This window comes from Apium graveolens, chromosome 4, assembly GCF_009905375.1.
Source record: "Apium graveolens cultivar Ventura chromosome 4, ASM990537v1, whole genome shotgun sequence".
In the NCBI taxonomy this organism is placed as follows: Eukaryota; Viridiplantae; Streptophyta; class Magnoliopsida; order Apiales; family Apiaceae; genus Apium; species Apium graveolens.
Genome location: NC_133650.1, coordinates 133,710,452 through 133,782,540, shown reverse-complemented (window position 1 = coordinate 133,782,540; position 72,089 = coordinate 133,710,452). Strand labels below are relative to the sequence as shown.

Here is a 72,089-nt window from a genome sequence, read left to right as displayed (position 1 = left end):
TCCTGATTCTGATTTGTTCCTATAGTATATACATATATGTATGTGCTTGTGTGTGTGCGTATGAATTGTGTGTGGGTGTGTGTTGGCTGCAGTTGTGCCGCCTTGGTTATGTGTTTCCGGCCATTTTCTGTTCTTTTTTCGATCTGTGCGTGTGGCGCGTGGCTGTTGGATTATTTTAATATTATTTTTGGTTAATTTCTGTAGGAATTAGTTATGAATAAATATTGGTGATATCATAATTCGTGCGGGGAAAATTATTTTGTAATCGGTGAAATTTTCGCGTTGGAATTCGAGTAATCGAGTGCCCCGAAAAATTTTGTCGCCGTACCGCGATGACTCGTTACGAGCGGACGGTGGACGGTGATGACGTTGTTCTGAGTCCTAAATTTTATAAATAAATAAAATATTTTTTGAAAGTAAATTGTATTTTTGGGAATCATACGAGAATAATTATGAGACTGTGAAATTGTCATTGTGATGAGATTGTGACTTGTTGTGATTGTTGACGTCGATTGAAATCGACGGGTAGGCTTATAAACAAAGTAGTTGCTGCCAAAATTTTCTAAAAATTTATTCTTAAAACATATTGTTAGTCCCTAACAATGCAACAAGAATTACAGAAGGGGGGTTGAATGGAATTCTTGAAACTTTTTCTTGGTTTAAAAAATGTTCTAACTTAAAATATATATATATATGTGTGAATTGATTTGCAAAGTGCAGAATAATAACTTGGAATGAATCAAAACACAAGTAATTAAAAACACAAGTCTTTAAAAAACTTTCTGGTGGATTTGAATGTATCCACCAGAGATATATATATATATTATATCAAGAGAACTCTGTGTAGCAAGATTAGCTCACGGCTGCTTACAAATATGAACAATTAAGTTTTACAGAGAAATGCTAAGAATACAGCTTACAAATGTTTCTCTGAGAATTTTCTTTCTTGGTGTTCTTATTGTTCTATTTGCTACTTCTTGGTTTATATATCACCAAGATTACAAAATAATAAGATAAGATAATAAAACAAAACCTATCAAGTTTAATACTATGCTGCTTCATTACTCTATTCCAGCATTTTTAAATATCTTCATAATAGCATGGAAATGGCAATGCTTCTTTGTTTTCTAAAACCCAGTTGAATAGGCTTCAACATTCCTTTTGCATACACTCGATTCATGTGACTGTGTTGTCACTGTCAAAAGATGTTTGAATTGATTATCCATCGGGTACATGATCATCCGTCGGTTGCCTTGTTGATCATCCGTCGAGTGGCATTGTTGTTTATCCGTCGGGTAGCTATCTGGCACTTGACTTCATTTCATTTATGCAGAATTACAAGACATCATCTATGTACAATTAATCAACCTATTCTGTATATTTGATTAAAGTCAACATGACTTGAGTGCTACTACAGAATCTAAACAAGATGTATGCAGAAATGTGCTACAGACTTATTATTACACAAGCTACTCACTCGATAGATAATTAATCATCATCCGTCGGGACTATATTGAGTCATCTGTCGGGACTATATTCCTTATCCGTCGAGTGCTACATTTTTCACTAAGTAAAATCTACTAAGGTGTTTTGTTAATGAAATCATCAAGTTCAAAACATATTCACAACAATGTCCCCAATTTATGTCTACTGGAATTGTAGCCATAAATTAAGAGAAACTTGATGATAACAAAACACCCTAAAAATACAACTTTAAAAGTATGTAGATGAAGCTGTAAGTGCTTCAAATAACAAAATGCACAAAGATTAGCTCATAGTCATTTTCAAGGTGCTCCTCTAGCCTGAGTAGATTAATCTAATTCATTGAAGGTCTGGATCTCTTTCCAAGCTTTCTGTTGTTTTCTTCTATCTGATTTTGGAGCTGTCTGTGGATTTCCAGTTCATCAGATTCTGAGAGATTTAGCTTTTCTTGCATTTCCAAATGAGTCTCATTGCTAGAGATGCTCAATTGGTCTTCTAATCTAAAAAATCTTCTAACTCATTTGTCATCTATGAACTCCATCAGCTAGTAGGGCCTTAGATGCACTCTTCTTCCTGTGTAAGGAATAGTTAGAGTCTTTGGGAGTGCATTTTTTGCGCTAATACGCCTCAATTCTTCAATCTTCTTTAGAACAAGTCTTCTTGCAGTTACATTGAATCCAAAGTTCTTCTTGAATGATGAATAAACCTTTATCAGCACAGATTGGCTTTCTTAAAGGATCCTGTGAAGTGTCCATTGAATCTCTTTTCCTCCCTTGTACTTGAAAACTAACCTTTCAGGTAGATTCCTGTAGGCATCAATCCCTCTATCTTCTTCCAGTTCATTTAGATAGAGGTTTAGATCAGAGAATTCCTTGATGTCACATAAGTACATGTAATCTCCCTTGTTGACTTTGGATTGAGCTTTGATTAGAGATTTGGATTTGAGAGGTGACAACTTCACTTTCTTGACTGCTCTTGACTTTGTTCTCTTTGGCTTGTTAAGGATTGGTAAATTAAAGTCAGGAATTGGTAGATTTTCCCAGTCTATTGGTTCATCCTTAGGCATAATAGGTTCACCATGAATGTTCCTGTAAGGATCCACCACCTTAATGTCTTTAGATACCACTGAGGGTTTTGATGCTTGAGTTATAGTTGGAGTGGATTCCTTGGGAAACTGATCCTCCAATTCCTTACCAACAAAGTTCAATTTCCTTTTGGTTCTTTTAGCCAATTCCTTGTATCTGTGAGATTTCTTCTGTTGTGGTTCAACTTGCTTCTTTGGATCTTGAGATTCAGTTATTTCAGATGGCTGAGCAGGAATTTTTTGTGTTGGTTTCACAGCTTGTAGCTTGGCCAAGATAGCAGCTTGAACTTTCTTTTGTTTAGACTTTTTAGCATCTAGAGCAGCTTGCTTCTTTTCTTGCTTCAATCTTGCCTTTTCTTCTCTCTTTTCTTCAGCAAATTGAGGATGTCCACCCACCACACAAATTTCTTTACCATTCCTGAAAACTTTAATAATTCTCCTTTTCAAAGCTGAATCAGCTGGATCCTTGTAGAAGGCAATGGATCTTGACAACAGTTTGTTCTCATCAGGATTTGGTATCTCATACACTGTATCCAAAGGGTTCTTTAGTGATGATTTTGGATAGTTCACCCTTGGATTCAAAAGTACTTCAGCCTTTGGAGATTTGATGCAGGATGGCTGTCCTCTTTCCAGATAGTTCATGCTCATTTCATTCACAGAGATTTTCCTGACTTGAGAGTGATGAATGGCTGACTTTTCTGGCTTCTTTGCTAGCCCAAACTTCTTTAGAATATCCTCATCAATTTTATCCCAGTTGATTGGATTCAACTGTTCCCTTTCAGCTGCTCTTAAATTGGCTGCTGCTTCATTTATCAAATCAATGCTATCTTTAGCTGGTGGCTTGGTGAAAATAATTGAAGGCACAATTACTTTGCTAACTTCAATGTTGAGCACTTTATTCTCCCCCTCACTCCTAGAATTCTCTTTCTCCCCCTTTTTGTTATCAGCAAGTTGAGTAGAGGAGGTCTGTGCAGCCACCAGTTTCTGAAGCAAGTCTGTTTGTTGAGCTTGGTGTAGATAAATTGTTGTAAGAGATGTTTCCATTGCTGTCATTCTTGTATCCAAGACATCTACCTTTGTGGAAAGATCAGAATTTTTCCTGAGTTGTCTCTTGATGTCAAGCATTGTAGCTTCTAGAAGTTTAGAGTCCATCTTGTCAGAAATGGCCTTTTTCATCTCATCAATATCGCCTTTAATAGTGTTGATATCTCGAGCATGTTGAAAACCTTGAATTTGGCAATTGTGGTGGTTTGAAGAGCAAAATTTGTCTGATTTATGAGTTGAATCAGGGTTGTCTTGAAGTAGTGTTCATCACAGTGCTTTGAAAATGCCTAAGATGGCATGCCTGATCTTGAACTAGAGCCTACTTCCCCCCCCCCCATGTCCAATGACTCTTCTTCACTATCTCCACCTTCACCTCCAAAGAATTCTTCTGAACCACCAGTCTCATAATCAACATCACCAGCTATGGAGGGCAAAGCTGTTATGGAATCCTTAGCTCTTAGCATTGATTGTGTGGCTTGCACCAAGTTGAGCATCCTTTCTGCATCGTCATTGCCCTGTTCAGCTAGAAGTTGATATGCTGGAACAGGGTGAGTAAATATCCTAGCATCAAGGGAGGTAGAATCTATAACAGCTTGAGGTTGCTGAGATAGTCCTTCCCTGTCTGCATGCTGGACATTCATTAACTCACTTGCAATGACATCTGTTAGGTCACACATACTGTAGAAGGGGGTTGAATACAGTGTTTACTACAATCAAATCGAATTTAAGAACTCAAGTAACAGAAAACAAATTTTATTCAACACAATAAACTCTGTTACAATATGGAACTATCCTCTCTCAATGATGAACAAATTATCAAGAGAGCTGCTAGGGTTATAAAGAATAATAACTTCGATAATGATAACACTTATAGTGTAAACCCTATGCCTGTGTTTATATACTACACAGTTACAAGATAATGTTCTAATTGATATGGAATATAATTCTGCTTCCTAAAATATATCAACTAGTTATATTTTCTTCCAAGTATTCTATTCTTCATAGAATTCCTTCTTCATGCATATTTCTTTCTATCTTAGTCTCGATCTTCTTTCCTTTCAATCAGCCGCCTGCCTTATCTGAAAGTCATCTTAAGTCCTGATATTATCTCTTGATAAATAACTTCTGATAACTTAAGTTCTGATATCTTAAGTTCTGTCTTCAGTATAAGTGATGATTTCCAGTTAAGTACTGATTTGTCCTGTTAGGTAAGATCTGAAAACTAAATACAAATCATATTACATATGACATTATCAAATATATCTAACAATGTCCCCCAACTTGTAAATTAGCATAATATACAAGTTCAACATATATTTGATGATGTCAAAAACATTAAGTACAAATGCATGAGAACTTGACTAGATAACTACAACTTACAGTCCTTTTAGCTTTACCATCTTAAGGTCTGATAACAGCTTCAGTCTGTATACACTTCAGAATTTAAGCAGTTGTAGATCTTTAACTTGGCTTCAATTTCTGATCTCTTTGATATCAGGAGTTGTTCTGAGATAGTTCTTCAACAAACATCTTTCAGCATATTCAAGCTCATTGACCATCCTCCTTTTAGCATTTATCAATTCAGCTGTATCTTCACCAGTTTGAAAAATAGCTGCTCTGAGATCATTTATCTTAGCTTTTCTTATCTCTTGATCTAGTCTGATCAGATATGCCTTGTCAGACTCTAGATTGAATTACATAGCCTTATAACCCATAAAAGTAGTTATAATCTTAGCAGAGTTAGGCTTCCTTTCGACAATATCACCTTTGTGATCTCTGTACTTGGGACAGTATGGGCCGTTAGACTTTACAGAATAAAGCTTCTTATGTCTTTGAATTTGAGACTTTAAATAACCTGCAGCACTATCTGTTAATCTGTCTTTCACTTGAAGTAGAAATAGAACATGTTCCAGTTCCTCAAAATACTTCAGTGGTATAGCATTCTGCCTAATCTGGAATACCCTTCCATCTGTCATAAAATATAACAAGATATGTTCTTTCAAAAAGGTATGGTAAACCATTTGTACAGATTCAAGTCGATTCAATCTTTCAGGAGTTGCTCCAACACCTGGTTCACTTAAGGAAGTTGGATCATTGGTAGTGTTATGTACTCTTCTTTCATCAGAACTACCCAATCCAGATTTATCTCTTGCTTCCTTTCATGTAACAACTCTTGCTTCAAAACCACTTGTTGCAGTCTTCAAAGGTTGAGCCTGTTTAGCTTTGGTGAATCTTGGTAGGAGTATCTTTGAAGGTTTAGCATGAGGAATGTCAGAGGTTTCCTTTTCCTTATCTTCTGATATCAAGCCAACTTGAGCTATATCAGAGGTTACTTGCTTCACTGTCATATCATAACTTACTACATCTTGACTCTGAACAATATGAGCCATGTCAGAGGTTGTCTGAAAAATCTTCTTTTGCATCAGAGTAAGATTAGCATCTTCTTCATCAACAATTATTTCTTCATCCATGACTGGCATATAAACCTTTACAGGTTCATCAACTTTTTCTTTGCCCTTAGACCTTGGATCAATTTTCACTTATGATTTGACTTTGGTTGCCTCAGAATTTGTTCTTTCCTTTATCGCAATACCCTTAGGCTTTGGAAATTTCTTTTCAACAACAGAAGCTTTAGATTTTGTCTTGACACCTTCTGCTTTGAGTCTATCTTCTTCTTCCTTTAGACTCTCAAAGTCCATTCCTGGATTTTCTTTAAGAAATAACTGCTTTGAAATTTCTTCATCAAGTTCCAGATGTTCACCAGAACTTATCCTTTTACCAGTATCAGAACTTATTCTTCTCCCAGTATCAGAACTTGTTCCTTGGCTTGTAATTCTAGCTTTACTTGATGAAAATCCTTTGCCTTGACCTTGACCTCTACCCTTGTTAGAGTTTCCTTGGTCATCACTTCCATCATCATTTCCCTTCAGTGTCTGAATAGATTTGCATTTGGACGTAATCACTTTCTCCCCCTTTTTGGCATCAGCAAGTAAAAGAAGAGAGACAAGCAATTCCACTGAGGATTGGATCTCATTGAGTTGATTTTGATGAGAAGCTTGATTCTTTAAAATTTTATCAATCTGAGTTTGTTGCTTCTCCTGAGTTTTCTCAATGTAGGCAATTCTATAAAAGGCTGGCTTGAAACATCTGTTCTTTTCAAGTTTCACATTCATATTTTGCTGGATCAAGGTTTCTTGAATTTTGTTCACCTTGTCATGAGTTGTTAAGTGTTGACCCTGAAGGTGCCTAGTACTCAATGTAGCAACTCTCAGCTGTGCCTTGAAATTATCATTTAACAACATTTCATCAGCTTTTTCCAGATGCTCAGCAAGAATCTTTTCAGAAGGAACAAAACTTACTATGTTCCATTCCTTAGTCCACTCCTTTCCTCTACGAGTTTCACTCCAAGGTACTGGTGCTTCCCCTGTAACAAACTTCTTGACTAAATCAGCTTTATTAACTGTTTGTTGAGGTGCATGTCCTGATGGACCAGCTGCATCAGCATCAACATCTAAATTAGCAGCAGCTTCACTAGTAGTTTCTTCATTGGCAGCATCAGAACTTGTAGATCCTGCAGTATCAGCATCCTCTAACAAAATAGTAGTATGTGAGGCTATAGAGGCTTTAACATCATCCTCTAAATTCTGATCTGCAGCCAGGTTCTGATCAACATCCAAAATTGATGTTGTTGATGTAGTGAGTTGAATTGGTGGAGCTTCCAAGTACAAAACCTCAGGCACAATCAAGTTATGAATATCAATTTCAGCACTTGTACCTGGTTCTTCAGTATGTACTGGATCAACTATAGGTGACATAGGAGGTATAGGTATTCTGTCTTAAGCAGTTTCTGGGTTTGCAGAAGGAAGTGATTCAATAATAATTTGTTCTGTTGAGATCAGAGATTCCAGATCCCCTTCCTTAGTTGCTTCCACTACATCCTCTGAATCTGACTCAACTATGTCCCTGTGAGCTCTCTGTTTCTTTAATTTCTTCAACGGTGGAGACACTGTAGGAGCTTTATCATTAAAATTTAACTTTCTAAGCCTTTTGAGGGGCCTAGAACTCCCAGTTACAGTACCTTTCTGAGAAGAAACCTTCTCAGCTTCTACAACAACAGGTTCTGATATGGGAACCTGTTCCTCAGTTATTTCCTCAAATCAACATAATTTAATCAAAACATTCATCACAAAATAAAATTAAAAATCGATGAAGTAAAGATTAATAAATTGCAATTAAACATGCACAGTCACATAATTTGAGAAATAAAGAACAAATCTTGCAATTAAATAAAATTTCATTGATATAACAGATGATTACATTTCATGAAATTTATCAATTACATGCAAAAATTACAAGATAGTCCTATTCTTAGAATCCTAACATCAACAGCCTTAGTCCTAAGCTAAGAAGCATGGCAAAGCTGACGGTGAAGAGAAACGGATAGATGACAATTAATTCTTCTTCCTACTTTCAACAAAGAGAACAGCAAGACGAATGATTTGCTCCTGTTATTTAAGAATACAAAGATGAGCTTCTCTTTGGAAAGACAACAGATCATTTTTAATGTTCTCTGGAAGTTGAATCCAGATTACAAATGGAATGTTGTTGATAGGATATGAAGTCGGAATTCCATTTCAAAAGATAGTCACAGTTTCTGTGCCATAAGAGTAATACCAACTAAAATGTTCCATTGTTTGAGAGAAATGAACATATGTGGTTTTACTGATGAATGATCAGTCATTTAAATAGGCAATGGGATACTAAGGGACGTGAGGACTGGTTAAAAATTACAAGTAAAAATAATGACCCCTCGACTCCCTAGACTGATGTGTAATAATAACAGTCAGTAAAAGATCTAAAGCCAGAGTTAATGTGAACGGGATATAATAACAATTTTTGTGAGCATGCAGTTTTTCAAGACATACACGCTAACCATTAATCCATAATGATTATGACTATTTTATCTCACATAAACCAATATTCTGTAAAAATATTATCGTTGAAGTAATGACCAAAAATAAACCAAGTAAATAAATACTGCCACGTCAGTATCAGAACTTGATTATTATCAGGATTTAAAAGTCATCATAATATGGCTCCTTAACTCGAAAAGTGAATGTGTATTCCTGTAATTCTTCACACAAATACTGATATGGTATCATCAGAACTTAATCATCAGAACTTCCATCAGAACTTGTCCTCAGAATTTATGCAATCTGACACATAAATTGTTCATCTAAAATAACATTTATCACCACAGTAATTTTCATCATTCATATGGAGTGTAAGTGTGTGCATTAAGCTAAATATCAGACAAAGAGTAAAGTCTGGTTCACTTCAGTACACCTTAGAAATAAGGCATAACTAAGAACTTTGCTCAAAATCTGTCATTATTCTGAAGTCTACTTAAGAATGAGTTCATGCATGAGTCCACCTCAAATGTTTTGTGCTCATTTTATGCATCTTTTGAAATTCCATTTTACAGTGGCGTCTCAGTGTAAGTGAGTAACGACTGCTTATCAGAATTTATGCTGTTATTAGAGTATTTCTCCAGTAATCATAGAGTGTGAAAAGTCACCAAGAAAATTTTATTTTGTTTTTCTAATGCATATTACTTAATACCAGCAATGCACTTGGGTCTTCCCTTCCACATTTTTACTCTAGATCTCAAAGGAGTACCTGATATTTATTTCTTTTCTTTTCTTTTTCTTTTGATAAGTGAGGCTTATCAGCACTTAGTACATCCACCAGATTTACTAACATCAGAACTTAACAGATAAGAAGCATTATTCTAGTTTTTGACTTAGTAATAAGATAGACAAAGTAAACTTAAGTAAGATCAATATCAGAATTTTCTTGTGTTAAAATATTTCCACATAAACAATTACTTCAAACATGAGATCTTTAGTATATTAAAGACTACTAGGTCAGCATCTAGTACATTTATCCTCATTGGATTAAACAGTCACAGAAATATTCATATCACTATCAGAGTTTAGAAATTCACATCAGACAACAATCAACACTTAAGCAAATTTCAATTTAAGCACAGAATACACAAAGATAGTAATATCTGTAAATACTGATCATAAAGTCTGATGTATCAGAACATAAACTAGGCAGATTTAGAGAAAGAACCTGAAACCATTCCAAGTTCGTTTACCAATCTTGTAAAAGTAGCTTCACACAGTGGTTTTGTGAAGATATCTGCTAGTTGTTGATCTGTTGGAACAAAATGCAATTCCACTGTACCTTCATCCACATGTTCTCTTATGAAGTGGTACCTAATGCTGATGTGCTTTGTCATTGAGTGTTGAACTGGATTACCTGTCATAGCAATAACACTTTGATTATCACAGTAAATAGGAATTTTAGAAAATTCTAACCCATAATCCAGTAACTGATTCTTCATCCAAAGAATATGTTCACAACAGCTTCCTGCAGCAATGTATTCTGCTTCTGCATTTGATGTGGAAATTGACTTCTATTTCTTGATAAACCAAGAAACCAATCTGCCTCCAAGAAATTAACAGCTTCCACTTATACTTTTCCTGTCAATTTTGCATCCTGCAAAATCTGAATCTGAGTAACCTATTAGCTTAAAGTCTGATTCTCTAGGATACCACAATCCCAGATCAGCTGTACCTTTAAGGTACTTGAAAATTCTTTTCACAGCTGTTAAGTGAGGTTCTCTTGGATCTGCTTGAAATCTTGCACAAAGACAGGTAGCATACATGATATCAGGTCTACTTGTAGTTAGATAGAGTAGAGAGCCAATCATACCTCTGTAATCAGTAATATCTACTGATTTACCAGTATCCTTATCCAACTTAGTTGCAGTGGCCAAAGGAGTGGATGCACTTGAACAAACTTGCATTCTAAACTTTTTCAACAAATTTCTGGTGTACTTAGATTGACAAATAAAAGTTCCTTCTTCATTCTGCTTGACTTGAAGGCCTAGAAAATAGTTAAGTTCTCCCATCATACTCATTTGATATCTTGACTGCATCAGTTTGGCAAACTTCTTACAAAGTCTGTCATTTGCAGAACCAAAAATGATATCATCAACATATATTTGCACCAAAAGTAAGTCCTTTCCATAGTTGAGGTTGAACAGTGTTTTGTCAATAGTCCCTCTGTTCAATCCACTTTCCAGAAAAAACTGAGCTAAAGTCTCATACTATGCTCTTGGAGCTTACTTAAGGCCAAAAAGTGCTTTATCAAGCCTGTAGACATGATTGGGAAATTTGGGATCTATAAATCCTGGAGGTTGTTCAACATATACCTCTTCTTCCAATTCTCCATTGAGAAAAGTACTTTTCACATCCATTTGAAAGACTTTAAACTTCTTGTGAGCAGCATAGCCAAAAATATCCTAATGGCTTTCAATCTAGAAACTGGTGCAAATGTTTCATCATAATCAATTCCCTCATGTTGAGAGTATCCTTTTGCAACCAGCCTTGCTTTGTTCCTTGTAATTATGCCATCACTGTCATTTTTTTTTCTGAATACCCACTTTGTACCAACAACAGACCTGTTCTTTGGTCTTGGCACTAGGGTTCGGACTTTATTTCTTTTAAATTCATTTAACTCTTCCTGCATTGCTTGTACCCAATCAACATCTTGAAGAGCTTCTTCCACTTTCTTTGGTTCAGTCTGAGATAGAAAAGAATGATAGAGACATTCATTTGATGTAGCTGTTCTAGTTCTAACACCTGCATCAGGATTTCTAATAATTAAGTCAGGTGTATGTGCTTTAGTCCACTTCCTTGCAGATGGAAGGTTCTCTCTAGAACTGGATGCTCCCCTATGATCCATGCTGTCTCCATCAACATTTTCTGATGCTCCCCCTGAAATTATGCTCTCCAAGTTTGATCCTTCAGAATTTGAGTTTCCAGAAATATCAGAACATGAGTTTCCAAAATTATCAGAACTTGGCCCATCAGAACTTGAAGAGCCTGTTGTATGTTCTGATGCTTCTTGAGATGTGGTTGGATCTTCAGTATGCTCCCCCTGCACAGGTGCATTTTCCTTTGCCGTAGTCACCACAGTTTCAATAACATCAGAGTTTAATCCATCATAGTTTGCAGTATTAGGATTTAGACTGTCAGGATTTATAGAATCAGAATTTAAAACTTCATTTTCGAATCTCAGCTGATCATGATCATTGAAATCTTCAAGTCAAGAAATCTTCTTATCATCAAAAGAGACATTGATCGATTTCATGACAACCCTTGTTCTTAAATTATAGACTCTGAAGGCTTTTGTGGAAAGTGGATATCCAACAAAAATTCCTTCATCAGCTTTTAGATCAAATTTTGATAGATGTTCGGGATGAGTCTTAAGAACAAAACACTTACATCCAAATACATGAAAATACTTCAGATTTGGCTTCTTTTTCTTCACCATCTCATATGGTGTTTTTCCATGCTTGTTGATAAGTGTTACATTCTGAGTAAAACAAGCAGTCTACACAGCTTCAGCCTAAAAGTAGGTTGGCAACTTTGTTTCATCAAGCATAGTTCGTGCAGCTTCAATAAGAGTTCTGTTCTTTCTTTCAACAACTCCATTTTGCTGTGGAGTTCCAGGAGCTGAAAATTCCTGCCTTATTTCATGGTTTTTGCAGAACTCTTCCATAATCAAATTCTTGAACTCAGTGCCATTATCACTCCTTATGATCTTCACAGAATCTTTGACCAATTTATCCAGTTGCTTGACATGATCAATCAAGATAGATGCAGTTTCACTTTTTGTGTGCAAAAAATACACCCATGTGTATCTGGTGAACTCATCCACTATGACCATAACATATTTCTTCTCTGCAATAGACATGACATTCACTGGACCAAATAGATCAACATGTAGTAGGTGATAAGGCTCAATATTTGATGATTCAGTCTTGCTCTTGAATGAAGATTTTCTTTGTTTTGCCTTCTGACATGAATCACAAAGGCCATCAGGAGCAAAAACTGATTTTGGCAGTCCTCTCACAAGATCTTTCTTGACTAGTTCATTTATATTGTTAAAATTTAAATGAGAAAGTTTCTTGTGCCAATCCCAGCTTTCTTCAATTGATGCTCTACTCAACAGACAGATTGCAGAACCATCAGTACTTGTTGAAAGCTTGGCTTCATAAATGTTATAATGCCTGTACCCTTTCAGAACAACTTTGCCTATAGATTTGCTTACAACTTCACAGTGTTCTTCAAAGAAATCCACATGATAACCTCTGTCACAGATTTGACTAACACTCAGTAGATTGTGTTTAAGTCCTGAGACCAGAGCTAATTTTTCAATGATGACATTTCCAAGATTGATATTGCCATATCCCAGAGTTTTTCCTATATTGCCATCTCTATAAGAAACACATGGGCCAGCTTTCTCCACAAAGTCTGATAGCAGGGCTTTATTTCCAGTCATATGTCCTGAACATCCACTATCTAGAACTAGGATGTTTTTCCTGTTGCCCTGCAATCACAAAGACCACTAATGATTAGTTTTAATGACCCAGACTTGCTTGGATCCTTTGGCCTTTTTAAGTTTGTTAACATTTGCAGCGGATTTAGCATCAGAGTTTATGTTAACAGTTTTCTTATCAGAATTTGCAATATCAGACTTTGCATCAGAACTTACACTAGAAGGAATAATGTTAACTTTCTTTACAGAAGGTTTTATTTAATAATAATCATAGTACAAACTATGATATTCCTTACAAGTATAAATGGAATGCCATAAACTACCACAATGAAAAAAAGGATTTTATGGCTTATATCTAACAGACTGACTCTTAACTCCTGACTTTGAAGGTAAAGAGTTTATGCTCTTATTCTTCCTGCAAAAAGAAGCCAGATGGTTAGAGTTTCCACAGTTTGACATGTTTTTCTAGGAGCATTAGGAACAGGCTTATAATTGTTACTTTTGTTCACACCTTCCTTTCCATTCCTATTTTTCCTAGGTGGCTTTACCTTGTTTACATTCTTAACATCTTTCAGCTTATGTTTAAGCTGTTTCTTTGTCATTAAGCCTATGTTAACTTCAGTTGGCTTATCCTGTTTAGGTTTGTCAGAAGTTACTTTCTCCTTAACTTCTGATTTCTCAATATCAGACTTTGCAGTTACAAACTTAACATGATTTGCCTTTGGTTTTTGTTTAACAACTATAGGCTCAGTTTCTACAGTTCTCTTACTGTTCTTATCATCTCCATAACCTAAGCCCTCTTTCCAGTTTCCATTACTAAGAATATCCTGAGTTGCTTTACCAGAGTTAGTCCAAGTCCTGATAATCTCTCTTTCCTTTTCTAACTCAATTTTTAGAGATTCATTCATTTTTAGCACTTCATCCCTAACATAAAAGGTATCATCTCTATCTTTCTGAGTTTGATGGAACGTGACTAACTCTTTTTCTAAATAATCATTCCTCTTTTTATAAGCAAGATTTTCAGAAGTTAATCTTTCACATGTTAAAGTTTGATCTTTATAACTAATGAACATGGTTTTAAGATATCTTCTCAACTCAGTAATATCATCAGTATGAAAGGCATAAGTAGTTTGAGGTACCTTTAAGTCAGCAATATCAGAACTGCTATCAGCATTTGCCATCAAGGCATAGTTTTCCTCATCCTCAGAATCTGAAGCATCTGACCAGTTTTTCTTCTTTGTGACAAGAATCTTGCCTTTGTCACTCTTCCCTTTTCTGCAATCAGGAGATATGTGGCCTTTCTCACCATAGTTATAGCATTTAACATTTGAGTAATCTCCTCTGTCAGACTTTCCTCCTTTGCCTTCAGATTTTCCGAAACATTTCTTATCAAAACTTGCACCTTTCTTGGAAAACTTCTTTCCTCTCCTGAATTTCCTGTATGCAATCTTTGTGATTCCTTTCACCATAAGAGCACACAACTTCATCATCTCTTCATCAGGGTCTATCTCAGGTATACTTTCAGTTTCTGAGTCATCATCACTATCAGAACTTGATGACTCAGTATCAGACTTTATGATGAGAGATTTTCCCTTGCCTTTCTTTGAGGCAGCAACTTTGGGACTTTCCTCCTCAGCCACAAAAGCAACTATCCTTGACTTTCTTCCATTCATCTTACTTTTTTGTTCCATCTCAAGTTCATGAGTCCTGAGCATCCCATAAATTTCATCAAGAGTTATTTCATCAAGATTATAGTTGTCTCTTATTATTGTGGCCTTCAAATCCTATCTTTCAGGAAGAGCTAACAGGAATTTAAGATTTGAATCTTCAATATCATACTCTTTGTCAACTAGTGATAAATCATTCAAGAGTTTGACAAATCTGTCATATAAATCAGTTAATGACTCATCAGGCTTTGAGTCAAAGTGCTCATACTCTTGAGTGAGTATAGTCTTCCTGTTCTTCTTGATTGAATCAGTTCCCTGACACCTTATTTTCAAAGCATCCCATATCTCTTTTGCAGTCTTGCATTGAATTACCCTGTTTGACATGACATTATCAATGGCACTATGCAGCAAGTGTCTTACCTTTGCATCCTTTGCAATCGATGAGATATCTTCAGCAGTGTAATCACTTTTCTCCTTTGGTACAGATTTTGTTGGCTGACCTGCAACTTCCACAAAGAGTTTGGTTGGCATATGTGGTCCTTCATTAATCATGTCGAGATATTCTGGATATGTAGCTTCCAGAAACATAGCCATCTTCACTTTCTATATGGAATACTCAGAAGGTTTCAACATGGGAACTCTTATAGTCTCATATCGACTATGGGTTATGGTTTTTGGAGGTTCTTCAGTTTTGGTGGGCTTGGTTGGAGTTTCTTCTTCAGACATGATTGTTTATGGATCTTAAACTGTATGTGTGTTAACAGATTTGCTCTGATACCACTTGTTAGGTCACACACACTATAGAAGGGGGTTGAATACAGTGTTTATTACAATCAAATCGAATATAAGAACTCAAGTAACAGAAAACAAATTTTATTCAACATAATAAACTCTGTTACAATATAGAACTGTCCTCTCTCAGTGATAAACAAATTATCACGAGAGCTGCTAGGGTTACAAAGAATAATAACTTCGATGATGATATCACTTATAGTGTAAACCCTATGCATGTGTTTATATACTACACAGTTACAAGATAATGTTCTAATTGATATGGAATATAATTCTACTTCCTAAAATATATCAACTAGTTATCTTTTCTTCCAAGTATTCTATTCTTCATAGAATTTCTTCTTCATGCATATTTCTTTCTGTCTTAGTCTCGATCTTCTTTCCTTTCAATCAGCCACCTGCCTTATCTGAAAGTCATCTTAAGTCCTGATATTATCTCCTGATAAATATCTTCTGATAACTTAAGTTCTGATAACTTAAGTTCTGATATATTAAGTTCTGTTTTCAGTATAAGTGTTGATTTCCAGTTAAGTACTGATTTGTCCTGTTAGGTAAGATCTGAAAACTAAAAACAAATCATATTACACATGAAATTATCAAATATATCTAACAACATCCACCCTTATATCTCATGTATTTGCATTTCTCTCATTATCTCTCTTTTGTTGCATCAAGGTCTCACCTTGGCTCCCCACCCTCAACCCTCACCTTCACCATCTAAGGTGGGACTCCTCACACTCTCTTTTGCCAATCCTGAAGAACTGGATTGCATATTATCACTCTTTTCCTCTCCTTTTTCCTGGGAGCAACCCAGACTCTCACTCATAACACTCTCTTCCCTCAATCCTAGGAGCGATTGTACTACCACTAATTCTTCTGCACTTGAGATAATTGATGAAATTTGAAGCTGTGCTGAGACACTCGATAGATAAGGGATATCCGTCGGGTTAGCAGTTTGACTATCCGACGAATAACTGCTGTTAAGCTTATCCGTCGGGATACAATCACTACTCGACGAATGAACAATATTAATCGAGAGAGTAGGAATAAATGAGTTTGGAGTGGAAACTATTGTGGACTCTATGCAGATTGATGAGAATTTTGGCACAGATGTCTCAACAGTTCCTGAAAAAATTGGCAAGTGAGCCAACAAATCATCCAAAAGATGATGCTCACTTGCACTAGATTTTGACTTCCCCAACAGAGTTAAAGAAGGGGAATCAGGAATTGATGTGTTGATCATATCCACATCAAGAGAGTTTGTGGGAGAATTTGGTGTCTGAGGTGCTTCTATAACTAAAGATTTTGGTTGTGACTCCACATTTATTGGAGCCACATCAACATGACTTTGAAAAGGTGCAGTGACTGTGTCTTTAGCACCAGTTTGCACAGTGTGTGAACCCTGTGCATCCCCAAAGGTTTTTGGTTTCTTCTTTTGAGTATAGGTTTGGGGTGAGTTTATGTCCCTTACCCTTTTGGCATGTGCTCTTGGCTGAGAGCTTTGTTCAATATTCACATCTTTTTGGGAGGATGCAACTAGCAATGAGCTTATGTCCTTATTAAGCACTGCAGTTTGTTGGGAAACTGTATTGTGGCTAGGCTGGGAAACACTCACCTCTCCAACCTTATCCTTAGGATTTCTTTGATGTTCACCCCGTCCCTCACCTACCTTACCCACCTTCACACTCCCCTCTTTAGATTTGGTGGATTTTGCAACTGGCATCTTTTGAGAGATACCAGAGGGGCTTTCTTTGACTTGGATATAGAAATTTTTGATGGTTTGGTAGCTTGGGTAGGCAGCTGTTGGGTCATTGACACGGTTGCCATAGCTACACTAGAATGCAAAGAAATTTGTGAGGCTGGAAGAGTAGGGATAGCTGAACTTACCTCACTTACCTGAGGTGCTTCCATTACAGGGAAATAGAAGAGTGGCACCTCTTTGTGATGGTTTTCCATGTTCAAATCTGCAATAATTCTTCTTTCTTGAACCCAACAATCTAATTTGTTGGTTGGATTCTCAAGCACAATTTCATCAGAGAGGTGGTTAGCAAGCATCATGAAAAATCTAGCATAATAGACATTTTTACCCCCTCTTATTTAACTCCCCTAACTTAAACCCCAACTCAAACAAAACAAGATCACCAAAGTTAAAGAAACTTATCAGTTACAAGCATGTAAAGTATGTTAACCATAGAGATATTGACAGAATCAAAATTACTGATTTTACCAGAGAATACCTTAGTAACTACATCACATAGATAACTTCATTCCTTTATAAGACCCAACCTCCTAATTTCACTTAACTTAAAAGTAGAGAGAGCATAGCCCATGGAGTTAAGCATATTAACAATGTCAGTATCTGTGTGTGGTGAAGTTAGATATTTATCAGGAATTTTGAAACATGCTTTAACAACATCAGTATTAATACAGAATCCTTACCTTTAATAGTGAGTGTGACGGTCTTATTAGTTGAGTTGTATACAACAGTTGACCACATTTCTTCAACAACCTCATAGAAGATGGTGGGTGATTCTAGCATGGCATAGTTCAGTTTGCAGTTCTTCACAAAATCCATCATTTTGTGGTAGTCATAGTCGCCAGACTGTTGAATCCCCTTGTTTACTAGAGCCGTGAAGTTGTTCTTCTCATAGATAAATCCAATTTGTGACATGATCTTGACTACTGGTGCCATTGTTAGAGAGTGGAACTTGCAGAGATAGAGATGATAATTGCTTTTGAGAAAGAGAGAATTTAGACCGGATGATTTGAGAATGATAAAAGACAAGTAATGGAAATGAATTAAACTTTTATACACTACGCCATAAGTGGGCTATTGTAATGCCTAAATGGTGTTATAATAGGCCCCAAAAACGTTACAATAGGTCTATTGTAACACCAGGGGGCGTTACGTATACGAGCATTACAATAAATACCCTAATGTAACACTTCACTGATCTATTGTAATAGAGAGGTAAACGTTATAATAGGCACCTACTGTAACACTAACAGGCCCAAATGTAACGCAAAATTAGTGATATAATAGCTTGATCAAGATTGCATAAGTGGGACCACTAGTGCCACATGGTCTCACGTGGACCCCACCTTTGGGTCCCGCATTGCTTATTGTAACAGTAGATTTTATCTATTATAACACCAGTTTTTAGTTAGGCAAAACTGGAATATGTGTATTGTAACAGTCTTTTATCTATTGTAACACTAGTAACATATGTAATGTAAAATTATATGTATACAAATATTACACCAGAACAAGCAAATGTAACAGTTATTATAAATATTTTTGAAATATAAGGTATGTTTTAATAATAATCCATAATCAACAAAAACATCAAAGTTGCATACATAAGAGTCTCAGCTCTGCAAACCAAACAACTACATAACAACAAATTCTTCAAACCATCCTCAATGCCAACGACGACCAAAGTATTATAGCATAACATCCAAGCTATCCTTGAACTGAAAAAAACTACTCTTCAACTATTATTGGATATGAAATTATACAAAATAATCAGGGAGAGAATCACTTTTTGCCCTTCCACACTTTCATGATCTGGATACAAAATAACCAGGCAGAGAGATACTTGTTCTCCCTCATTCACCATTCTCCTATACACAAGTCACACCAAATTTAATAAGAATCAATAGAAGTTGATTTGGTATTAAAATGGCATAGTTGGAAGTTAATTTAGGATATGACCTGAGGAATCAGTCACTTCTAAATTTAAAAAACCAGAACCTCTATTGTCTGGATTACGTTTGACATTACCTGGTAAATTGTTCTCATGACCTTCCATCAGACACTTTTCTGAATTACAGTGTTTTTTCCTGTTAAAAAATATAGGGAATAAAGGGCACAACATCATGCTCGTACTACAATCAATATGTAATTACACATGAAGCTTGTAATTACAGCAAGCTCACCAAATTTAAAACTCAGGTGGAATAGGCATACATCTGACGTAAAAGAGGTGCTAATGTTGCATACCTGAAAAGATACCACATAGAATTAGTGATCGCTCATGGAATGTATAAACGTGAAACAGGTAAAGACAGAAGTCAATCTGCGCCCTTAAGAATAACTTTTGAATTCTTAAATGGTATAATCAGCCCAGGATGATAATTTGGTCATAACAATATACCTCCCTTGGCCATAAGTATCCCATATCTCAAAATTGACTGTTGTAGAATCTTGCAAGGCTATTGTTTGTGACAAAAACGAAGCCCCAAAAGTTACCTGAAAATGTAATCTTAATATAAGAAATAAAAATAGATTAATGATTAAGGACTGTTCATAAATAACATGCAGCATAACAAAGACTTTACGCAACTTTAAAATAACAGAACTTTGTATACTCATAAACAACTTACCTTGGATGTCAATTGTAACAGCTGACAGTTTCTTTAAAGTTACGCCATCACTGTAACAGCATTGTAAAAATAAAAAATAATGTTAGTATTATGTAAAAGGTGATGAGTTCAGCTGCTAATGCAGGGTGATGAAACCCTGGTGAATTAAAACTTGTATAAATTGTACAAGACAGCCAATGCAGAACAGTTTCAAGCCTGATATTACCAAGATAATTGTATAGCTGATAAGGAAAGAGGTAGCACGGAGAATTTGAAATTTGAAAGAACAAGTTTGAGAGACAGATGATACTTAAAACTAAACTAATACCAAGAAATGTTAATTCATGTGTATTTGTGTTGCTCTGTTAAGCCATCGGCTCTGTGATGCATATAATATACTACCTTAAAGCATTTTTAAATATTATTTAATTATTAACCAGAATTAAAATTTTAATATTCAAATATAATAAACAATGTTAGAGTTATGTATTTTTATTTTATAATATATGTAAGTAATGTTAGCTAATTTTGTTTTTGCCATTTTCAAATATGTTATTATTCTTATTTGTTATGGATTAAAAACTAATATATATGATTGCTGTATTTAGTATTAAGGAACGTGAGCTTCAAGCCTCGATTTGGCTGCTCTCGTGTTTCGTAGTTTAACTCTGTCTTTACGAGATGCCTACGTATCTCTGTGAATTAGAGAATCAAGCCAAAAAACGTAGTTCTGATCTGTGGGATGAGGCCCCTTATATAGATGTTGAGAGTCCTTGAATTGGACTTGGTATAGGAGACTTTCGGGCAAGTCTCATAATTAGAATGGCCTTTGGAGTCCTAGATAGTAGGAAACTGATTCCTTATCCTTTTAGGTCCCCTTGAGGCTAATCTGCAAGGATTTATATCCTTATCGGGACTCTTCTCAATAGCTGATTTTTCCTTTATTAATTAATTACGAAATTATTTAATATACAGGATTTTTGGGCCTTCTTTGTTCCATCTGATCTGATCTAGTCCATCAGGCCTGATCAACATGCTAACCTTTCTGGTCTGAATATCATACATCTTCTTATTCGGCCTTGCCGCCCAAACTGTAATATTTAATTATGTAATTAGGATTTATTTATCCGTATCATTTGCCCCCCAACTTTTGGGAAACCGTATAAGATTTCGCGAAAGTTAAGTTCATTTATTCCCTTACAGGGTATCGTTTTGCGTAAAGTGTGGAGCGACCTACACGTTTACAGCGATTTACTTCTATTCCTTTTATTCGGGAATTATCTTAATTTCCAGGAATTTTTCCTTGACTCCGGGATTTTTCCCTAATTTTCTGAATTTTCCCTTAATTTCTGGGATGTATCCTTATTTTTCTGGATTTTTCCCTTAATTTCTGGGATTTATCCTTATTTCTGGGATTTTTCAGATTTCCAGCCCTTTTTCGACCAGGATCCTAGTCGAAATTTCGACCTGGATCCTAGTCGAGATATGGGTCAGCCTTGCAATCCTGGTCGAAGGAGTTCGACTGGGATCCACGACCTGGAATTCGACCAGGATCCTAGTCGAACTTTCGACCTGGATCTTGGTCGAAAACTTACCCCTTTTTTCAATTCTTGGTCTTGAGTTTATCGACTAGGATGTCGACCAGGATCCTAGTCGACATTTCGAACTGAATCATGTTCGAAAATTCTCTGTTTCTCATGCTTCCTGGTCGAAGGATTTCGACTAGGATCTACGACCTGGGTTTCGACCAGGATCCTAGTCGATTTTCGACCTGGATTTTAGTCTAGGTTTCGACCTGGATCCATCTTTGAAAAATGCTTGGTTCATTCGACCTCATTCATGGTCGAAGTTTCGACCTCAATCCAGTTCGGTGATACCCGTTATTTTCGGGTGTCTGCTCGAAAGATTTCGGGCAGGATTTATGACCTGGAATTCGACCTGAATTCTGGTCTTTTTTACCCATTATTTTCGGGTACCTACTCGAAAGATTTCGGGCAGGATTCACGGCCTGGGTTTCGACCTGAATTCTGGTCTTTTTTACACGTTATTTTCGGGTGCCTGCTCAAAAGATTTCGGGCAGGATTCACGACCTGGTTTTCGACCTGAATTCTGGTCTTCCACTAGCCTTCTTCATTGGGCCTTACATCTTTTAGGGCTACAATTTAGGGTATTGTATTTTCCAAATCCTAATTGGATTTGGGCCTAGCCTTCTTTATTGGGCCTTATTAAATCTTACTGGGCCTCTTTATTGGGCCTTACTAAATCTTACTGGGCCTCTTTATTGGGCCTTACTAAATCTTACTGGGCCTCTTTATTGATTTAGAATTCTCTAGAATTCCTTGGAATATTCTGGAATATTCCTTTTTCTGGGCTTTTCTTTGGGCCTCTATCCCCCTTCAACTTCCCTTTTCCTCTTATATAAAGGAGTGAGGAGAGGTTACTACTCCTCACTTTCTCATTTCTAAGTTCTTCTTCTTTCTCCTCCTGCCAAGATTCTTAGAGCAATAGTAGCAAAGCCTTTTTTAGGAGCACTTCTTCAGGTAAAATTCCTCCCTTTACTTCTTGTGCTTACTTTTACATTATATGCACTTCTTCAGGTAAAATTCCTCCCTTTTTTCAGATGGCTGATAAGAAAATGACTCGTTTGGCCAAGATGAACGTGGCTAGAAAGTCCAATGAATTCCCTATTCGATCGAGGTACACTTCCTTGATCGACATGATCAACACCCGAGGGGATGAGTACCCGTCTGATGCGCATCTGGACGCGCACGACCATATTAGTGCCTTGCGGGATCCCAAGGAGCTGGAAAAGATGAGCAGCTGTTTTAAAATCAAGGAACCTTTCAAGCTGGTTCTTGCAAGTCCGGCCGATAGGGTCTACCAGTGGAAGAAGGACGCATTATGCGTCTATAGGGATACTCTAAGGGCAGGTATCAGACTACTTTTTCATCCGTTCATTCCTCTTTTGCTAGCTGATGTGGGCATCAGCCCTTGCCAACTCCCCCCTAATTCTTGGAGGCTTATTCTGTGCTATCTGTCACAATGTGCCAAGCATAAAGTCCCCACTTATGTTGCTGTCTTCAGAAAGATTTTTCAGTTCAAGAACAGTCTTGATAAGAATCCGGGTTAGGTTTCTATAAACCAGCGCCCTATTATTCCTCATATTGTGAACGGGAAGTCCATCCCTGACAACAACTTGGGGTGGAAGAAAGATTTTTTGTTTGTCATTTGGGAGGGTGGCGATTGGAGCACCCTATTTCGATCGTCTTTTGGGCTTGCCGTTGATGGGAGCCCAAACAACATAACCTTGTCTGAGGAGGAGGCTAGAGCTTTCAACCTCCTGACGCAAGATAATGGGACTTCCCATTCTTGGGATCTTATAAGGGAGACCGTTCTTGTAGAACGTGGCCTCTCTCTCGTCCCTAAGAAAAGTAAGTTTCCTTCCTTATATATCTCGTTTTTATTTCCTTCATTTTCTATTCTGCTGATTCCTCAACTTACTTATCTCACTTGTTGTAGTGGCCGAGAAGATTGAGGAGGCTACTAAGCCTAAAGACCTGGAGACAACCAGGATGAAGCGTGCTGGAAAGGTCTTTAAAGACCCGCGCCTTGGTGATCGCTTCCCGGAGTTCCTACTCCAAGCAATGGAACCAGGCGAGAAAGGCCCCAGCCAAATTTTGCGCACCAAACAGAGGCCAGGGGCCTATTTTCAACCTGCTTGGGGAATCCGGGGCAAGGATTCAATCGTTGGCAGCATGGCGCTTGCCAAGGAATGGTCTAAGCATTCCATCTCCCCGGTGGACTATCAAGACTTTGTCCTTCAACAGGACTTAGAGGGGAACGAGCTTTTCGGAGCTCTGGCTTTGGCGACGGTACGTCCTTTTCCTTTGCCCTTCATAGTTGCCCTTTTTGATTTTCTTATCTCATACTTTTGCTACTTCTCTTGAAGGCGAATGCCCATTTTCAAGGGGCGATCCACCAAGCCAAGGCTTGGAAGGTTGGCCTGGAGGATGCTAACAAGAAGTTGGAGGAGGCCAACCAGAAAATAGAGGCCCTTGAAGCTCAACTTGCCTCTTCCACTTCTGACTTGGAAACGGCCCGAGCTGAAAATGTTATCCTGAAGGCTCAGAAGGATAAAGCCTTTGACGGCTGGATACCCAGGAGTTCAAGGACTTAATGGTGGAGCACGATGCCCTCCTACACCCGGTTAGCTATAAATAAGGCTAGGATGCTGCTGTAGAGGCCATTCAAGATGAGTTTCCAGAAGTCCTTGAGCAGTCCTCCTTTCCTTGCCTTGTTCGAGTTCCAGAACTTGGGGGTGTTACTGATAAGCTTGTTGGCCTGATCAAGGACGGCCCGTCGGGGAGCCAAGGCCAAAAGAGGAAAGAGCTTGAGTCCAGCTCCGGAGAGGAGTAAGCTTCTTCTGAAGAGGAGTCTGAGCCTGTCACTAAGAAGGTCAGGGTGGAAGAGCCTCCAAGAGCATCGCCTCAGCAACCAGCATCTCCCGCAGCATCCAAAGTGCCCGAAGGCAGTTCTGATGGAACCTCTACGGGGACTTCTGAGGGGATGACTGAGACGTCCGAAGGGACGACTGAGACGTCCGAAGGGACGACTGAGACATCCGAGGAGACTTCGGATAGTGGTTCCGAGGAATCCCAGCCTTCCAAGGCCTAAGTTTTTTTTATGTATATCTTCTCTTTAGACAATATGTGAACTTTGTTCATATCAGAACTTGTTACCCTTCGGGGTTATTTTATATGCTGCTTTTCTTACTCGCCTCTTTCTCCTTTATCTTTTCCAATACTTGATACGCATTTAAACTTGAACTAATTGGCTAATGATCAAAGCATGATTTTTTGTTAAATCCACACAAGGTATTATCACAACTTAAACATCCATAGGTTGAAATAATTTCGAACTCTTTAATATGAAGTCTGGCTTTTGAAAACCTTACATAGTATGGGTTCGTCCCTTAACAATAACTCGACAATGTAAATTCTACTGGAATATAAAATCCTACGCAAGCAAAACTTCAAGGTGCTTTTAAACCTACTTGTCATACTGACAAGTGAGAATCATACTTCAACTATCTTACACATAGTAAACCTTCAGGTTTTGTGCATGCCAGGTTCTCGGGACTTCAAAACCATCCATAGTCTCCAGCTTGTAAGTTCCTCTAACCTGAACGCTCTTGACTTTGTACGGCCCTTCCCAATTCGGGGCAAGCTTTCCTTTTTGTCCTACACCAGAAGCTTCTATCTTTCTCAAGACTAGGTCACCTTGTTTGAAAAACCTTTCTTTAACCCTTAGGTTGTAGTAGAATGAAGCCTTTTTCTGATATTCTACTATCTTTGCATGTGCCTCATCTCGCACTTCGTCGATTAGATCCAGGGTTAACCTCTGCCCTTCTTCATTTTCCTCTGCATTGAAAGCATGAATCCTTGGAGAGGAATGTGATATCTCCACGGGAACTACTGCTTATGCCCCATATGCCAACATGAAGGGAGTTGCTCCTGTCGTGACTCTACAGGTAGTCCTATAGGCCCATAATATGGGAAGTATCTCATCCACCCAATTATTTCTTGACTTCTCGATCCTCTTTTTTAGTCCATCCAGGATTATTCAATTTGCTACTTCCGCTTACCCATTGGCTTGTGGGTGAGCCACAGAGGTGAACCGTAACTCAATTTCATTTTCTTCACAATACTTCTGGAATTCCTCATTGTTGAATTGTGTTCCATTGTCAGTGACGAGGATACGGGGAATTCCATATCGGCACATAATGTTTTCCCACAGGAATTGTGCAACCTGCTTAGTTGTGATCTTGGCCAAGGGTTTGGCTTTAATCCACTTGGTGAAATAATCAATGGCTACAATCGAAAACTTCCTTTGTGTCGTGGCCATGGGAAAGGCCCCAAAATATCCATTCCCCACATAGCAAAGGGAATGGGCGAGTTGATAGAGGTCAGCATCTCGGGGGGTTGTCTAACAACAGGTGCATGTTTCTGACAGCGGTCACACTTCTTCACATATTCTTTGGCATCAGCCATCATTTCTGACCAGTAAAAGCCTAACGAGTTATCTTATGAGCCAAAGCCCTGCCCCCCAAGTGTTGTCCACAAATACCTTCATGCACTTCTTCAAGAGCCAAGCGTGCCTCATCGGGCCTAAGAGACCTTAAATAAGGAACCACGAAAGATCTTTTGTACAGAATCCCATCTATTAAAGAGTACCTTAGTGCCCGAACAGTTAACTTTCGTGCTTCAGTTGCATCGCTTGGCAACCAACCGGTTTAAATGTGAGCCTTAATGTGATCAATCCATGACGTCCCCAGGCCTATAGGAGCCACAAGCTTAACATCTATGCTTCGTGTCTTCAAAACATGGAAGTACACACTTCCTGAACTTTCTTCTATCTCGGATGAAGCAAACTTTGATAACGCATCTGTCTTAGCATTTTCTTCCCTTGGAATGTGCTCAACATGGCATTCATTAAATTGGGTCAGCACAGCCCTTACTAGGCGGACATACTTAGCCATCGTATCATCCCTTGCCTCAAATTCTCCCTTTACCTGGGATATGATCAGCTTGAGTCTCCACGAACTTTTAAGTTTTTGACTCTAAGTGTTCCAGCTAGGCCAAGGCCAGCTATCAGGGCTTTATATTCTGCCTCATTGTTTGTGGTTGGGAAGTCTAGCTTCATAACATACTCAATTAAGAATCCATCAAGGCTTTGCAAAACCAACCCTGCTCCACTGGAATTTGTTTTTGATGCTCCATCAAAATAGAGAACCCAATATTCTTTCTCCTCATCATCCTTCTCTTTGTCCCCATTATCGACTCCCTTGTCTTGTGGTATGGTATCTTCCTGCCCCCCGACTTCTTGGTTGGGTATGGTACACTCCACCACGAAGTCAGCTAGCGCCTGAGCTTTTATTGACCGTTTGCGGCTTATACTTGAGATCGAACTCTCCCAGCTCTATTGCCCACTTAATCAATCTCCCACTTGCCTTGGGACTGTGAATGATATTTCTCAGTGGCTGATTTGTTAGCACCTCAATCTGATGAGCCTGAAAGTAAGGACGCAGCTTTCTCGAAGCCATTACCAAGGCTAGAGCAAATTTCTCAATAGTTGAATAATTCAATTCAGCACCATGCAGAATTTTGCTGACATTGTATACGGGATTCTGGACTTTCAGTTCCTCCTTAACCAAAACCGCGCTCAAGGCACTCTCTGAAATAGCCAAGTACAAGAATAAAACTTCACTCAAAACTGGCTTGGCCAACAATGGGGCCTGCGCCATATATTGCTTTAGTTCTTCGAAAGCCTTCTGGTTTTCTTCGCTCCATACAAAGTCCTTAATATTTTTTAGTGACTTAAAGAATGATAGGCACTTGTCTCCTGACTTGGAGATGAATCGTCCCAGCGCAGCAACCCTTCCTGTGAGCTTCTGAACATCCTTGACAGTTTTTGGTGGTTCCATGTCCAGGATTGCCTTTATTTTATCGGGGTTAGCCTTGATTCCTCTCTTTGAGACCATCAATCCCAAGAATTTTCCAGATCCTACTCTGAAAGCACACTTTGTAGGATTCAACATCATCTTGTGGTACCTCAGGACCTCAAAAGCTTCCCTCAAATGGGTTATATGATCAGTCTTTACTAGACTCTTGACTAACATGTCATCAACATAGACTTCCATAGTCTTACCAATAAGATCCTTAAAAAATTTTGTTACCAACCTTTGATAGGTGGCTCCTGCATTCTTAAGACCAAATGTCATAACAAGATAACAACACCAAAGTCAGTGATGAATGATACCTTTGGAATGTCATCTTTGTGCATCTTAATCTAATTGTATCCGCTAAATCCATCCATGAAACTCAGCATCTCATGCCCAGCAGTGGCATCAATCAAAGCATCAATCCTTGGCAACGGAAAACAGTCTTTAGGGCATGCATCATTCAGATCAGTGAAGTCTATACACATCCTCCACTTTCCATTAGCCTTCTTCACCATTACAGGGTTTGCTAACCATTCCGGAAATTGAATCTCCTCAATGAAACCAGCCTCTAAGAGCTTTTCAACTTCCTGTTTTATAGCCTCTTGTCTTTCCGGGGCAAAGTTTCTTTTCTTTTGTTTCACTGTCTTCCTGCTTGGATCCACGTTTAACTTGTGTGTAATCAGCTCCGGGTCTATGCCTGGCATATCAGCTGCTGACCATGCGAACACATCACTATTTTCTTGCAAAAATTTCACCAACTTCCCTCTAAGGGGCTCCTCTAATGTGGCTCCAATGAAAGTCATCCTCTCAGGATACTTGGGGTCTAAAGGAATCGAAACCAAGTCTTCAGCTGGCTTTCCTCTCTTCTCATCATTTTCTCGGACATCCATATCTTCAATAGGAAGAACTTGCCCCCCGACTCCATCTGCCCTCAAAGAGGCCACATAACAGCTTCTTGCCATTTTTTGATCTCCTCTTTCTTCTCCAATCCCATCTCGAGTCAAAAATTTCATAAATGAATGATAAGAAGAAGGGACTGCCTTAAAGGCATGTATCCATGTTCTTCCCATGATAGCATTGTAGGTCGAACTAGCCTTCACCACCACTAAGTCCAACATCTGAGTTGTTTGCCTTGGTTCCTGTCCTATGGTTGTTGGCAACTTGATTATTCCTTCTACGGGGCAATCCACTCCTGCGAATCCATATATCGGCATGTCGATTTGGGTCAACTGGGAGTCATTATATCCCATCCTTAAAAAAGTATCATGGAGCAAAATATCCACTGAAGCTCCATTATCCACAAGGACCCTTCTTACCGGGCTGTTCCCTATTATCAGGGTTATGACCAACGGGTCGTCATGGGGAAATTTCACACCCTCCAGATCAGAATCTTCAAAAGACATTATTGCTCCTGTCCTAGCCCTCTTCGGGACTTCCCCAACTATATGCATAACTTCTCGAGCATACGCTTTCCTGGAGTTCTTGGATAACCCTGCAGCAGTTGGTCCTCCAAAAATTATGTTGATCACAGGCCCTTGTGGACGTGGTCCTCTGAAAATTGAATTTATCACTGGTCCCCTAGGTTGGGGATTTCGCCCCTGATCTTCTTGATCTCTCCTTCGGTCATCGAAGTTCATTCTCACGTTGTTTCTATCCTCTCATTCTCCAGTATACTTGTTCAATCTTCCTTTTCGAATTAGAAACTCAATTTCGTCTTTCAATTGCCTACACTCATCGTGTGTCATGGCCAACATCTTTGTGAAATCTGCAATACTTGCTCTTGTCTAGCTTGGCGGGATCAGCCTTCAAGGGCTTAGGCCAACGAATATCTCTATCTTTCTCGATCTCCATCAAAATCTGGCTTCTAGGAGCATTCAGCTTAGCGTATTCAGTGAACTTTTGCCCAGGTCCTTCCTTCTTGGGGGTTGAATCAGAATTTTCTTCGGTTCTAGGATACTTGTCCTTAGCAATATACTCCAAATCAGTTTTCCGCTTCTTGCCTCCAGTGGGCTCATTACTTACTACGGTCTTCCTCATACTTTCTTCATCCTTGATATACTTCCCTGCCCTCTCCTGGAGCTGCAACATGCTTTCAGGGGGACGTTTGGCCAAGGACATCTTGAAAAACTCATCCCTAGTTCCTTGTTGCAGTGCTATCATGGCTACCTTATCATCAAGATCTGGGACTTTTAAAACCACCTTTGTGAAACGATTCAGGTAATCTCTCAAGGATTCCTTTGCTCCCTGCACAATACTCATAAGAGATGCTGAACTTTTCTCATGGACTCTCCCACTGATGAACTACTTAATAAAAGCCTGACTTAACTCTCTGAACGACCCAATGGAGTTTGGGGGCAAGCGACTATACCACCTCAGAGCCATACTCGACAGGGTTTGGGGGAAGGCCCGACACTTAATATCGTCATTCACGGGTTGCAGCAGCAGTGCATTAGAGAACGTTCTAACATGATTAGCGGGATCTCCTGTGCCATCATAGGCTTTGATAGTTGGCGTCTTGAATTTCCTTGAGATGTGGGCATTCATTATCTCTTCAGTAAAGGGCGGAGTAGGATCATCAGGATCTCCAAGGGGAAGAAGATTGTTTGGATCAGTCCTTGGGACAACAACCCTTCTCCGTACCGGACCATCCAGGTCTATGACAGGAGGAGGATTTCTCCCCCTAGGGGGCATCTGGGGTCTGGTGGTCTGGTGCGCCTCCAAGTCGCGCCTCAGCCTTTGAATCTCAGCCTCATGAGCCCTGATTTTTTCCTGCACTTCTTGGGGATTCGCCCCTTGGGTGCTTTGAGGGCGTTGTCTTCCATCGGCCATCGGCTCTTTGCCAGGACGCCTCCTTCTTGGGGCCACTTCATCATCCGAAGATTCGGAGTCTCTCTCAGTATAAGGACCAGAAAATTCCCGATCCTCGGGGATAGGAGTCAAACCTCGTATATAGGGGGCGATTGCCCTCGTGCTTCACTTCGCCCAGCATGTCCACTTCCTCCAACCTCGGGTAAAGGGGCATCCCATAAGGGGGGTTAGTAGTAACAACAGTTGAATATTCATACCCGACAGGTCGAGAATTCACAGGTACATGTACTTGTTGAACTTGAGGATTCGTACCTTGAATAGTCGGGATAGTCGTCCCTTATGCCTGAGGTTGAGTTGCCCCTATCTGGGCTTCCCCTTGAGTAAATGCATAAGTTGAATGGGGAGGAATCTCCACGGCTGACGAAATCACCTGGGTTGTCCCCGATGGTGTTCCTTCCTCCAGAGCTCTAATTGTTCTCCGTGTTCTCGCCATGGTTGTTGTTGTGCTTTCCCACAGACGGCGCCAAATGTTATGGATTAAAAACTAATATATATGATTGCTGTATTTAGTATTAAGGAACGTGAGCTTCAAGGCTCGATTTGGCTGCTCTCGTGTTTCGTAGCTCAACTCTGCCTTTACGAGATGCCTACGTATCTCTGTGAATTAGAGAATCAAGCCAAAAAACGTAGTTCTGATCTGTGGGGTGAGGCCCTTATGTTGGGAGTCCTTGAATTGGACTTGGTATAGGAGACTTGGTGGGCAAGTCTCATAATTAGAATGGACTTTGGAGTTCTAGATAGTAGGAAACTGATTCTTTATCATTTTAGGTCCCCTTGAGGCTAATCTGCAAGGATTTATATCCTTATCGGGACTCTTCTCAATAGCTAATTTTTCCTTTATTAATTAATTATAAAATTAATTAATATACAGGGTTTTTGGGCCTTCTTTGTTCCATCTGGCCTGATCTGGTCCATCAGGCCTGATCAACATGCTAACCTTTCTGGTCTGAATATCATACATCTTCTTATTGGGCCTTGCCGCCCAAACTGTAATATTTAATTATGTAATCAGGATTTATTTATCCCTATCATTATTATTATAATAACTTTTCTTTAATTTATAATTTATAAGTTGAAATATTTATATATATATAAAAGTATAAAATCGCTATCATGAATATAGTTTTTTTTATTAAAACACGTATTTTATTTTTAATTGTATTAAATAAAACTAACTTAAATTTACTTTAATTATATGCACATCCAAAATATACATGAAGAGAACTCATCAGTTTAATTAAAAAAAATCAGATATATTTCCTACAAAATTTTGAAGCCAATAAACTAAATTTTTCTGAGAACTTCTCCTCGAGCTTATCCACGTTGTAGCCAATGGCTTTCCATACTAGATTTTCAGAATTCTCATTAGCCTGGAAGTTTTTATGACTAATGTTGGAATTCAAATTCAGTAAACAACTTATCATTCAAACAAAATTATACCACAAGCCACATTAAACTAATATAATCTTCCCGACGAGTTCAAGCAATAAGAATATCAAACTTATTAGTATTCTTAAATTAAAGCAATGATTTTCATTCAAAACTTAAACAGTAACATATATGTTAGTAGAACCCAGGCTCCTTTTTTTTATCTGTTATCTGAAATGTGAAATTATGTTAGTAGAAGACTAATGATAATAGTTTTCCTCCTCAATTTTATGTTCAAGCCCCGCCAAAATGCAAACTGAATGTGCGACTATACTAAGCCAAACAAGCCCAGAACCAATCGCGGTAAGACTACCTCGGTAAGATAACAAAAAAGATGACCATTAGCCACTCCCTTTAATATGTCAATAGGCCACCAGTCGCATACATATATCAAAACCCCCCAAAATGTTTAACTTTTCGAAAAAAGCCAGTTAAAAACCCCATATTCAGTTATAGCAAACAAAATGAAATCAAACAGCATAAGCAGCTGCTGCGAGAAATTAAACATTATCTTTAGTTATCATTTGAGACAACTTAAATATAAAGCAAAAGTTCTCACCTGATAACAATTGTCATGCAACTTTAAAATTAAGCATAAAAGAGGCCATATTTTTATTTTACATATAAACCATCACATTATATAAGCTAAGATAGTCCCAACATAGAGATTCAATAAAATATTTAGTATTTTTCTGTACAGATAAAGTGCAACAGAATAAAGATAGAAGAGAGCGTGACATACTGGAAGATTAGAAGTAATAAATTACTAAATGACTAACCAGCTGGTTCCTATGTCACATATAAAACTTTCCATTTCTTTAATTTATTTGCATGTCTAGAGATGGTTTGGCATGACATCTCTTAGCTCCCTGGATGTTCACTATTTTCTGCCATCTGCGAAACAATCACTCCGGCCAGTAAAGGTTTAAAGTTTTTAAACAATTACATGGGCTCTTACCGAGCAATATCATATCTTTACTACCATCAAGTAGATTCATAATAAATTTATAATTTGGAAAAGAGCATATACATTGTCATATTTATCATGTGAATTCTGATTGTAAATAACTTTAACTGCAATTTAAAAACAAGAATATAAGCAAAAAAAATATCCATCAGATAACTCTTTTATTTAGGAAAAGTTCATAATGTCAAGTTCAAATCACTGAAACAGAGTATTACCCATTGCAGTATACTTCCATCTGATCTAAAGGAATCAATGTGTGAAGCCTCATATCCAGTTAAAAGCTCCAAAAGAATACCCCAAAGCTGTACACGTCGCTCATCTTAGTATATATGCCCATTTGGGCTGTCCTGAACATTGATGATAAATTGAGTCTAGAAAAAAAGTAACTAGAATTCAAATATGTAGGTGGCATTGATATTTTAATACCATAGTTTTGGGAGTACAAAACTATGGATTTTGTTACTCATGAATATTAGATGTTTTTAATACCATAGTTTTGGGAGTTCAAAATACATCAAACTGGTAAAATAATACAAGTAGAAAATTTTCTAAACCCATCACAGGAACATTATTACATATGTAACAAACTAATTTTCTAATATATATAAATTATGTTTTTTCTATTCTTTTTGGTTACTATGTACATTTATAGGTTTACTTGTGTATGTGATTGTGATTGTGATTGTGAATATTTTCTCTGTTGTTTATTTGTATCACATCATGATATTTATAATAAGCATGAAAATTTATACCAAGGCTTAAGAGAATTCCTGAACACTTTATAATTAAAAGTACAGATTCTCACATATTGTAAACTACAATTGGATTCAAAAACAAGGATCTTCTAAGCTAATGAAGTTCTCATCTACCAAAACATTCGATGTCTTAAAGCTACTGTGCACCATAGGAATTTGTTGGTATGTAAGTGGCATAAACCTGCATTAGCTGAAGTTCTATTTTATATATATATATCTATTCCAGGTACTCTCATTTCTAGTCATCAGCTTGTTTTACAGTCAAGTGATGAATCTAAATAATTACTTAAAGTTTGTAAAAACAGATAAGTCATTCATAGACTAGACATGCTGCCGTTAGGTAGATATTCAGACACTAGCATCTGGTATCCACAGTCCTGGCAATAGCCTGGAACAGAAACTAAAAGGGGCTAGCTATTTAGCAAAAAAAGAAGGGATTAGCTAGTAACAACTCATAAACCACCACATAATTATCAAAATAATTTATTGAAGCTACAAGGAGAACAGAATGCAATTTAATCAACAACGATACTGCGGTAAAAAAATGTAAATTTCCATTAATAAATCAGATGGATATACAGAAAAAAGATGGTAAACATATTGATTTACCAACAAAAATGAAGTCAATTAGTTCTTAGCACTTCACAAAACTGTAAAGGCGCAAAAATCTGTAATCTAATTGTTAAACAATCAAAACTGTTGTACAAAAAAAAGTAAAATATCAAACACTAGGAAGAGGCAAGCTGACTAGAAGATGCCCATTCCAAACACTGCATATAACAATGAAACCAACACTCACATTAAGATGCTAACCTTCAAATTAACACTAACCTTTTTACGTAGTAATAATAAAAGTCTGCCAATATGAAAGTTCGAACAATTTCAGTTAGCAGGACCATTGAAAGCCAAACATATCCGCTTCCGAGCAAGTACAAATACTTTCCAGCAGTATCATAAACCTACATAAGATAGCAAATCCGACTTAATCGTGTTTGTATTGAACAATACAGATAAATTCATGTAGTATAATTGAAACTAACCGAGATCATCCAGTGGGCAGATCCCATAAATTGAGCAATGCCAAGCGCAAACACATAGTGGGTCGTAAATGGTTCAAGCAGCTGTATCACAGTTGAGAGTAAGTTGTTTTAGCTCTGTATTATCGTACGTGAAACGGAAAACAAATACTTTCATGTTACAGATCTGAATTTTCTGCATCATAAGAAGCTGAGGCAACACAAAAATGGATTCCAGGTACACCCAGAAAGCCCAAAGAATTCAGCTGAATACATAGTGACTTGTATACGGGTGCACAAGTATGCTGAGCAGACCACAAGGCACCAACTGTGAACCAAATACACAGTTTTTAATAGTAATGCCAAAGGTAGTTTTTAATATTCTCAATTAAAACTATAAAAATATTGAATCAATGTGCAGAAAATGAGTGAGAAGGAGAATGAAGCATTCATCCTCAATTTGGTGAGTACAAGCTATAGCTAGAAACAGTATGAATGAAACGGAGAACGAATGTAAACACAGTTATCCAACTTCGTTGAATTACATTCTTCTTGTCAAACAGATGATACCACATAGCACATTACAATCAAGTCACTAGGTACTATTTAGCTAAAAAAAATTGATTAACAAGAGTATTTAGCTCGGTCTCTACTTTGTGCATCTCTTCATTTTTCTCCATAAGGTCTATTAAAATTTTAAAAAATCGGTTTGGTTCGGCCGAAATAGGGTTGGTTCGGTTTGGATTGGTCGGGTTGGCCAAACCGTGTACACCCCTAACAGATACAGCCATCAAAACATGTTTCGAATCAATTAATTAGAGCTCAATTCAGAATTGTAAATATAATAATACAAACACTTAATCAACAACTAATGCCTCTTAAAGTGACAAACCTAGCAATCTAGACCACTGAACAACTAGAAACACTAACCAAAAAAAATATCATTAATAAATATAAGAAAAAGCAACAACACGAACCAGAGAAGTCCCAAGTTTACCTTAACAGAAGCTTTAAACTGGAACGCCCAATTTTATAGCCCTAGTCTCTTAAGATATCAAACTAAAAAATATAGTTAGAAATACATATATTTACCACTTAATTAGATCCCCTTTGAAACCCAATTAATTCTAGTGAATACATGTATTTACCACATAATTGGAGCCCCTTTGAAACCCTAATCGACTACAAAATCTTCGATTTGTTCTGAAGACGGCGTTTAGAGAGAGGGGAGAGGGAGAGATATCGAGCTTTCTGGTAAGGTTTGAGAGAGAGAGAGAAAACGTCTCGACCAGAGAGAATGTTACGAGCGAGAGAGAGAGTATTTGTCCAAGGAGTGAGTTTTGTCCAGGTTCAGTAATTCATTCAGAGAGAAAGATGCCGCCCAATAATTCACCTAGTAAAACGTTCATTATTTTTTAAAAAAATTATTTAACTTTTTAATATTAATTATAAAAATTTATTTATTAAATAAAAACAAACAAAATAACTTTTGTATTTATGAACAATGTAATTTTATAAATTTTATTTTATTGTATATTATATTTTTCATTAACAAATAAATTATAATACAATTTTAATATTAATTAATGATAATATTCTACTTTAATATTTCTAAAAATTAAAAATATAACTAACGTAACACCAGGTGTTGGTGTTACATGTTGTGCCGACGGATGACTCAATATAGTCCCGACGGATGACTCAATACAGTCCCGACGGATGATGATTTGACATCCATCAAGTGAGTAGCTTATGTAAAAATAAGTCATGTAGCACATTTCTGCAAACACCTTTATATAGATTCTGTAGTAGCATATAAGTCATGTTGACTTTAATTAGATATGCAGAATAGATTAATTAGTTGTATATAGATGATGTCTTATAATTCTGCATAAATGAAATGAAGTCAAGTGCCAAATAACTACCTGACGGATGATCAACAAAGCTACCCGACGAATGATCAACAAGGCAACCCGACAGATGATCATGTACCCGATGGATGATCAATTCAAACATCTGCTGACAGTGACAACACAGTCATATGCGTTGAGTGTATGCAAAAGGAATGAATGGAAGCCTATTCAACTGGGTTTTTGAGAACAAAGAAGCATTGTCATTTCCATGCTATTATGAAGATATTCAAAGACGCTGGAATAGAGTAGTGAAGCAGCATAGTATTAGACTTGGTAGGTTTTATTTTATTATCTTGTCTTATTACTATGTAATCTTTGTGATATATAAACTAAGAGTAGCAAATAGAACAACAACAAGACTAAGCAAAACATTTTCTCAGAGAAACAATTGTAAGCTGTATCTTTAACATTTCTCTGTAAGTTTAGTTGTTCTTATTTGTAAGCAGCTGTGAGCTATTCAAGATTAACAGAGTTCTCTTGATATATATATATATATATATATATATATATATATATAGTAAAGTTCAGTGGAGACCCTATTTATATTGGAGACCGGAGACCATACCTGAACCGTTAGATTATCAATAATCTAATGGTACATGTTAACCCTACTGATATCAATATATCATTTCTCGGTTGTTAACTGCCAAATAAAGCCATAATATCATTTATATTTTAACAATCATCTTGCAAGATCATAAAAATTATAAATAAAGTCTTGCATATGATTAAAAGGAATGAAATCATTTCCGCATTGCAATGAATATTTCTAAAATAAATTTTGTTAAAACTGGTATTAAAAATTCTTTTTTCTATATAATGTAATTTATACTATTATATTTTAATAAATTAAAATTTTAGCAATTAAAAGTTGGAGTTGTTAAGGTAATTGAACAATTTTTAATCAAAATTTTATAAAAAATAAAAATATAATCTCCAAATAATTATTAGAAAAACATATTACATACATTTTTAATGTTCTGCAATATGTTTGCATTTAAAATTATTCACCAAATTTGAGTAATTACATGATACAGTACTCATTTTATTATCATTGATATTGTAGCACATTTTTTTAGGGAATATTGCATCATCTTAATGTGCTGCATTTTTTATTTTATAACTAAAGTATCTAGCACTTTTAATAATTCAAAATATGCTTCACTAATCATGGTGAGAATATTTAAATTTATCCTCTCAAATATGAACAGAAGTGCATGATTTGCAATTTATAAATATTATTTTAATATAAGTATATGATTGATTTAATTATATACGTATGGTTTTTTTCAAAATCAAAATGGTACGGGTGCACTACATTTTCTTACATAACAACTGTGCAACACCTTTCATTATAAACCGCAGGATTGAAATACATAAACGGTTAGATTATAGGTCTCCAAGAACTCCATATAAAGTTGGTCTCCATAGAACTCAACTCTATATATATATATATATATATATATATCTGGTGGATACATTCAAATCCACCAGAAAGTTTTAAAGACTTGTATTTTTATTACTTTGTGTTTTGATTTAACTAACTCTTTATTCCGCACTTTGCAAATCAAACACTTATATATTATTAAGATAGAACATTTTATAATTTAGGAAAAGTTTCAAGAATTCCATTCAACCCCCCTTCTGTAATTCTTGTTGCATTGTTAGGGACTAACAGTCGTTGTACGAATACCCTACTACCAGACATCCACAAAAGAGATAGAAGCTGAATATACACCAATTATGTTGAGACCCTATATGTTTATAGAATTTTAAAACATAAAGGTTTAATGAACAAGTTATCTATCGTGATTACATAGGGCAAGTAAGACGGTTAAAATTACCTATGAATCATGCATAATAAATACATGAATACCATGGAAAGTTTTATACCTTTATATTCATGGTCACTTCAATAGAGATTAACACGCTATCTTATATGTTAGCTACTCACATTAGATGAATAAGCACAATCAATACTAGGATATCAATCAATGACCACACACCAAAATATCAAAACAATTAACTATAGAAATCCATAAGTAAATCCGTTAGAACCCCACGATAACGATTAGTTCATAATCGAACTCATCGTCACCATAAGTGTAATAACTCGAATTTTTTAAACCTTGTAAAATGTTTAATGAATAGTAACCCTGACGGACGGGAAAAACTTTTGAGCCCACACTATGTAGTGCATGAGAAAATGAGTTTCGGAGTTGATATTATGATTATACGTACCAAATGAGTGTATGTAAACTCTATTAGTTTTCGAAGAAAACGAACTTTGAAAAACGACCATATTTACGACTCATCGAGGATTACGGGAATACCAATATAATTATAAGATTAAAACCCTACGGATTTATATCCAAGTACGATAATTCAAAACATAAGGAATAAATACGAAAGGGATTACGTCGCGAACCATTTACGAGGAAGTATTACGAAAGCATTTAAGCGACCGAGCGAAAGCGTAAATGATTAAATAAACGTAACGCACTAACTAACCATGGTAAGAAAGTAACCATGGTTACTTTATCAAATAGTGCGCTAGATATAGGATGATCAAGCAAGGCTAATCAAATAGTGTGCTAAGGAAGCTAAAACAAGTAGCTTAGCTTGTAAACTAGGAAGCTACTTGGATTTGTCCCCAAGATTTGTAACAAGAATAAAATCATAGGATACAAACTAGGAGAATATAAAATCAATATAAGATATCACCAATACCATTTCCTAGAAGCAACCAAGGAAGCAAGCATAAAACTCTATCCCCTTATTCATTGTTTCCATTCGGCTATTTCATCTTCACCAAGGAAATCAAATTCAAAATCTCAAGTTCTAGCCATGGTTAAATCCTCCCATTAATTCTCAAGCTTCCTAACAACCAAACTAAGGTAAGATAATTCATTGATCTCTTTTTATCAAGGTTTAATGGGTGTAATAAAATCAAGAAAGTTGAAAATGAATAGTATGAATAGTAACTCTTCTTTGGTTTCTTGATTTTAATGGTGGTTTCAGGTTCCGAAAACCATACCAAGCATTCCCAAGACTCCACCATACTCAAGAACACATCTCAAGATTTCAATAAAGGTAAAAATATTTGACCCAACTTTATTTAAGATTCAATTTCAGGATCCTTTTAGTATGTAGTTATAAACCTAGTTTTAGAGGTGATGTTGTTGAAATCTTGATGTTTAGGTAAGTAGATTTAAGGTTGATTGTTGTTCCCTCAATAACATGATGTTATTTAGATTATTTAGTGTGTTGATGATGATATGATGATTGTTGGTGGTAGTATAAATATTTAAGGCGTAAACAAAACTCCGATCGTAAACGTAATCTCGTTAAAATGAACAAAACGTAACTTTAAGTTTCTGCAAATATTTCCGAAGATGTAGACTAGAGTTTCTTGAAAAACAACCCTTGATTATGATAGATAATTTTATAAGGATCGTTTAGGCGCTTGAATCGCTTGATTCCGATTTACGGATCAAAGGTTATGGTCGTTTTACTAAAAGTGATTTACGCGCAAAAACTGCTACGAATCATGAACTTTGAAAATATAAAGGATTGACTTAAAAATGTTCATAAATCATGAAATTTTATAGAGAGTAGTATGTTGAGTTTCCTAACTGCCATAAAAATTTCAAGTGAAAATAATGATTTTTTAGTTTTATAAAAATATCGGAGCCGAGACCGTGCGATTAGAAACCGTAGAATCCATAAGCGGAGCCGACGGCGAAAATGAAAATGAACCTAAGATACTTAGAAAAATGAAGCGACCATGATGTGAATAAGGACTTAAAGGAATAATAAGGGTAATATAAGTTGAGAGGGTGCATAATAAGTAGCGCATGAGTGGAAGTAGCCGTAAATTAGAACAGGACCTAACAAAACGAATTATGTTTATGATTATAGATTTCCGAGCGGAACCTAGAGCATCCTCCACCTCGAGATACCCAGGAAAGTTTACAAACCCAACTCCATTTACTGTTGTGTTATTAAAGAATTGTTTTATTATCATTGCATAAATACCATGCCTGCCATGATACGTAGTAATTGAACTTTTCGCATAATGTAGCAATGTTGTACGACAAGTATATGTCGTAAATTATTTAATTCCGCTTTAAGCATGACGTATGATTATAAGGCCGAGAGTCAGTCAGGATTTTAAGATGAAAACCCGGGAATTATACATGGTATTATCATTGCATAAATACCATGCCTGCCATGATACGTAGTAATTGAACTTTTCGCATAATGTAGCAATGTTGTACGACAAGTATATGTCGTAAATTATTTAATTCCGCTTTAAGCATGACGTATGATTATAAGGCCGAGAGTCAGTCAGGATTTTAAGATGAAAACCCGGGAATCATTCCGGTCATATTATAGGACGATTACAAGTCCGTAATAGTACGTTTTAAAGGGACTCAACGTCCACTTACGAAATATTATAATACCTCGAACTTTTATTCAAACGATTTCTTAACGATCATATTCCCTCACAATATTTTATTATTTGAATAATAAATATTATATACATATTCCTTTATTATGGGAGAAGTATACTCCAATGATTATTTATTTCAAACCCGATTAAACATTAAAGATTATTAATTGCATAGACATAAACTAGTTGAGGAATATTATTTTAAAAATTCTTTTAAAAGAGCAAACTCATTCGAGGTTTAATTATTTATTGATCATTATTTAATTAATTATTACTCATTAAAGGGTTTATTTATGATTTAAAAATCATAGAACCTGATGTAAAATACTTTCTGATTTTCGGAAAATCATTCGAATAATTTCAGATCGTCGGAGAATATTATCTTGACTTATTTTTAATATTTTGAATATAGTTTCAAAGAGAAACTCCCCCCTTATTTAATTATATGTTGACAACGGTCAACTCACATCCTTAGTGCTTCCTCCGAAAACTTTCGGAAGTACATATATGGATATATGAAGTAAAGTTATACCTATCAACAAGCAAAACGCTTGGGGGAACTTCGATGTGGTTCGAGTTCTCCGGATATGATAGGATCTCCTAAAGGACAAGGGAGGGGTAGGATCCAAGTACTTCGTGTATTGGATAGACTACTAGTACCGTAGGAGACGGTACAACCTGTACCTAAGGACCTGCAAAGTGTGTGTATACCCGAAATGAGGACACATAGCCCGAATGCGGAAAGGGTGATAACCGGGATACGAAGGTGTCGTCTTTCTACTAGTAGAAAAGGTTACTTTATCGCAGTACGACTGATCATCGTATGCGGTGGATCCAACGAATGTCCTATTCTTCCAATTGGAATTGTTATGCAATACCGTAACCCCAGCCTAGGAGCTGAGTTTACTATTAAGGCATTCGCAGGATAATAAAATCCACTAAAGAATTTTTTTATAAGAAGGTGTGTGTCACCAAGGAAAAACTAAGTTTAAATAAAATGTAATTATCATATATGATGTTTTACGTAAGTTATCATACAGTCATTTTCATACTGTACATTATTATGTTGGGCATTATAGCTCACACTTTTTTTCTTAAATTGACACAACACAACAGTGAATCAAGATGCCTACCATGAGAACCATAGCCAGGAAACGGGTAGAAAATGGCAAGCTATTCCGTAGATTGTTTGGTGCTGTACCACAGGTAGTCCGAATACGCTGGATCGGTTTTCAGTTGTTTTTAGTTCGGCTTATTTATAAGTATGACTTATTTAAGGTAATAAACAAGAAACATATTTTTGACCGACGGACTAGCCTTACTTAAAGGTTACTCCCCGGTAAGACTTAACTACCTTTGGGTTGTAATAATTATCACTTTATGGTTGAATTACTCTAGCTATGAATGGTTCGTTTCCAAGAAAATAACATGTAAGTGTGTGTGTATGTGTGATAAGTGTGGGGTTGTAAAGTGTGAGTATTTATATATTGTAGTGTGAGGTATGTGGTTGTAGTAGTTTAGATGGCGTGGCCTCCGAGATTCCACAGAAATGGTATCAGAGCCTTAGGTTATCAAATCTTGGAAACGATAGGATATAAAATACGTAGACATAGGAATAATAAAATAATCAATTAGAGCTCAAGTCGAGTTCGTCATCGGGCTACATGGGTAGTCTTGACTGTTTTTACCCTTAAGGGAATTCTGACTCTAAGTTAGTAACACCTTGCCTATTGTGTCAGGTACTAGTGTAGCCTATGAGGGAGGTTGACCCTGTTGACGATGTTATGGTTCCTGAGTGTGACCCTACTCCCGAGCCAGAGGACCCACCCATTGATGACTCAGATGATGACCCTACTGAGGATGTTCCGGAGGAGGAGACCGACCTTCCTATCCCCATAGCTGATGACGTTGAGATGACCCAGGGAGATGGCGTAGGCTGGAGGGATGTAGAGATGTACCCTCACCCGACCATTCGCTCTCCTACCCCACCCCCAGGGATGCAGAGCCCTATGCCCTATGCTGATGATGATGACGAGGATGAGATATATGCACAGGTCTATGAGGCTTACGACATATCCTCTAGCGACCCAGACTCACCTCTGCCACCCCCGACAACCATACATGTAGCTGTACACGACTGGATGGTGGCTCAACTTAACGGTGAGATCACTGCGGCACCTGCCCGCATTGCAGAGTTACGCCATGCATTGACAGCTGAGAGGGCCATCCAACTAGGATACCTAGGGGATTTCAGAGTTGCTTCCCCAGCCATAGCCCGTAGAGAGATTGATGGGATTGAGCTCCGTACCCGGGTTCAGATGAGGATGACAGCGATTGGAGGATACATCCCGGTAGTTGATGCAGAGCTCATGTTGGCAGGAGTGATGAGGAGGGTGCGTGAGCTCACGCGCAGTGACAGTGACTGAGGGACTAGTGACTAGATATGGACCTTGAAGAAGGCTGGGTGACTTGTCACCAATTTTGATAGGATAGCTAGTAGTAGATAGCGTTCATAGCCCTTCAGGGTACACGGCATATGTATTTGCATTTCAGTATTCAGGACGAGTATTGATGTATTATGATCAGGCATGTATGAACTCAGTTAGTTATTTTATCCCCAAGATATAATTGGGAGACCCTATGGTATATATATCTAGCAGTTATTAAGAAATTGATTTCCATATTATTGCACTCAATAAAAACATGCTAGATAATAGATGACATGATTACATATGAATAAATTAATCCAATTATAAAATATTGCAACTATGTTGACAAATTTTCATTATCAGAACAATGCCACCCCGTAGAAGAGGAACCAGGGCACATCCCGCAGAATCGGTTAACCAACAACGGAATGAACCTGACCCTGTAGTAAATGAAGAAAGTGAAGAGGACCTAGACTATAATGAATATGATGAAGAAGAATATGTAGAAGAAGAGGCTGAGGATACCCATCAGGGAAGAAACCCCATGAATGAATTTATGGAACTGTTAAGAGCAAATCTGAACCAACAGCCTATTCCGCCACAGCCACATGCTGCCCAACGGACTACAGCCACTGCCTTTAGGGCCTTCAAATCTCTCAAACCCCCGGAGTTTCTAGGATCTTCCGACCCCATTGAAGCACGGGCCTGGATCAAAGAGATAGAAAAGTCCTTCGAGATACTAGGTGTAGAGGAACGACACAAGACCATTTTCGCTTCTTACATGCTGAAAGGAGAAGCTAACTACTGGTGGGAGTCCAAACGAAACCTAGAGACTGATGCTGTGATCCCATTGGATAGATTAACCCAACTGTTCTTAGACAAGTATTTCCCTAGGTTTATGGAGACCCAGATGGAGATTAAGTTTCTGGGTTGAAACAGGATAGGATGACTGTGGCAGAATATGAGGCCAAGTTTACTGAGTTGTCAAGATTTATGCATGAGTTTGTGAATACCGAAGAAAAGAAAGCGTGAAGGTTTTAGCTTGGAATGAAACAGTGGATCCAAAACTGAGTGGCGATGTTAGAGCTGACAGACTATGCCACCTTAGTGCAGAAAGCCTCGATTGTTGAAACCGGCAGTGAGCAGAGTGTGAAGGAAAAGGGAAATAGGAAAAGGAAGATAGGAAGCCAAGGAATAGGAACCGGGAACAGAAGCCTTCCAAGCAGGTTCATCAGGGGAGTGGTGTCCCAACCTGCACGAGGCCGCGGATTTAGAAAGGCCCCAAGTGAGAGTGTTGGCCAGGGCGGCGGACAATCTAGGGCAACATTTCATAGCCAACCACGTGCCCCAATACCAGAATGTCAGACATGTGGAAAAAGACACCTTGGGATGTGCACCCAGGTAAGAGACCCTCTGAAATGTTACAGGTGCGACCAACCCGGACACCTTGCTAACAACTGTCCCCAATACAGCAAGACATGTTTCCAATGTGGAAAAGTAGGGCATATGAGGAAGGATTGCCCGACATTGAAGCCCCCAGCCTCAGGGATGAGCAGAGCTGCATCCAACCGACCCTTAGCTGCTAGGACCTTCAACATAACTGTTCAGGATGCTGTTCGAAACACTGACGTGATAGCAGGTACCCTTTTGTTAAATTCCGAGCATGCAAATGTCCTATTTGATTCTGGATCAACCAAGTCATTTATATCTCAAGATTTTGCTAAAAAGTTAAAACTTAATGCCATACCCTTACGTGAGATATTACAAGTGGAAATAGCAAACAAAGAAATAATTCATGTAAATCAAGTACACCCTAAGTGCAAGTTGAAATTAGAAGGGAAGGTCTTCGAGATTGACCTAATCCCCTTTGCGTTAGGAGAATTTGATGTAATCTTAGGAATGGATTGTTTATCCAGTAACGGAGCGCAAATAGATTATGAACGGAAGAGGGTAAAGATAAGAGTCCAAAATGAAAAAGAAGTAGTGTTTAAAGGTCAAAGACAGAACCAGGAATTTCTGACCATGCTACAGGCAAAAAGATTGTTAAGGAAAGAAAACGAGGCCTATTTGGCTTATGTGGTAGATACCAAGAAGGAAGTCCCTAATATACAGGACATACCCATAGTGAACAAATTCGAGGATGTATTTCCAAAGAACTTACCAGGGTTGCCACCTGACAGGGAAATAGAATTCGCTATAGAATTAGCACCAGGAATGGCACCAGTATCCAAGGCCCCATATAGACTAGCCCCAGTTGAGATGAAAGAATTAGCTTCTCAACTGTAAGAATTATTAGATAATGGAATGATAAGACCTAGTGTGTCGCCATAGGGAATGCCAGTACCGTTCGTAAAGAAAAAGGACGGTCGTATGAGATTAGCATAGATTATCGAGAACTGAATAAGCTGACTATTAAGAATAGCTACCCTCTCCCCATGATTGATGACCTATTCGACCAACTCAAAGGAGCTGTACATTTTTCCAAAATAGATTTGAGAACAGGATATCACCAGTTGAAAATCAAACCAAAAGATATACCGAAGACTGCTTTTCGCACTAGGTATGGGCACTATGAGTTCTTCGTAATGTCATTTGGGCTAACCAATGCACCCGCATCCTTTATGGATTTGATGAACAGAGTGTTCAAAAAGTACCTAGATATATGCGTGATAGTTTTTATAGATGATATTGTGGTCTACTCAAAGACAGAGCAAGAACTTGCAGAACATTTGAGGATAGTCTTACAAATCTTGAGGAATGAGAAATTGTATGCCAAGTTCTCGAAGTGCGAGTTTTGGTTAAGAGAAGTTCAGTTTTTAGGACATGTGGTGAGTAGCAAAGGAGTTTTAGTTGACCCTGCCAAAATAGAGGCGGTATCCAACTGGGAAAGACCAACTACCCCAATAGAGGTTGGGAGTTTTGTGGGTTTAGCAGGATATTACCGAAGATTCGTGCAAGACTTTGCTAAGATAGCTGGTCCACTAACTAGACTTAGACGGAAGACAAAAAAGTTTGTATGGACAGAGAAATGTGAGGAAAGCTTTCAGGAACTAAAAAGGAGGCTGGTGTCGGCACCAGTGCTCGCTCTTCCCGATGGAAAGGGAGAGTTTGTGATATACAGTGATGCATCGCTTAAAGAATTAGGATGTGTACTGATGCAGCACGACAAAGTTATAGCGTATGCCTCTCGACAATTGAAAGAGTATGAGAGCAGATACCCGACGCATGATCTAGAATTAGCAGCCATAGTGTTTGCCCTAAAAATTTGGAGACACTACCTCTACGGTGAGAAATACGAGATCTACACAGACCATAAAAGCCTCAAAAATATTTTCACTCAGAAGGAACTGAACATGAGACAGAGGAGATGGTTAGAGTTGATAAAGGACTACGACTGTGAAATTTTGTATCACCCGGGTAAAGCCAATATGGTGGCTGACTCCCTTAGTAGGAAGGAAAGACTCAAGATGATAATGACATCGGAGGAGCTAATTAAAGAATTCGAGAAGATGGAAATTGACGTGAGAATGACCGGTAAAGGAACAGAAGGATTATTTGAGATTAAGTTAGTGCCGGAACTGACTGAAAAGATACGAGTATGTCAGGAAAAGAAGATGAGTGAAGAAAGAGGAACATTGACCGGTGAAGAAGTGAAATGCAAAAAGGACGAGAAAGGGATCATGAGGAATGCGTCCCGAATTTGGATTCCAAATGTGCAAGAGTTAAAGGATGAGCTGCTGCACGAAAGGGCACAACTCCAGATATTCATTCCACCCAGGAAGTATGAAAATGTACCGTGACCTTAAGGAATATTATTGGTGGCCTAACATGAAGAGAGAAGTAGCAGAGTGGGTCAGCAAGTGCTTGACATGCCAGAGAGTGAAGGCGGAACATCAGCGACCTAGTGGACTATTACGGCCCCTGGAAATTCCGGAAAGGAAATGGGAGCATATAGCCATGGATTTTGTGACAGGCCTACCAAGGACAAAGACCAATCACGAAGCTATATGGGTTATCATAGATAGATTGACCAAGTCTGCACACTTCCTACCAATCAACGATAGGTACACCGTAGACAAGTTGGTGGATATTTAATTGAAGGAAATTGTAGTGAGACACGGCGTTCCTATAGCCATAGTGTCAGATAGAGACCCAAGGTTTAATTCCCGATTTTGGAGAAGCTTCCAGGGATGCGTAGGCACCAGATTAAACATGAGTACCGCTTACCACCCCCAGACTGATGGGAAAAGAGAAAGGACTATTCAGACCCTAGAAGATATGCTACGAGTATGTGCCATTGATTTCAAAGGAAATTGGGATGACCACTTACCCCTGATCGAATTTGCTTACAATAATAGCTATCACGCTAGCATAGGAATGCCTCCATATGAAGCTCTTTATGGAAGGAGATGTCACTCTCCCCTATGTTGGGATGAAGTTGGAGAACAAACCAGGGAAATGGTGAGACTCATCAGGAAAAGACTGGTAGCAGCTCAGGACAGACAAAAGAAGTACGCCAACCAGACCAAGAAGGATAGGGAATATAAAGTAGGAGATTCTGTGCTATTAAAGGTATCTCCGTGGAAAGAAGTGATGAGATTTGGGAAGAAAGGGAAGCTGAGTCCCAGATTCATAGGACCCTTTGAAATTTTGAGGAGAATAGGACCTCTAGCTTACGAGCTCGCCTTGCCTCCTAATTTGCAACAAGTGCACAACGTGTTCCACGTGTCCATGTTAAGGAAGTACCATGCAGATGCACGACATGTAATAGAATACGAGCAGGTAGATTTACAACCAGACCTGACCTACATCGAGCAGCCAGTAAGGATAATGGACCAAAAAGAACAAGTGCTGAGGAACAAGACTGTGAAGATGGTTAGGATCTTATCGAGAAATCAAAATGTCGAAGAGTCAACTTGGGAACTTGAAGACGCAATGAGGAATAGATATCCCCACTTATATTCTAATTGATTCCGGGACGGAATCCTTGTTAGAGGGGAAGACTGTAATAACTCGAATTTTTGAGACCTTGTAAAAAGTTTAATGAATAGTAACCCTGACGGATGGGAAAAACATTTGAGCCCACACTATGTAGTGCATGAGAAAATGAGTTTCGGAGTTAATATTATGATTATACGTACCAAATGAGTGTATGTAAACGCTATTAGTTTTCGAAGAAAACGAACTTTGAAAAACGACCATATTTACGACTCATCGAGCATTACGGGAATCCCAATATAATTATAAGATTAAAACCCAACAGATTTATATCCAAGTACGATAATTCAAAACATAAGGAATAAATACGAAAGGGATTACGTTGCGAACCATTTACGAGGAAGTATTACGAAAATGTTTAAGCGACCGAACGAACGCGTAAACGATTAAATAAACGTAACGCACTAACTAACCATGGTAATAAAGTAACCATGGTTACTTTATCAAATAGTGAGCTAGATATAGGATGATCAAGCAAGGCTAATCAAATAGTGTGCTAAGGAAGCTAAAACAAGTAGCTTAGCTTGTAAACTAGGAAGCTACTTGGATTTGTCCCCAAGATTTGCAACAAGAATAAAATCTTAGGATACAAACTAGGAGAATATCAAATCAATATAAGATATCACCAATCCCATTTCCTAGAAGCAACCAAGGAAGCAGGCATAAAACTCTATCCCCCTTCTTCATTATTTCCATTCGGCTATTTCATCTTCACTAAGGAAATCAAATTCAAAATCTCAAGTTCTAACCATGGTTAAATCCTCCCATTAATTCTCAAGCTTCCTAACAACCAAACTAAGGTAAGATAATTCTTTGATCTCTTTTTATCAAGGTTTGATTGGTGTAATAAAATCAAGAAAGTTGAGAATGAATAGTATGAATAGTAACTCTTCTTTGGTTTCTTGATTTCAATGGTGGTTTTAGGTTCCAAAAACCATACCAAGAACTCCCAAGACTCCACCATCCTCAAGAACGCATCTCAAGCTTTCAATAAAGGTAAAAATCTTTGACCCAAATTTATTTAAGATTCAATTTCAAGATCCTTTTAGTACGTAGTATAAACTTAGTTTTAGAGGTGATGTTGTTGAAATCTTGATGTTTAGCTAAGTAGATTTAAGGTTGATTGTTTTTTCCTCAAGAACATGATGTTATTAAGAGGAGTTAGTGTGTTGATGATGATATGATGATTGTTGGTGGTAGTATAAAGATTTAAGGCGTAACCGAAACTCCGATCGTAAACGTAATCTCGTTAAAACGAACAAAACGTAACTTTAAGTTTCTGCAGAAAGTCCCGAAGATGAAAACTGTAGTTTCTTGAAAAATAACCCTTTATTATGATATTCAATGTTATAAGGATCGTTTAGGTGCTTTAATCGCTTGATTCCGATTTACGGATCAAAAGTTATGGCCGTTTTACTAAAAGTGATTTACGCGACAAAAACTCCTACGAATCACGAACTTTGAAAATATAAAGAATCAAATTAAGAATGTTCATAAATTATGAAATTTTTACAGAGAGTAGTATGTTGAGTTTCCTAACTGCCATAAAAATTTCAAATGAAAATAATGATTTTTTAGTTTTATAAAAATATCGGAGCCGAGACCGCGCGATGAGAAACCGTAGAATTCATAAGCGGAGCCGACGGCGAAAATGAAAATGAACCTAAGATACTTAGAAAAATGAAGCGACCATGATGTGAATAAGGACTTAAAGGAATAATAAGGATAATATAAGTTGAGAGGGTGCATAATAAGTAGCGCATGAGTGTGAGTCGCCGTAAATTAGAACGGGACCTAACAAAACGAATTATGTTTATGATTATAGATTTCCGAGCGGAACCTAGAGCATCCTCCACCTCGAGATACCCAGGAAAGTTTACGAACCCAACTCCATTTACTGTTGTGTTATGAAAGAATTGTTTTATTATCATTGCATAAATACCATGCTTGCCATGATACGTAGTAATTGAACTTTTCACATAATGTAGCAATGTTGTACGATAAGTATATGTCGTAAAATATTTAATTCCGCTTTAAGCGTGACGTATGATTATAAGGCCGAGAGTCGGTCGGGATTTTAAGATGCAAAACTGGGAATCATTCCGGTGATATTATAGGACGATTACAAGTCCATAATAGTACGTTTTAAAGGGACTCAACGTCCACTTACGAAACATTATAATACCTCGAACTTTTATTAAAACGATTTCTGAACGATCATATTCCCTCAACTATATTTTATTGTTCGAATAATAAATATTATATACCTATTCCTTTATTATGGGAGAAGTATACTCCAACGATTATTTATTTTAAACCCGATTAAACATTAAAGATTATTAATTGCATAGACATAAACTAGTTGAGGAATATTATTTTAAATATTCTTTTAAAAGAGTAAACTCATTCGAGGTTTAATTATTTATTGATTATCATTTAATTAATTATTATTCATTAAAGGGTTTATTTATGATTTAGAAATCATAGAACCTGATGTAAAATACTTTCTGATTTTCGGAAAATCATTCAAATAATTTCAAATCGTCGGACAATATTATCTCGACTTATTTTTTATATTTTGAATATAGTTTCAAAGAGAAACTCCCTCCTTATTTAATTATATGTTGACAACGGTCAACTCACATCCTTAGTACTTCCTCCGAAAACTCTCAGAAGTACATATATATATATGAAGTAAAGCTATACCTATCAACAAGCAAAACGCTTGGGGAACTTCGATGTGGTTTGAGTTCTCGGGATATGATAGGATCTCCTAAAGGACAAGGGATGGGTAGGATCCAAGTACTTCATGTATTGGATAGACTACTGGTACTGTAGGAGATGGTACAACCTGTACCTAAGGACCTGCGAAGTGTGTGTATAACCGAAATGTGGACACATAGCCCGAATGCGGCAAGGGTGATAACCGGGATACGAAGGTGTCGTCCTTCTACTAGTAGAAAAGGTTACTTTATCGCAGTACGACTGATCATCGTATGCAGTGGCTCCAACGAATGTCCTATTCTTCCAATTGAAATTGTGATGCAATACCGTAACCCAAGCCTAGGAGCTGGGTTTACTATTAAGGTATTCGCAGGAAAATAAAATCCACTAAATAATTGTTTTTATAAGAAGGTGTGTGTTGTTGGATTTTAATCGCAGCGGAGGCATGGTAAAACACTTTTACACATATAAAATCCAAATAAAAGCATATAAATCGTGGTAAAAACATAGGGAACGAATACTAACCTTTAATATGCGATCCAAAAGCAACGATCGGAGATCCTTAGCAGCTGCTCCTCAAACGTGAAGCACTCCACCGGTATCCACCAAGAAAACGACGTTAAGGAGGAGGAGGAGGTGGAGAGAATTAGGTTTTTCTAAAAATTGGGGTTTTTGGGGTTGGAATAAAAATAGGGTTTATAATAGTATATTTATAGGCAAAATTTTCAGCTGAAATTTTCCCATAAAATATTATTATTATTAACACTTTATTATTCACATTAATAATTAAAACACCTTTTAATTATTAATCCTTTTTCTAAACACTTTAGAAATAATTCTCTCTCTTAATTTAATTTCCAAAAATTAAATTCTTAATTAATAATATTAAGAACTTTTCTTAATTAATTTATAATCAATTAAATCTCATTTAATCAATTATTAAAATTTTCAATTAATTATTTATTTCATAAATAAATAATTATTAGCCATTATTAATTAATTCCTCCACCATTAAATCATTCTCTTTTTATGGTGTGACCCTGTAGGTTCAATATTAAGCCGGTAGTAGAAATAAATAATAATAAAACTATTTTATCATTATTTATATAAATTCTCTAATTTATTAAATATGATTAATTAATTAATCATATTTATTCTACATCGTGAGGGATACTTCTCAGCATATCGCGACTATCCGGATAATACGAATTCACTGCTTAGAATACCAAGAACTTATTCAGTGAATAGTTACCGTACAATAAACTCCTTCTACCTTACAATGTCCCGATTAAATATAAGGCATGGATCTCGTGTCAAGCCTATCTTATTTAATCACTTGCTTACCAATTACTATTCTTAGTTCTATGCAAATTAGAAACTCCTTTCTAATTTCATTCACTCTGGCCAGAGATTCCTGAACTAGCATAAGTGGATCAGCCTTGAACATTCGCTTCCTTCACTGGAAGGGGTAGATCCTTTATTGATCATACACTATCTTCGTGTACAAATTTCTATACCAAGTAGAGCCCTAATAATTGTCCCTAGAGACTAAGAACTAAACCAAAGCATAGTTCAGTGTACACAAGATGACTATGATGACCTCAAGTCTAAGGATACTTGTACAACTATCACTATGTGAACAACTGCTGACACGTGAGTGAACTCCATCAGTTGTTCAGCTGTGCGAGTCATGTTCAGTGAACTTATTCTATAATAAGCACCTACATACTAGCTATAGTGTCACCACACAAATGTCTATGAGAACAGACATCCTTCGTAATGAAGCAAACATAGTATGTACCGATCTTTGCGGATTATTAATTACCAGTTAGTAATCCTATGATCAGGAACTATTTAAGTTTAGAGTTATCATCTTTTAGGTCTCACTATTATGATCTCATCATAATCCATAAAAAGCTTTACTCTAAACTATGGTATATCTTATTTAAACACTTAAATAGATAGAGCCCGTAATAAAACAAAACAAGTCTTTTATTAAAATCAATGAAATCAAAACAGATTACATAAAAAGTTATTCATAAATCCTAATGCATGATTGGACTTAGGACATATTCCTTTCAATCTCCCACTTGTACTAAAGCCAATCACTCTGGTATCTAATACCCATCTTGTCTTTATGACGATCAAAGTGACTTTCAGAAAGTAGCTTTGTGAGTGGGTCTGCTATGTTGTTATGTGTGTCAACTCTATTTCAATATAATATAAGAAATTTTACCGCGCTCCCACTAACCCTTTTGTAGACTCATGGTTCATCTACGTTTTTGATAAAACCAAACTCTTTGATTGTCTCATCAAAACGGATGTTCCATCTACGAGAAGCTTGCTTTAAACCACATATGGTTCGCAGCAGCTTACACACTAGGTTTTTATTTCCCTTGGAAAGAAAACCATCTTGCCATTTGCCAGATCTCATAGTCGTAGTAAGCAGCAATCGCAAGCAAAATCCGAACTGATTTTAACAGGGCTACAGGTAAAAGGTTTCATCAAAGTCAATCCATTGCCTTTGTTTGAATCCTTTTGCCACAAGCCTGGCCTTATAGGTCTCCACCTGGCCATCTGCTCTAATCATTCTTTCATATACCGTATACATAGATTCCTTTTCGGATTTCATGGCACTATGCCATTTCTCTGAGTCAACACTACTCATAGCCTCATTATAGGTCACAGGGTCGTCATCATCAATGATCGACAACTCATTGTCATTATTAATGACAAGGCCATATTACCTCTAAGGTTGGCGAGACACTCTCCCTGTTCTATGAATGGGCTGTTCCACAAAAGGTTGTTCAGTCAGAACAGGTGTTTCCACTTGATCCGTAGTAGTTTGTGCTTCTTGAACTTCATCAAGTTCAATTTTGCTCCCACTGTTTCCTTCAAGGATAAACTCCTTTTCCAATAAGGTAGCATGTCTGGAGACAAACACCCGATGATCAGTGTAAAAGTAATACCCTAAAGTCTCTTTAGGATATCCCACAAAACTACATTTTACGGATCGATATTCCAGCTTATCTGTGTCAACTTTCTTGACATAAGCTGGACATCCCCAAATCTTAACGTGTTTAAGACTCGGTTTCCTTTCTTTCCATATCTCATACGGAGTTTGAGGAACAGATTTGGAAGGCACCTTATTCAGTAAATATGCTGAGGTTTCCAATGCATAACCCCATAGGAATACTGGAAGATTTGCATAGCTCATCATGGACCGAACTATGTCTAACAAAGTTCGATTTCTCCTTTCAGATACCAATCTGGAGGCGTCCACTGGGAGACTATACCATTTACTTTGAGATAATCCAGAAACTCTCCATTCAAGTATTCACCACCTCGATCTAATCAAAGAATTATAATACTATGTTTGGTTTGTTTCTCCACTTCATACTTATACTCTTTGAACTTTTCAAAGGCTTCAGACTTGTGTTTCATCAAACACATATCCGAATCTAGATCTATCATCTATGAAAGTAATGAAGTATGAAAATCCACCCATGGCTTGCGTAGACATTGGTCCACATACATCTGTGTGTACCATTCCTAGCAAATTTGCAGCCCTCTCTCCATGTCTACTAAATGGAGACTGCAGTGCCACTATAAAGTGAGATTTTCATCATCCCTTTTCTTTTATTAGTTTGTTCAATCTGAAATAAATTATGTCACATACATACAGACCATTATTAAAGTACCACATCCATAAAGAATATTATCTCTAAGAATAGAACATTCATTATTCTCAATAATAAATGAAAATCCAGCCAAGTCTAACATGGGAATAATATTCCTCACAATCGAGGGAACAAAATAACAATTATTTAAAACAATAGTCTTGCCCGTAGGCATATGTAAATGAAATGATTCCACATCTACAGCAACAACTCTTGCTCCATTTCCCATCAGTAGAATCACCTCCTCTTCCTCAAGAGTCCTACTTCTCCTTAGTCCCTGCAACAAATTGCAGATTTGAGAAGCACAGGCGGTATCTAATACCCAAGTAGAAATTTGGCTTAATGACATATTTACTTCTATCATGAACATACCTGAATTAGAAGCGGCAGTCTCACTACCCTTCTTCTTCTTCAATTCTGCAAGGTAAACCTTACAGTTCCTCTTCCAGTGCCCCACCTTATTACAGTGAAAGCAAACAACTTTGCTCTTGGGGTCTTCAGCTTTTGGTGGAACTGGCTTTTCTTTACCTACTTTCTTCTTCTTGGAAGAGTTCCTTTTCCTTTTCTTAGGATTGGAACCTTCACCAATTAGAAGAACAGAACTCTTCTTAGGGGGAAAATTTGATTCCGCAGTCTTCAACATGTTGTGGAGTTCAGGCAAGCTGACATCCAACTTATTCATGTGAAAGTTCACAACAAACTGCGAGAACGAACTCGGAAGTGATTGCAAGACCAAGTCTTAGCTCAGCTCCCCATCCATGGTAAAACCAAGTTGTCCAAGACATTCAATCAAATTGATCATCTTAAGTACATGGTCATTCACAGATGATCCCTCAGACATCCTACAACCGAACAGCTCCTTCGATATCTCATATCGAGCTGTCCTCCCTGCCACATCATACAACTCTTGTAGATGCATGAGGATAGTGTGAGCATCCATATGCTCATGTTGCTTCTGTAGCTCAATGTTCATGGAAGCTAGCATGATGCATTGAGCAACATTTGCATCATCTATCCACTTATGATACACAACATGTTCATCATTATGCGCATCGCTAGCAGGTTCAGTAGGCTTAGGTGAGTCAATCACGTATTCCAGCTTCTCAATCCTGAGAACAATTCTCAAGTTTTGAAGCCAGTCAGCATAATTAGAATCAGTCAATTTGTGAGCATCCAGTATGCTCCTTAGTGATAGTGCAGAAGACATAATGTATATTGTAAATCTGTAAATGATAAACACATAACAACACTTAGCAAATATTCGATTTCATTTTAAAACACTATATGAATCGGGTCTTTATTCATAAGTGGCTCCCACTAGTTTATCTAATTTATTCAACCCCCTACGTGAAAAATTAAGCATTCATAATGCTAGTGGGAATAGGGATCCTACATTCCATTACACAATCCCGGCTGTAGCACGAACCGCCATGTAATGTTCAATAGGTAGACAACTCTTGTCAATTACATCTTATGTTATTCCCTAATCAAACTTTAGCCTCTTGAATAATTGAGTCACGGCTGTGGCATGACAAACTCAATATTCTAAGTCAAGTCTAACCCAACATTCCGTACAATTGAATCAGTCCCCAAAGGCCCACGGCTGTGGCACGTACCGACCTTTAGATTCTTATTCAATGTACACATCTCTATATAATAGACAAGTATTTCTTATTTCGAAATCAAAGCCCTCGGCTGTAGCACGAACCGACAATGATTCAAAAATAAGAACTACTTTTCTATCATGTTGGAAGGCTATGACCGACACAAGCCCGTTGTGTCATTGGCCAATTACTACTTGAAATTATTTAATTTTAGAGGGATTATAATACGTTACAATCATAATCATATTATAAAGAGATTCTTCCTTTTAAATTAAATATTTCAAATCAATAATCAATAATTAGATGATTCCCAGATCGGGTGGAGCATTGTCAAGAGGCGTCACTTAATAACCCTTTCTTACAGATAAAAATCTGTTGTTGACGGAATCATCCTTTCTCTCATATTGAAAATTCATATTCAATTACGTGTTTCATAAACACAAGAATCTCATGATTGTATTCATAATATTATTATTAAGGTTATGAAATAATTTCACTATACTAGATTGTCTAACAAGCGCCTTATGTTCATTTAAGTTCACCTAAATCTATCATCGCATGATAAACTAAGCATATATCACATATATAAACATGAATAAACATCAAGGTAGGCATGTTACATCATCTAGCATATTGGTCTAAGCATTATACATCTCTATGTATCACATGAAGCATTTAAAAGCAATTCAAACGATCAAAAACAGCTTTAAAACACTTCTGTTAGCTATAAACAGTTCGAAACAATTTCATAAAATATCATATAATATACCATTAGAAGCGTCTCGAAAAGACGAATCCAACGACACCAAAATCACCCAATTCTGAGCTCCCACGCGCCCTCACGCGCCAAAAGAAGCTTCCCCATGCACCCCCATGCGCACACGCGCTGTCAGGCGCGTGTGTGACTGTCTTCCACGCGCCCCCACGCGCACACGCGCGTCACGCGCCTAACCCCCTATGCTGACGTCAGCATTACATTATCAGCGCGTGTCTACCACGCGCCGCGCGTGGCACGCAAGCGCGTGAGCCCCACGCGCGGTCCTCCGTCCGGTTTTCAGTCAATCGCTGTTTTTTTTTCTTTCTTGGTCACCGTGCCGCCGTACTGTACTCTGTCTTTCTCTTTTTCCGTGCACCACAGAATGTTACAGCAACAGCAGATGTACAAATATATATACATACTTACAATTCATATATATATATATATATATATATATCTTTATTTAATTATGAATTTAATTACAACTTAAAAAATTCATAATAAATAATCTATACATCATAAAATTATGAAAAAAATACCCAGACGATCCACAACACTTGTAGAACCCAGATCAATATTCAAAATTATTCTGAGAAACGATTTCTCATCAGACAAAACTAATCCATGATATAACTTGTAAAAATCATAATTAATTCATACAAGCACATAAAATTCTGAAAATTTTACCACAGATCTATATGCATACAGCCTATGCTCTGATACCATTGTTGGATTTTAATCGCAGCGGAGGCATGGTAAAACACTTTTACACATATAAAATCCAAATAAAAGCATATAAATCGTGGTAAAAACATAGGGAACGAATACTAACCTTTAATATGCGATCCAAAAGCAACGATCGGAGATCCTTAGCAGCTGCTCCTCAAACGTGAAGCACTCCACCGGTATCCACCAAGAAAACGTCGTTAAGGAGGAGGAGGAGGTGGAGAGAATTAGGTTTTTCTAAAAATTGGGGTTTTTGGGGTTGGAATAAAAATAGGGTTTATAATAGTATATTTATAGGCAAAATTTTCAGCTGAAATTTTCCCATAAAATATTATTATTATTAACCCTTTATTATTCACATTAATAATTAAAACACCTTTTAATTCTTAATCCTTTTTCTAAACACTTTAGAAATAATTCTCTCTCTTAATTTAATTTCCAAAAATTAAATTCTTAATTAATAATATTAAGAACTTTTCTTAATTAATTTATAATCAATTAAATCTCATTTAATCAATTATTAAATTTGCCAATTAATTATTTATTTCATAAATAAATAATTATTAGCCATTATTAATTAATTCCTCCACCACTAAATCATTCTCTTTTTATGGTGTGACCCTGTAGGTTCAATATTAAGCCGGTAGTAGAAATAAATAATAATAAAACTATTTTATCATTATTTATATAAATTCTCTAATTTATTAAATATGATTAATTAATTAATCATATTTATTCTACATCGTGAGGGATACTTCTCAGCATATCGCGACTATCCGGATAATACGAATTCACTGCTTAGAATACCAAGAACCTATTCAGTGAATAGTTACCATACAATAAACTCCTTCTACCCTACAATGTCCCGATTAAATATAAGGCATGGATCTCGTGTCAAGCCTATCTTATTTAATCACTTGCTTACCAATTACTATGCTTAGTTCTATGCAAATTAGAAACTTCTTTCTAATTTCATTCACTCTGGCCAGAGATTCCCGAACTAGCATAAGTGGATCAGCCTTGATCATTCGCTTCCTTCACTGGAAGGGGTAGATCCTTTATTGATCATACACTATCTTCGTGTAAAAATTTCTATACCCAGTAGAGCCCTAATAATTGTCCCTGGAGACTAAGAACTAAACCAAAGCATAGTCCAGTGTACACAAGATGACTATGATGACCTCAAGTCTAAGGATACTTGTACAACTATCACTATGTGAACAACTACTGACACGTGAGTGAACTCCATCAGTTGTTCAGCTGTGTGAGTCATGTTCAGTGAACTTATTCTATATTAAGCACCTACATACTAGCTATAGTGTCACCACACAAATGTCTATGAGAATAGACATCCTTCATAATGAAGCAAGCATAGTATGTACTGATCTTTGCGGATTATTAATTACCAGTTAGTAATCCTATGATCAGGAACTATTTAAGTTTAGAGTTATCATCTTTTAGGTCTCACTATTATGATCTCATCATAATCCATAAAAAGCTTTACTCTAAACTATGGTATATCTTATTTAAACACTTAAATAGATAGAGCCCGTAATAAAACAAAACAAGTCTTTTATTAAAATCAATGAAATCAAAACAGATTACATAAAAAGTTATTCCTAAATCCTAATACATGATTGGACTTAGGACATATTCCTTTCATGTGTCACCAAGGAAAAACTAAGTTTAAATAAAACGTAATTATCATATATGATGTTTTACTTAAGTTATCATACAGTCATTTTCATACTATACATTATTATGCTGGGCATTATAGCTCACACTTGTTTTCTTAAATTGACACAACACAACAGTGAATCAAGATGCCTACCATGAGAACCACAGCCAGAAAATGGGTAGGAAATGGCCAGCTGTTCCGTAGATTGTTTGGTGTTGTACCACAGGTAGTCCGAATACGCTGGATCGGTTTTCAGTTGTTTTTAGTTCGGCTTATTTATAAGTATGACTTATGTAAGGTAATAAACAAGAAACGTATATTTGACCGACGGACTAGCCTTACTTAAAGGTTACTCCCCGGTAAGACTTAACTACCTTTAAGTTGTAATAATTATCACTTTATGGTTGAATTACTCTAGCTATGAATGGTTCATTTTCAAGACAATAACCTGTAAGTGTGTGTGTGTGTGATAAGTGTGGGGTCATAAAGTGTGAGTATTTATATATTATAGTGTGAGGTATGTCTTCTTCTCCATAGCCGTCTCGTGCTCTCTAGGTCTTCTTATTACCCTTCATTGGCTCCTCGTTGTTAAAAACATCTTTTTATCAATATACATAAGCCCCTAGTGGATCTGGACCCTCAAAATCATCAAATTCTACTAAAATCAGGATTCAGGGGCAAAAAGGGCAGGGCGACCACGCTCAAATCACCGCGGGCGTTTTTTTTTGGCAGAAAGGCGGGGCGGCCGCGCCTGACTTCTGGACTTTTCTACAGTTTCTTCTTTTAGCCGTATCTTGAGTTCTGCTATTCAGACTTAGGCGATTCAACTGCCCATGTGAAGCTAACGAGATTCTCTACAACTTAAGAATGTCCTAGGCTTCAAATTCTGACCTCTTTTCAACATAATTCCTTGAAAATCTCCTTTCTTCATTTAACTAATGCCTGAAATGCAATAACACAAAATATATCAAAAATACCAACAACTTGAGTCCAAAATACCACATTAAGCTTGTAATGAAGCGTTTCAAGTAAATATAAAATCCACTTATCAATGGTACCATTTGCAACATGTTCTCTAATAAAATGGTACCTTACATCAATGTGCTTTGTTCTAGAATGATTAACTGGATTAGCCACAATAGAAATAGCACTAGTATTGTCACACATATTTGGAATTTTGTATAATACTAGGCTATAATCCATTAGCTGATTTCTAATCCAAAGCACTTGAGCACAACAACTTCCAGCAGCTATGTATTTAGCTTCAGTTATGGAAGTTGACATAAATTATTGTTTCTTGCTATACCAGGATACAAGTCTTTCTCCAAGAAACTGACAGCTTCCACTAGTGCTCTTTCCATCAACCCTGCATCCAGCAAAATCTGTATCTGTGTATATAATAGCTTTATATCTTGTTCCCTTAGGATACCATAATCCCAAGTTTGGAGTCCCCTTTAGGTATCTGAAAGTTCTCTTCACAGCCATCAAATGTGATTCCTTTGGATTTGCTTAAAATCTTGCACACAGAAATGTTGCATACATAATGTCTAGTCTACTAGCTGTCAAATACAGCAAAGATCCAATCATCCCTCTATAACCTGAAATGTCTACACTTTTTCCCTTTTATCTTTATCCAACTTCGTAGCTATAGACATAGGTGTTGATGCAGGTGAACAATCAACCATGCCAAACTTCTTCAATAAATCCTTGATATACTTAGTTTGGCCGATGAGGATTCAATCACTTCTTCGACTGACTTGAAGTCCAAGAAAGTAACTCAACTCTCCCATCATACTCATTTCATATTCACTCTACATGAGCTTTGAGAATATTTGACAAAACTTTTCATTAGTAGAACCAAAGATGATATCATCCACATAGATCTGAACTAGGATCACATCACCACCATGCTGCTTGTAGAAAAAAGTCTTGTCTACTGTTCCTCTAGTGAATCCATGTTTAAGCAAAAATTCTGACAGTGTGTCATACCAAGTTCTAGGTGCTTGTTTTAGTCCATAGAGAGCCTTAAGTAATTTATATACAAAGTCTAGAAATACTGGATCTTCAAAGTCAGGTGGCTGCTGCATATAAAATTCTTCTTCCAACTCACCATTAAGGAATGCACTTTTTCCATCCATTTGATACACCTTGAAATTTGAGTGTGTAGCAAATGCAAGAAAGATCCTTATTACTTCAAGTCTTGCAACTGGAGCAAAAATTTGATCATAATCAATTCCTTCTTCTTGTGAGTATCCTTTTGCAACCAACCTTGCGTTGTTTCTTGTTACAATTCCATTCTCATCCATTTTGTTCCTGAACACCCACTTAGTTCCAATTACACTTTTGTTCTTTGGTGCAGAACTAATTTCCAAAATTTATTTATTTCAAACTGATTTAGCTCCTCTTGCATAGCAGATATTTAATCAGGATCAAGTAGAGCTTCCTCAGTTTCCTGAGGCTCAACTTGTGAAAGAAAATATGCATGAAGACATGCATTTGCAGTTGCACTTCTAGTCCTCACTCTAGCATACGGATCACCAATAATTGCTTCTCTTGTGTGACTCTTATCCCATTTCCTGGCGTGAGTTTGTTGACTTGAGTTTTCTGCATTTTCTTCACCATTGGCATGACTTGCAGAACTTTCTCCTCTTTCTCCCCTTGAGTTTGTGCTATCAAATTCAGGTGTTTGAGATGAGCTTCCATTCTCATGATTCACTTGTTTAGTTGACTCTTCATCCATTCTGTGATTTGTGTTGACTTCATCTTCATCCTTAGAATCACTATCAATGTTGAGATTTTCAAATTTCAGGGCCTCAACTTCATTTTCATCAAGGCATTCCAAGCCTGGACACTTGTCATCATCAAAAGTCACATCTGTGCTTTCCATAATTTTCTTTTATTCAAGCAAATAGACATTATAGGCAGTTCTCTCCGATGAATATCCCAGAAAAATTGCTTCAAAAATCTTAGAGTCAAATTTTCCCACATATTCAGAGTTGTCTTTCAAAACATAACACACCCCGGCCCACAAGCACAAATCCTCGACGCGGAATATAATCCCAAAGTACTCCAAAGACTCAAATATAGTCAATCAAGAAGGTGGTAAGACCCTTGCAGAGTTCCCCAACAGCATAGAGCTTGGGAAACTCGGACCTGGTCAAGATCCGAACAACAAGGAGCACTCAACTACTAGTCTAGTCTAGTAGTAGTTTTTTCTATTAGTTATGATGCGAACAGGCCTTTACTTATGAGATTCGTTTTTTAGGCTTGCATTAGTTGTCTGCTATAAGATCAATCCATTTTAAAATAGCACGTTCGTCTCGCTTTTCGTTCATTTCCGCCACGCCAACATAGCCGCCTTAATAAGAAGCAGGCGAAGCAGCTAGAAGCGCTCGCTTCACGCCCTTAAATTATCATTCACGAATGGAATTGGGAAAGCCAACAGAAAGATTCGATTCTGACTTCCAAACAAATGAAGATATTTCATAGTAGGCTTTATTTTAGATAAGATTGAGTAGGGTTATTTTCCAAGATTCTTGTTAACGAGATATCTATTTTGAGAGTGGCATGAAGTGTTGAAAGCTTCTTCCCAAAACCTTGTTGGTAATTTGGCATCTTGCAGCATTGTTCTAGCATCCTCTACTAGTGTTCTATTCTTTCTCTCAACTACCCCATTTTGCTGAGGTGTTCTAGTAGTTGAGAATCCTTGAACAATGCCCTTTTCCTTACAAAATTCAGTTAGAGTAGCATTTTTGAATTATGTGCCATTGTCACTCCTTAATCTTTTCACACAATTATGATTTTCAGCCTGCTTTTCAGTCTTCTTGATATGTTCAATTATGATGTGTAGAGTCTCATCCTTAAAATGTATAAATTCTACCCATGTGTACCTTGAGTAATCATCCACCATCACAAGTGCATATTTCTTCCTTGAAATTAACAAGACATTAACTGGTCCAAATAAGTCAATGTGAATAAGTTGCATAGGTGCACTTATAGAATTCGTAGTTTTACTTTTGTGACTTGACTTCATCATTTTGCCTTTTTGACAAGCCTCACAGACCTCATTTTAAGCAAACTCCAGATTTGGCATGTCTCTTACTAACTCCTTTTTAACTAGTGTATTGATTTCCTTGTCATTCAGGTGAGAGAGCTTTTTATGCCATAACTTGCTTTGTTCTTCAAATTCCTTGGTGTAGAAGCAACAAATTCCATCCTCATTTATTGAGTCCAGGTATGCAACAAATAAGCTTCTATTCCTTGCTCCTTTCAAAGAAGTTTCACCCATCTTTTTACTGACAATTAGGCATTCTCCTTTGTCAAATAAAACATTGAATCCTCTCTCTGTAAATTGGCTGACACTCAGGAGTTTCACCCCAAGACCAGCTACCAGTGCTACATCTTCAATGACAATATTTCCAGAAATTATCTTGCTATATCCCATTGTGAAACCTTTTTTGTTGTGTCCAAAAGTCACTAATGGGCCAGTCATCTCCTCAAATTGTGATAGCAGGGCCATATCACCTGTCATATGTCTTGAGCATCCACTATCTATGATCCATATGACCTTCTTCATTTTTCCCTGCACACAATGAGGATTAAGTGTGTTTAGCAACCCAAGCAGTGTTGGGTACATTCTTCTTGTTAACAGAGAATTTTATGATTCAGAAAGAATAGAATTCATTGATTGATGTGCATTTTCCTTTTTAGCCGAGGACTCAATATTGACTTTCTTAAGATCTACTCTCATCTTGTAAAACTTGTCATTACTTTCATATTGCAAGGTATGCAATCAAACTTGTCACAAAATGAGTAGGGATCATCAGGCATTGCTTCATTATACTTTCATGCTCCCACTCCTGGCTTGCTAACAACCTTTTTGTAATGGTGAGCTAGATGATTAACAGAGCCACACTTTTGACACTGTTTCCTGGGAGTATCTGTAATAAATGCAAAGTTATTGCTTTTGTATATTCCAACCTTCCCATTTCTATTTTCCTTTTTCTTTCCTGCATTCTTAGTCTTAACTTCCTTGATTGGTTTCTTGGGAGCTTGATTCACCATGGGCTTTTTCTCAGCTTTAGGAGTTTGAGTTATTTCTGTGCCTTTCTTCTCATTATCCTCATCAGCCAGCTCTTGCTTTATTACCAACTCAACTTCACTAAAATTTGCTTCACATGCCTTGAACAGAGGTACATCCACTTTCCTCAACATAACTGGGACATCTTCATCTATAATTGTTTTGCCTCTGTCACCTTCAACCTTTTTGTTGCTGTTTAATGCATCATGATCTAAGCCAATAGCTATATTTGCACATGGCTTATTCTTCTCATGTTTCTAACCAACTAGCTGAGATGCATTCTCGAATGACTTCAGTTTTACCTCATTCTTCTCTATCTTTTCTCTTAACACAACTTCAATTTCACTAGCACATCTCAAACTCTTGTTTCTCACTCTCAAGCTTCTCATTAGCTTTTGATAACCTAGTGACCTCCTTAATAGCTGCTACCATGCTAGTATGGATGTGGAATATTTCTATGCTTATCTTTTCAACAGTCTCCTTATATTGACTTTCATTTATATCAATAGTGGTAAGAGTTGGGACCTGTGTTTTTGATGAGGATGACTCTGCTTGCTCCAGGGCCATAAGTGCATAGTTTCCTACTTCCTCATCATCATCATTATCTAAATCATCCCAACTCTTTCCTTTTACAATATAAGCTTTACCATGTTGCTTTCTTAGAAGAGCCTCATACTTTGCCTCCAATTCAAGATAGGCCTTGTCCTTTTTCACCTTCTTAGGCTTCCTGCATTCCATAGCAAAATGGCCCAATTCATCACAATTGAAGTATCTGATCTTTGACCTGTCAACAGATCCTATTTTGTAGTCATTTTTGTTTCCAGAGTTGTACTGTGCTTTTGCCTTCCAGCTGATGTCCTTGTTGGATGTCTGTCCCTTATTTTTGAAGAACTTTGACTTCTTTACTCTAATATTAGAGAATTTCCTTTCTAAGTAAGCCATGGACTGATCTAACTCATCAAGTTCATCCAAGGTATAGAATTCATCCTCTTCAAGTTCCAGAATGACTTGCTTTTATGGTTCCTTGGTCTTTTGCTCATTACTTGAAATAACTGGAGTCAGGATTTCTAGTTCATCATCAGATGACTGACTGTCATTAATAACTAGTGCACTTGATCCATCAACAATGTGCCCTTGACCAGCTCTTAAAGATTTTCTTTGAATCATTTCCAGTTCATAGTTTTTAGAATACCATACAAAACCTCCAGTGTCATTCTGCTCAAGTCTCTCCCTTCTCTTATAGCTGAAATCTTCTGTTCTAGATGGTTAGGAAAGGTGAGCAAAAACCTCAAGTTAACTTCCTTAGCTTCATAGTATTTATTATGAAGCTGTAAGTCATTGATCAACTTATTAAATCTTTCAAAAATATCAGTTATACTTTCTTTTGGTTTAGCCTTGAAACCGTCATACTAAGATACCAAGATTCTCCTTTGATTTGACTTAACTTCCTCTATTCCCTCACATAGAATTTTTATTTTCTCCCAGATCTGTTTAGCCGTATCACAGTTGATAATGCTAGTGTACATTACATTGTCAAGTGACTCTATCAGAATTACTTGCAGGCCACTATCCAGAGTGACTTTCACTTTTTCAATCTCAGAGTACTTTGAGGGATCCTAAGAAGCATAATGAGCTTGGATGATCATGTCTCCATCTGTAGATTTCTCAACTCTTTACATGGGAGTGAAAGGGCCATTCTTGAGAATCTGAACATATAATGGATTGGCCATCTTTATAAACAGCAATATCTTCTTTTTCCATAATGTATAGTTGGCTTTGTCAAAGGATGGTATATTAATACTGCTTAGCTTCTTTGTATTCATTCTTCCAAGATCTTTAATCCGTTTTCTTTCAGATTTTGCTCTGATACCACTTGTTAGGTAATGAATACAATATAAAGGGGGGTGAATGTGTTTTGGATATTTTATAAAACTTTTTGAATTTTTGTTACTTGGTTAACAAAGCAGATTAGAAATGCAGTAATATCTTATGTTAAATGAAATAAAATAGTGCGCACAATATTTCAAAACTTACTTAATTTTATATTAAAATCAAGCTAGTGTTTTGCTAGAAACCCTGGGTTCTTTTGTAAGTAAAGCACTGTTAGGGAGAAAACACGCGCTAATATTCATGTAAGTATACGCATTCGCAAGTAATATAGAATACTTTCTAGTTCGTTCCCACAGAGACTCAGACTAATTATTGTTTAATTAAACTCATGCACCAATGTATGATTACTTCCCAATGTTAAGACACTAACACTTAGAATTGTTGACTAAATATTAACTACAATTAATTACTTAATTAATCACTTAATTAACAATTCAAATTAACAATATTAAAACACTCATAAGATCACAACTTCATTACTACTTCCTTCAATAGTTATTGTTATTACCTTTAGCATGTGATAATGATGATATTAATCGAATAACACGAAACTGATAAAAGCCAACTTTCATTGTACTAATACCATTCTACCAAATATCCACAATTAAGATAGAAGTTGAATAGTCATCAATTATGTTGAGTTCCTATATTTCTACAGAAATTGACAACACAACGATTTAAGCACAAGTTATTCCTTTTGATTACACAGGGCGGATAAAACTGTTAGAGTTACCCACTAATCATGCACATCATACATGAACCTATGCTAGCATGGCAAGTTCTAAATCTCAAGATCCACCGTCGCTTCACAAGAGATTAACACCCTATCTTATATGTTCGCGACGCACATAAGACGAATACGCACAACCAGTACTAGATATCATACAATCATCACACACTAAAGTATTAAACAATTAACTAAAGAATTCCATAGTAAATCCGTTACGACCCCATGATCACGATTAGCCCATAATAGAACTCATCGTCATCATGGGTTCATATGAAATCATGATAAACAAACACAAGAAAATAATAACTAAACTAATTATATTAAATCAGAGTACGTCACAAGAGTAAATAGGTTCAAAGTAAGAAAACTAGCATCCAACGTTACAACAAAACAAGAATCACAAGAAAATATGCTTCCTCTTCGTTGCTGTGTGCTAAAACGGTCTTCTTCCTTATCTCCTTCGCTCCGTGCTTAATACCACCATCCTCTCTCGTGAAAACGTCTCCAAATCTACTTATATAATAGTCCCATAAAACTCAGATTACATAGAAGTGGAAGCCAAACAGAAGTAGAAGTCCTAAAATAAATTATCTTTTTTCCCGACCCTGCGCGGCCACTCAGCATAGCTGAGCGGGCACTCAGCTTCCTGCGCGGCCGCTCAGCATTGCTGAGCGGGCGCTCAGGACCCTACTGGAAAAATCCTGAGTTTGCTCCGTTTCTTCGCCGTAATCTGCCCCTTCCTTTCCTCTCTCAATGGTGAACACATGCCAAGGCTTATTCTTGATGATTACTCCTCCGAAATGCAACTAATACCCTGAAATGCATAAACACTAGAAAAACACATCAAATACACAAAATACTTGATTTCAAGGCACCAATTTCAGCCATTTTAAGATGTTCTAAGTGGTATAAAATGCCACTTATCACACCCCCAAACTTAAATCGATGCTTGTCCTCAAGCGTCACAGACTCAAAAATAAATAAAACATGCATGAATGCAATCTATATGAAAATGCAGCGATCCCCCTTACTATGAACAAACCAACCAAATTGCAACATCTCAACAAATACAGTTAGGCGACTAAAGATCAATAAACTCATGCAAATGAACATACAGCCAGAAATGTGGTGTGTGCTGATACAGCCAGAAATGCAGTTATGACTCAATTATTTTAGAACAGATATGCTTCAGAACTAGACCAATTATTATGACTCAATTATGATCAAGGCAATCACATGATTATACAAATAATAAAAATTCTAGGCACAAAGCGACATATAACACTACAAGAATTTTGGAGCTTATTATGGAATCATGCTTTTTATTTACGACAACAATGCTTATTTGACCGTGCAATGAGTGAGGTCCACAAAAGACTTATACAATGGTATCCATATAACGAGCGTTAGGTTAGCGGATCCCAGACTCTAAATGCCTTAGGTCACTAGGCACAAAGTCCCCTAAGAACTTAATAACTCGAATACCAAAGAGCCCACTCGTGATCAATTATGCATAAACACCAGAATTTTTTTTTCTTTTCTTTTTTTTTAAATTTCTGAGCAAGTGCGTTTCGCTCCATCTTGCTCAACCCTAGACTACTCGCATAACATGCGAGCCGGCTACTAGCCATTTGACGCCTAGCCACAACTAGCAACAAATTCCATTTTTACTCCATTTTTTTTCTTTTTCATGCCTTTATCACTAAGAACCTATTATCGAATTCTAAGCATAATAAATAGATTAACCTCGAAAACAATCAGACCATAACTACAATCTAGCCCTTAAGCATTCTCTAAGACTTAGTGAAACTACAAGTGCTTCTAGCATGCATATCAACCTACATGACTCAATATCACTTTAATGCTATCACTACACTCGCATCAATATCACAATTCAGTCGATAAATCATCGCAAAAGGGATCATGGTATATGCATGAGCTACATGACATGATAAACAAATAAAGCTATAAAATAAAAAAAAAACTATATAGCAAAAATTATGCAACTATATGAACTAAACTATCATGAATATGCAGCTATATGACACACACAAAATATTCCTTAACTACCACCCCCAAACTTAAAATCTTCACTGTCCCCAGTGAAGGTAGTAGAAAGGAACACAGGGTATACCTACTCGGAGTCATCATCATCATCACCCTCAGTGGGTGGAGTATCAGGCGGCGGGTATGCAGAGTCCTCACCAAAAACTGGCCACTGGATATCAGCTCCAAGGCCCCGAAAAGCAGTCCCTAACTCAAGGGTGAGCTCTTGAGCAAACCTGCTCTGTGTCTCGTACATGGCATTCATCCGCCGTGAAAGCCTCCTATACTGGGTATCAGCCATCCCAGCACCCTCCTGAGCTCTCGAAGAACCAGCCTCATCACGCCTAGGCCTAGCCATAGTAGCACCTCGTGCTGGACGCCCTCCTGGAAGACGATAACCCAGCCCATGCTCCTCGGCCTCACCACCGGTCCCCTCCTGCATCCCATTCAGAGTCCCAGAATCAATCGGAGCGGCCGGCAACTGCAACTGCTCATGAGCCGGCCAGTTCACTCCCACTGCTCGGCAAAGCTTTGTAACCGTGGATGCATAAGGGATGTTCATATGCTTAGCTCCCCTCAAAAACTTCAGAATTCCTTGGCAGATAAACTCACCAAGGTCCACATAGTACTCCTCGTTAAGAATTCCCCACAACAACTGTGCTCTCTCAACTGTGACCTCGTGTGCATGCGAAGAAGGCAAAATATTAGCATAAATAAATGCATTTCATGCACGGGCATACCTGTTCATAGCGATCGTCGGGAAGGGACGATACTCATTAGTGCCGGTCTTGAAGGTCCAAACTGTGCCCGGCCTACAGAGAGCAGCACAAATCAAATCCAAGTCAAAATCCTCAACAGTCTTCTCATTCCAGTTCTCCTCCTCGGGCTTCCTCTCTTGCTGCCCAATCACACGGCGAATCGCCGCTGGGTGATAATCAACCGTCAGCCCTCGGACCACAGAAAAACCATTCTTTTCGGCCTTCGCGTTCGCATAGAACTCGCGAACCACGCTCATCGGCACTGCTTCGGGCGACTCACAAAAAGCTATCCACCCCTTCTCTGCAATCATGGATAGCAACTCATCATCCCTCCCCGATGGTAAAAACCCTCTCTCCTTCAGAATCGGCTTCCCCAAAAGCCTAGTGTACTCCTCCTCCACAGCTCTGTCATTCAACCGAGGCCTTGCAGTAGTTGTAATAACCCCCAAAATTTTAAACTTTTTGTAACCCTTGTGAATAGTGTTTTAGCTGAATGAGAAAACTTTTCACGCCACACTATGTAGGGGTTCTGTTATGGATATTCTGGGATATTATTAGTACTCTATGTAGTATATAAGTGTATGTAAAGATCGTCAGAATCCAATTCCGAACACTTTGGTTTTTCCCGGAAATCCACTAGATACGGAGAGAATTGAGTATAAGGTAACATGATAAAAAGGATTTAAATTAAAGGATTATGATAGAGGATCATAAAAAGAAATATAATGTATTGAGAAAGGTTAAGGGAACCTAAGTAATAAGATCCCGGGTATGATCCTTCAAACGATAAACGAAAACGAAAGTTAAGCGAACCGTATAACAGATCAGCGGTCATTAGGCAAACAATTAGGAAGTTAATCAAAGGGATTAGAGAGGATGATGTCACCCAACCAATGAGAAGGGGACAAGGAGGGGAGGATGACATCATGAGGATGACACAAGCATGACATGGGAAGGAAGGAGGTGTGGTTGAATGAGAACCACACAAATTCAAGGGCAACAAGGTAATTGACTAAATTAAACACAAAAACAAATCAACCAAGCCAAGCAAATTCATTCTTCATCAAAAATCAAAAGAAACCAAGGCATTGTTCATCTAGAGCTCTCGGCTTTTTACAATTGCAAAAGGCAAGAAAATTCAAAATCAAAGATCCAAGCTTCCTAAATTGGTGAGTTAATTCCCTAATCATCTTCATGCTTAGTTAGGGCTATATCATGAGTTTAAGCCATCAATTCCTTCTCAATCTTCTTCATTTAATCAAAGAAGAAGACTATGAATAGTGTTTTCAAGTTTTTAACTTGAATTTTTTCTTGTTTTCCTTGAAGATCCAAGCATTCCTAAGGCTTCTCAAAGCTTCTTAAGGCTTCCTAGCTCCTCCCACCACTTCAAGGAAGGTATATCATCTCCAAACCCTAGATTCCTATGTATTATAAGATGATTTTGATTAGTAGAGTGATATTGTAGCTTGATGTTGTGATTTAGAGTTTGGGATTTGAAATGGTAGTGAAATGGAATGGTAGATGTTGTTGTTTTGATTAAAAGAACTTAAGTATGGTTAAAGTTAAGCTTAGGCATAAGTATGAATGTTAAAATTGAATTGGTTGGGGTTGTTATGATGTGATAAGGATGGATGTTGGTTGTATGTTGGATTTGAGGTTGAATTGGGTTGATTTTGAATGGTTTTAAATTGGGAAATCGCGTAAACATAGCCGTCGTAACGTCCAATTTTCCTTAGACTGTTTTTGTGCATAACATTAGGACCCGAGAACCCCCTGCTAGATTATGACCATTGCCAGGTTTAGATAGCTCATGTTACGAGCTTCGTTTTGATATGTAGTTCGTTCGATTCCGATGCACGGTTTAGGAGAAACGACCGTTTCATGTAACGGCGTTTCGCGAACGAAACTTTTCCCCTCGCCTCACTTTGAAACATAGGTTAAAGACCAAAAAGGGTTAATTAATGTATGAAACATTTATGGTAAGTGTGTTAGGCAGTTGGTAAGACACTCGCGAAGGAATCGCCTTAAAACTCGTAAAGGTTAAATTATTAAAAATGGTGGAGCCGAGGGTACCCGAGTGACTTAAGCGAATCAGTAAGCGCAAAACAAGCGTTAGAGTCTAAGTTAGTTAAAGTATAGAATTACAAGTGACTTTGGTTTAATTCCAACTTACTTGTTGTTTATAGGTTACCAGACTCGTCCCGAGCCTTTTATCACCCCAAGTCGCTCAGGCA

At 37.3% G+C, this 72,089-nt stretch overlaps 1 protein-coding gene across 16 annotated transcripts; it reads right to left on the bottom strand.

Moving 5' to 3' along the window:
- Positions 1 to 18,755: 18,755 nt before the first annotated feature.
- LOC141719975 (uncharacterized) lies at positions 18,756 to 35,739 on the bottom strand. Of its 16 annotated transcripts, none has more exons than XR_012574189.1 (10): positions 35,384 to 35,739; positions 34,411 to 34,714; positions 34,202 to 34,329; positions 32,831 to 32,962; positions 32,679 to 32,722; positions 32,428 to 32,542; positions 19,873 to 19,922; positions 19,644 to 19,738; positions 19,271 to 19,489; positions 18,756 to 19,110 (listed from the first exon to the last, which is right to left on the bottom strand). XR_012574189.1 is itself a non-coding variant. In XM_074522333.1 (6 exons), the coding sequence occupies exon 6, from the start codon at positions 28,987 to 28,989 to the stop codon at positions 27,700 to 27,702; it is 1,290 nt and encodes a 429-aa protein (XP_074378434.1). In that variant the 5' UTR covers positions 28,990 to 32,542; positions 32,679 to 32,722; positions 32,831 to 32,962; positions 34,202 to 34,329; positions 34,411 to 34,714; positions 35,384 to 35,739; the 3' UTR covers positions 20,007 to 27,699. The 16 variants fall into 16 exon arrangements, 6 of the variants coding, with proteins under 6 accessions (XP_074378434.1, XP_074378435.1, XP_074378438.1 ...); XR_012574190.1 differs by lacking the exon at positions 32,679 to 32,722 and having other exon boundaries at positions 19,271 to 19,329; positions 19,426 to 19,489; XR_012574191.1 differs by lacking the exon at positions 32,679 to 32,722 and having other exon boundaries at positions 19,644 to 19,751.
- Between the last annotated feature and the right edge of the window lie 36,350 nt (positions 35,740 to 72,089).

What these genes read in the sequence shown, in the direction of transcription:
- LOC141719975 (XM_074522333.1), bottom strand. Translation starts at nt 28,989, where the DNA reads ATGAACTTCGATGACCGAAGGAGAGATCAAGAAGATCAGGGGCGAAAT.